Genomic DNA, 63,938 nt, shown 5'->3' with positions numbered 1-63,938 from the left:
ACCATCCGCACATTAGAACGCATGGAATGCGCATCTACATATACAGTGATGCGGATTCCATGCATTCTAATGCAAGTCGATGGCGGCGAAAAAGCAGCGTTTCCGCAAAATTAATGGACATGCTGTGGATTTTTGATCGCAGCATTTACGCTGCGGAAAAATCCGCATCATGGGCACAGCACATGCGAATTTCCATTGGGGAACATTGCTGCCCTTCTACCATGCGTTTTTAATGCGCTTCCGCAGCGTTTCCGCAGCTGCGGAAACGCATTAAAAACGCATCGTGTTCACACAGCCTTATTGTAGTCAGGGTTGCTGGGGAGGTGGGTGGATCATGCCTGTGTGTTGATAGACCTGTGATGATGTAATGGCCATGTGATCTTGGTAGGGAGATTGACGCCTCCTTCTCAACGTCATAAGGCCATGACATTGCTTCTGGAAAAAAAAACATGGCAAAATATCTCAAAAGAGGAATTGTTTGTTTATATTGGACTAACACATCTGGCAGGCTGTAAAAAACCTTATGATGTTCCTATCAGAGAATTATTTCTGGACTCACTTTCTGATCCACACTACAAAGCAACAATGTCAGTGGATAGATAGGAAATTCGGAGAAGCATTCGATTTGATGAGAAGCGAACACGTCCTGCGAAAACTGATCAATTAGCACCTATCAGTTACATATATGGAATATTTTTATCAAGAATTGTACCAAGCTCTACAATCTTAGTGCTAATGTAAGTGGATGAGCAACTTGTAGCCTACAGAGGACGTTGCAAGTTCATTCAATATATGCCTAGTAAACCAGCCAAGTATGGAATAAAAATACATGTGTGATTCTGCAAATTACTATTGGATGAATGGGCTTATCTACTCTGGCAAAGAAGTTGGCGCTCCAGTGCAGAAAGACCTAGGCTCTGACATAAAAAAATTTGCTGTACCAATTTACAATTCTGGTAGAAACATTACAATGGACAATTACTTTACTAATGTTGAACTGGGCATTTTTTTTCTTGAAAAAGATCTTACAGTTGTTGGTACTATGAAGCCAAATTGACGAGATATTCCTCCGGTGATGAAGCACATTCCACAGCGAGCACTTTATGATAGTGTCTCTGGTTTCAGCAACAAAGCAACAATGGTGTCTTACAAAGCGAAGAAGGAAAAATCCATTATATTACTCAGTACCATGCATCATGATTCCAGTATTGACAGAAAACAGAAACCAGAAATCATCCTGCACTATAATAAAACTAAAGGAGGTGTGGAGAAGATGGATGAAATGGTTGGAAAATATTAATTCAAGAGGCAAACAAAACGTTGGCCTGTAGTCATTTTTTCAAATATTCTTGATGTATCAACCTTTAATTGCTACATTATTTATACTGAAACTCATCCCGATTTCAATGCAAGGAGAAAGGACAGGAGACGCCTATTCTTGAAGGACCTTTGCCATGAACGTGTAATGCCTCGCATGATGCAGCGAAGCAACATAAAATGCTTGCCAAAGCAAACTAGAAAAGCTATGAAATAGCGTGGCGTAATCCATTTTCAGGCAATTCCAGAGCCAGGAGAAAGAAAACGAAAGCGTTGTTTTATTTGTCCAACAAACAAAGACAGGAAAACTGAGCGTTACTGTACCATTTGTGGAGAAAATGTCTGTAAAGAACATTCTTCAGAAAAGATAACGTGAAAATCGTGCGGAAGATCAATAAAATTGAAAAGGAAAAGTTGGAAAAGAAATGTACCTGCAGCTAGTTTACTTCAACATTTATATACCCTTGTTCGTGTGTTTTTGATATCTTTGTTTGAAGTTTGAAAAAAAAATCGTTTAATGATAAAAAGGATTCATCACATAGAATGCTTACATGTACTTACTTTTTTGGTGTTTTCTGCAAACAATTATAATTACAATGTTGTGCATTTTTCATATTTTACTTTGCAATTTTCAAATAAACCTGTAAAAGTTATTTAAGTTCCTCCATATGATTTACACAAGGACCTAAAAGGCCCGGGTTACATGAAAGTGTATATTTCAGACGTCACGCATTCTAGGGTTAAAGGGGCTACATTCCCTGTATGATTGTTAGAGGGGCTACGTCCCCTGTGTGAATGTTATAGGGGCTACGTCCCCTGTGTGAATGTTATAGGGGCTACGTTCCCTGTGTGACTGTTATAGGGGCTACGTCCTCTGTATGATTGTTATAGGGGCTACGTTCCCTGTGTGATTGTTATAGGGGCTACGTTCCCTGTGTGATTGTTATAGGGGCTACGTTCCCTGTGTGATTGTTATAGGGGCTACGTTCCCTGTGTGATTGTAATAGGATTGTAATAGGGGCTACGTTCCCTGTGTGATTGTTATAGGGGCTACGTTCCCTGTGTGATTGTTATAGGGGCTACGTTCCCTGTGTGACTGTTATAGGGGCTACGTCCTCTGTATGATTGTTATAGGGGCTACGTTCCCTGTGTGATTGTTATAGGGGCTACGTTCCCTGTGTGATTGTTATAGGGGCTACGTTCCCTGTGTGATTGTTATAGGGGCTACGTTCCCTGTGTGATTGTTATAGGGGCTACGTTCCCTGTGTGATTGTTATAGGGGCTACGTTCCCTGTGTGATTGTAATAGGGGCTACGTTCCCTGTGTGATTGTTATAGGGGCTACGTTCCCTGTGTGATTGTTATAGGGGCTACGTTCCCTGTGTGATTGTTATAGGGGCTACGTTCCCTGTGTGATTGTTATAGGGGCTTAGTCCCCTGTGTGATTGTTATAGGGGCTACATCCCCTGTGTGATTGTTATAGGGGCTACGTCCCCTGTGTGATTGTTATAGGGGCTACATCCCCTGTGTAATTTTTAGAGGGGCTATGTCCCCTGTATGATTTTTATGGGGGGCTACATCCCCTGTACGGTTGTTAGAGGGGCTAGCTATGTCCCCTGTACGATTGTTATAGGGGCTACGTCCTCTGTATAATAGGTATACGGGCTACATCCCCTGTATGGTTGTTAGAGGGTTACGTCCCGTTTTGTGGGGGGTTTGGACTTAAGCCCTGACGGGGCCTGAACGAAGTGTGAAAGCGCCCTTATACTGCTAAGTAAAAGGAACCCACCCTTGGCTCACAAGTGGCTCCCCATTAACCAGCATGGCCAGCCTCCCATATAGATGGGTTTCAACCTATTACTTGAGGGGAACGCGCCGAGCTGCCTGTGTCTGAGCACATAGAGCTAATTGCAATTTTAAGGGGCACCACCGAGGAGGAGGCAGGACTCTTAGGTAACAGGGATAGGACGGACCAGAATGGAGCAAGGAGGACTCCAGATGGGGAAAAAATAGATCAGCTCTTAGATATGAGCTGTCTCCTGACGTTCATATAAAATTATAGCAGACTATACTGAGCTACTCTATAGCTTTTTATTTGCGGGATACAGATATATCGACCAGATGAAGGACATTTTTTGGTCGATCACCAATAGAGCATTAAGGAAAAATGTAGCATTGAACATAAACAAATGTAATAGGCCCAGAGTAAATGACAGAAATGGCCATATGGGAGAGACTGCCCCAATTCCATTATATAATTATTACGCAGATTGGTTTGCGCCATAAAGATATAATTTTTTGTTTTTCAAATACCCTCATGGATGGTATTGTGTCTCAGGACTCTTTGGATCACTAAAATCCTGGAGCGGTTAGCCACGTTATACTCCACAATATAGAGTAGAAGACGCTGGTAGCATAGACGCCACAAGAATGAAGGCAAAACCGCTGGCGAAAGCATTTTCCTGAAGTGGATTCACCTGGAAAAGTTGGTGGCTGCATTAGCATCTAAGAGACGCCACATGCACATAGCCTTAAAAGTACACTATGAGGTTATTTATTGATCTGCGGAGGTCCGACTGCAGGGACCCACACTGATCTGCATCAGCACTTTAATCCCCATTAGAATGGCGCGGCTTTGCACATGCTAACCACAGCTTCATTCATTCTTTATGGGGCGGCCGAGCACTGTGCTCAGAGGTGGATTAAGAGTAGCAAGAGCCCCGGGCAGTTTAGAAGGCGCGGCCCCCCCCCCTCCCCACACACACACACCTACACCTGATGTATCACATGTCACATGATCCCCTGTGATAGATCATGTGATAGTTCACGTGAAATTAATTTGGCACAATATTAATTATAATCATTTTTTTTAGGCTGTGTGCCCACTATGCGTTTTTAAGCGTTTCCGCAGCGGCAATTCCGCTGCAGAAACGCTTAAAAAACGCTTGGTAGAAGGCCTGCCATGTTCCCCAATGATGATCCGCATGTGCTGTGCACATGCTGCGGAAATTTCCGATGCGGATTAGTATTGCGGAAAAATCCGCAGCACTACCAATTATTTTGCGGAAGTGCGTCGTTTTCGCCGCCATTGACTTGCATTGGAAGGCATGGAATCCGCGTCACTGCATCTGTACATGCGGATTCCATGCGTTTCAATGTACGGATGGTACCCGGGTTTGGAGAAGAGAAGACTCTCCTCCGGACCCGGGTACCATAGAACCTGTAAAAAAAGAATTAAATAAAAAATAAATATTATACTTACCTTCTGATGGCCCCCGGTGTCTTTATCCGATGCGTCCTGGCTTGCTGGCAGCTCGCGATGGTCTGAAAAGGACCTGCCGTGACGTCATTTATTCATGTGACGGGTCACGCGACCGCTGACGTCGGCAGGCCATCAGAAGGTATATTTATTTTTTACCATTCTTTTACGGTCACACTATATAAATCCATGCTGGTTGCATGGATTTATATAGTGTGACCAAGTTGTCAAGCACTTTCCAAGTGATGCTAAAATCGCTTGGAAAGCGCTTGTCAACCCTCATGCAGAAATGCATGTGAAGAACGCTTCACTTCCGCTTGTCCCTGGCAGGAAAAACGCATGTAAAATCTGCATGCGTTTTTTTCTGCCAGGGAGATGCAGAAACGCTCAAAAAAAATCCGGAGCATTTCTGCATCGTGGGCACATAGCCTCACATTAATTGTATGACTCAATATTGAGCACACGTAGCCATCTATACAGAGCGGGAGGCCGCGAGTAGCCATCTATACAGAGCGGGAGGCCGCGCGTAGCCATCTATACAGAGCGGGAGGCCGCGCGTAGCCATCTATACAGAGCGGGAGGCCGCGCGTAGCCATCTATACAGAGCGGGAGGCCGCGCGTAGCCATCTATACAGAGCGGGAGGCCGCGCGTAGCCATCTATACAGAGCGGGAGGCCGCGCGCAGCCATCTATACAGAGCGGGAGGCCGCGCGCAGCCATCTATACAGAGCGGGAGGCCGCGCGCAGCCATCTATACAGAGCGGGAGGCCGCGCGCAGCCATCTATACAGAGCGGGAGGCCGCGCGCAGCCATCTATACAGAGCGGGAGGCCGCGCGCAGCCATCTATACAGAGCGGGAGGCCGCGCGCAGCCATCTATACAGAGCGGGAGGCCGCGCGCAGCCATCTATACAGAGCGGGAGGCCGCGCGCAGCCATCTATACAGAGCGGGAGGCCGCGCGCAGCCATCTATACAGAGCGGGAGGCCGCGCGCAGCCATCTATACAGAGCGGGAGGCCGCGCGCAGCCATCTATACAGAGCGGGAGGCCGCGCGCAGCCATCTATACAGAGCGGGAGGCCGCGCGCAGCCATCTATACAGAGCGGGAGGCCGCGCGCAGCCATCTATACAGAGCGGGAGGCCGCGCGCAGCCATCTATACAGAGCGGGAGGCCGCGCGCAGCCATCTATACAGAGCTGGAGGCCGCGCGCAGCCATCTATACAGAGCTGGAGGCCGCGCGCAGCCATCTATACAGAGCTGGAGGCCGCGCGCAGCCATCTATACAGAGCTGGAGGCCGCGCGCAGCCATCTATACAGAGCTGGAGGCCGCGCGCAGCCATCTATACAGAGCTGGAGGCCGCGCGCAGCCATCTATACAGAGCTGGAGGCCGCGCGCAGCCATCTATACAGAGCTGGAGGCCGCGCGCAGCCATCTATACAGAGCTGGAGGCCGCGCGCAGCCATCTATACAGAGCTGGAGGCCGCGCGCAGCCATCTATACAGAGCTGGAGGCCGCGCGCAGCCATCTATACAGAGCTGGAGGCCGCGCGCAGCCATCTATACAGAGCTGGAGGCCGCGCGCAGCCATCTATACAGAGCTGGAGGCCGCGCGCAGCCATCTATACAGAGCTGGAGGCCGCGCGCAGCCATCTATACAGAGCGGCAGGCCGCGCGCAGCCATCTATACAGAGCGGCAGGCCGCGCGCAGCCATCTATACAGAGCGGGAGGCCGAGCGCAGCCATCTATACAGAGCTGGAGGCCGCGCGCAGCCATCTATACAGAGCTGGAGGCCGCGCGCAGCCATCTATACAGAGCGGCAGGCCGCGCGCAGCCATCTATACAGAGCGGCAGGCCGCGCGCAGCCATCTATACAGAGCGGGAGGCCGAGCGCAGCCATCTATACAGAGCTGGAGGCCGCGCGCAGCCATCTATACAGAGCTGGAGGCCGCGCGCAGCCATCTATACAGAGCGGCAGGCCGCGCGCAGCCATCTATACAGAGCGGCAGGCCGCGCGCAGCCATCTATACAGAGCGGCAGGCCGCGCGCAGCCATCTATACAGAGCGGGAGGCCGAGCGCAGCCATCTATACAGAGCGGCAGGCCGCGCGCAGCCATCTATACAGAGCGGCAGGCCGCGCGCAGCCATCTATGCAGAGCGGCAGGCCGCGCGCAGCCATCTATGCAGAGCGGGAGGCCGCGCGCAGCCATCTATGCAGAGCGGGAGGCCGCGCGCAGCCATCAATACACAGCGGGAGGCTCCACGGCGCCCCCCCCCCAGAGACAGCGGGAGGCCGCTCGCAGTCACGCACACACAAACATATATTGACATATACATACATACCCGCATAAACACATTTGAAACACAAAAATACATATAAACAGACATCACACAATGATATCTGCCTGCACACTCACACACATACTCAGACACACACACTCTCACACACACACTCACCATCCCCCGGCTCGGCTCCAGTCTTCCTGCTCCTCTCCGGTGCAGCAGCGCAGGCCGGGCGCACACTGCGTGACGCCACAGCTAGGAGACACGGCCGCGCACAGTGCCGTGTCTCCTAGCTGTGACGCGGCCGGGCAAGCACAGGGAAGTTAACAGCTGCAGTGCTGGCCCGGCAGAAGAAGAAGTAGCGGCCGTGCGCCGCTGCTGGGGGAGCGGTCCGGGGGCCCCCCCCCGCCACTGTCTGCCGGTATGTGCCGCAGCGCCGCTCATATAATGAGGGTAATCTGGCCATAGACACCCCGGAGCTCCGGGCCCCCTGGGTAGCCCGGATTGCTCTCATTATAATCCGCCTATGACTGTGCTCAGCTTCTTCTGCCAGCCCCAAAGAAAATGAATGGAGCGGCTATAAAAGTGCCCCTCTGAGTATAAAAATTCCTCTTTCTGTGAGTCAGTTCTCCTCCAATCAATAAGTTGTCATTTATTGTGTGGATAGATACCATGTTTTCCCTGGACAACCCCTTTAAGTAATCATTGTCATTTTAATAAACGTAGGCTCATCTGATGACTTACAATGTTGCATAGTATTTTCTTCCCAAAAAAACACTGTAAAATGTGGCATGAGCGATGCATGCTGGTGTTAACAGGCAACACAAAACATACCACAGATCCTAATGGGGGTTGGCGATACTACCCATTGTGCCTCAAGTCCCATATTAGTGAATTACTCTGTACACTCGTCACACTGGCCACCTTCGTTTCCTGAAGCACGGCCCCGGTCCCCGCTTTGTACTGTAAGTTTACACTGGAAGCGACGGCTCACACAATCATCCCTCTGCTGTGGCCTGGTCATCTCTCTCTCTGCCCTGGTTCTGCCCGCTCGGCTTAGCTCTCCCAGCTCTTGTCTCTCTCAGGTCTTTACTCAGATCTGGTCTCTCGGTTTCTTTACTCGGTTGTGGTCTCACGACTCCTATACTCGGATCTGGTCTCCTCGACTCATTTATTCGGGTATGGTCTCTCCACACCTTTACTCGGATCTGGCCTCTTGATTCCTTTACTCGCATCTGGTCTCTCGACTCCTTTACTCGCATCTGGTCTCTCGACTCCTTTACTTGGATCTGGTCTCTCTTAATCGCGGCTATAAGCCAGCTCGCTGTACCGCACGTTTATCCTGCTACAGGTTTGGGCACAAACTCCTCCCCTTCACTGCCCTCACTGAGCCACAGCTATCACCTGATATGATGTTTACCAAGCTAGACCTCAGGGAGGCTTATAATCTTGTTTGAATTAAGGAGGGGGACGAGTGGAAAATGGCCATCAATACCCCCGAGGGTCATTATGAATATTGTGTTATGCCCTTTGGGCTCTGTAACACTCCAGCTGTGTTTCAGGCGCTTGTGAATGACATTTTCCGTGATCTTTTGGGTATTTGTGTTATAGTTTACATTGATGATATCCTCATCTTTTCCAGAGACCTGGCTGCACATAGGGTTCATGTGCGCACCATCCTGAAAAGAGCATCATAATCTTTAAGTCAAAAAAGAAAATATGTGTATTTGAAGTGCAGGAGTTGGGGTTCCTGAAAGTTATTCTTTCCCCGCACATAGTTTCGGATGGACCTCGAGAAGATAAGGGAAGTGTTAGGGTATGTGCGCACGATCAGTATTTGCTTGCAGAAATTTCTGCAGCGTTTCTGCAAGGTTTTGCACTTCTTGGCAACAAAAACGCTGCGGAAATTTTTTGATGCGTTTTTGCCTTGTGTTTTTTCCAAAGCATTGTATAGGAAAAATGCAAGCATGGACATGCTGCTTATTTAAATGCACATGAAATCGTGTCAGAAAAATTCCTCATCATGTGCACAGATCTTCCAAATTCTCATAGAAAATGCTGGGATAAGGTTTGCAATGCATTTTTGGGGCCAAATCCGTGCGGATTTACTGCATTAAAAACGCAAAAAAACGCACCATTTGCAAATACTCTTAGAGTGGGCGCAACCTGTTAACCTCAAGGCATTGCAGCATTTTTTGGGTGTCTACTAAGAATCTCAAGATTAAGGTACCATCTCCTAAGCTCTCACCCAGGTTTATAGGACCATTTCCCATTATCAAGGTCATCTATAAGGTGGTTTTTCGGTTAGGTCTGCCTTCTATGCGGGTTTTTCACAAAAATATTGTGACATATTGTACTTTATAATAGTGGTAAAATTTATTGCGTTTATTTGTGAAAAAAAATCGGAAATTTGGCGAACATTTTGAAAATATTTATAACTTCCTAACAAAAATTTTTTCCAAAATTGTGCTGATGTAAATTAGACATGTGGGAAATGTTATTTATTAACTATTTTGTGTGACATTTTTTTGTTAGGAAGTTATAAGGGTTAAAAGTTGACCAGCGATTTCTTATTTTTCCAACAAAATTTACAAAACCATTTTTTTTTAGGGACCACATCACATTTTAAGTCACTTTGAGAGGTCTATATGATAGAAAGTACCCCAAAGTGACACCATTCTAAAAACTGCCCCCCTCAAGTTGCTCAAAACCACATTCAATAAGTTTATTAACCCTTCACTTGCTTCACAGGAATTTTTGAAATGTGGAAGAAAACAATGAACAATTACATTTTTTTTTCACAAAAATGTTACTTTTTTATTTTCGCAAGGGTAGCAGGAAAAAATGGACCCCAAACTTTGTTGTGCAATTTCTCCTGAGCACACAGATACCCCATATGTTGGGGAAAAGTGTTTGGGCGCATGGCCGGGCTCGGAAGGGAAGGAGCACCATTTGACTTTTTGAACGTAAAATTTGCTTGAATAATTAGCTGACGCAATGTTGCGTTTGGGAAGCCCATGATGTGCCTAAACAGTGGAAATCCCCTACAAGTGACCCCATTTTTGGAAACTAGACCCCTTAAGTAACTTATCTAGATGTGTGGTAAGCACTGAGAACCCCCAAGTGTTTCACAAAAGTTTATAACGTAGAGCTGTGAAAATAAAAAAAAACACTTTTTTTCCACAAAAATGATCTTTTAGCCCCAATTGTTTTATTTTCACAATGGTAACAGGAAAAATTGGACCCCAAAAGTTGTTGTGCAATTTCTCCTGAGTACGCTGATACCCCATATGTGGGGGAAAACCATTGTTTGAGCGCACGACAGGGCTCACAAAGGAAGGAGCACCGTTTGACTTTTTCAACTCAAAACTCGCTGGAATTGAGAGCGGACGCCATGTCGCGTTTGGAGAGCCGCTGATGTGCCTAAACAGTGGAAACCCCCCACAAGTGATGCCATTTTGGAAACTAGACCCCTTAAGGAATTTATCTTGTTGTGTGGTGAGCACTTTGAACCCCATATGTGGAAGAAAACTACTGTTTGGGCACATGTTAGGGCTCAGAAGGGAAAGAGTGACGTTTTGGAATGCAGACTTTGATGGAATGGTCTCGAGCGTCATATCCCGTTTGCCGAGCCCCTGATGTCCCTAAACAGTGGAAATGCCCAGCAAGTGCGCCCCTTTTGGAAACTAGACCCCCAATGAATTTATCTAGATGTGTGGTGAGCACTTTGAATCCACAGGTGCTTCACAAAAAATTATTGACATTGACTTGTGTAAATAAAAAGAATCTATTTTTTTCCATAGAAATGTTATTTTAGCCAAAAAAAACACTTTCACAAGCGTAACAGGAGAAAGTGGACCCCAAAATGTGTTCTGCAATTTCTCCTAAGCAGCAGATACCCCATATGTGGTCAAAAACTACTTTTGAGGCACCGTGCAAAGCTCAGAATGGAAGAAGCGCCATATTGGAGTTCATATTTTGCTGGGCTGGTTTGACGGTGTTATGTCACATTGGCAGAGCCCCTAAGGTTCCAGAACCGCAGAACCTCCCATAAGAGACCCTACTTTGCAAACTACACCTCTCAATGAATTCATCTAGGGGTGCAGTGTGCATGTTGATACCACATGTGCCTCACAGAATTTTACATCATTGGGCGGTGAAGAAAGAATAATTACATTTTTACCACTAAAGTTTTGTTTTAGCCCCAGATTTTACATTTTCACACTGGGAAATGGGTAAAAATGGCACCAAAATTTGTCACACAATTTTTGATAAATGTAAAAATACCCAATATGTGGCTATACCGTACTGCCTAGCCACACGCCGAGACTCAGGAGGGACAGAGCGCTATGTGCCTCCTGGAGCGCAGATTTTCCATATGCACAGCTCATACGTAATTTAGATGAAACCTCCAATAGATCCATTCACTATAATGAGGCAGCAGAGTTAGGCCTCTTTCACACTTCAGTGTGTCCGGTATGTGTGGTGACAGTTTCCAAACGTACCGAAGACACATGCACACGCAGACCCATTCAAATGAATGGGTCTGTTCACACGCCAGTGTGTTTCCACGGACCATGCATCTGTGGGCAAAACACGTTGAAATGTCCTTTTTTTTCTGCTCACACAGAGGAGCTTGGGAGAATAACTTGCTCCAGCGAATGAGCCCCGGATCTGCACTGAGCTCAGTGAGTGACAGGACATCACTCAGATGTGTTACAGCAGGGGACATCTTTGGACAAGTGAGTATAAGGATTTTTTATTTTATTCTTATTTTTACACCAGGACACAGCGGGAGCAGAATTCTACTCTCAACATTGTCCCTTGCTCGCGCTGATCGCAGAGCTGGCAGGGGACAATGATGAGGGCAGCGTTTAGCACTCGGTGCTTGGTAACCGCTAACTGTACCGCTGATTCCCAGGAGCTGGTACGTGTGCTCCTGATGCAGCATATGGTTGCCACACGTATGCCACACAGGTGCACACGGATATCTCCAGTACTGTTTTTTCCAGTACTGGAAATATCAGGAGGTGTGAAACCGGCCTTACTCTGGACTCCATCTGGCCTCTGTTTAGCGGTTTCCTTTTTATCAGAGGTTCACAAAACTGTGGCAGATGGCACACCTAATAAAAAGACGGACACTGTGGGATCACAGACAAGACGGCTTCCACGGTGCCTCCATCTGCCTCATTACAGGGAATCTTCTGCCAGGGTTTCCATCTGAATCACGTATTTCAGAGATTTACAAGGAAAAATTTATAATGCAGCTTTATTCTTCGGGTGAGTATGATTACAGCGATACCACATTTATATCGGTTTTTTATGTCTTGGCGCTTTTACACAATAAAACTATTTTATAAAAAAAAGAATTATTTTGCATCACTTTTTTCCGAGAGCTATAACTTTTTTATTTTTTGGCTGACGGAGCTGTATTGCGGCTTCTTTTTTGTGGGACAAGATGATGTTTTCAACGGTACCATGTTTATTTACATCTGTCCTTTTGATTGCGTTTTATTCCACTTTTTGTTCGGAGGTATGATGATAAAGCACCGTTTTTTGCTTCATTTTTAATTTATTTATTTCACCGTGTTCACTAAAGTGGTTAAGTAGTGGGACAGTTTTATAGGTCAGGTCGTTCCAGACACGGCGATACCAAATATGTGTACTTTTATTGTTTATTTTTTTTCTCGTAGTAATATTTATATATGGGTAATATATACCGTTGAAACCGGAAGTTTACATACACTATATAAAAAGACACATATGTATGTTTTTCTCAATATCTGACATAATCATAATAAACCTTTCCCGTTTTAGGTCAATTAGGATTACTATAATTTGTAATATTTTCCAAATGCCAGAATAACGAGAGAGAGAGAATGTTTTAAGGTATTTTTATTACTTACTGCAAAGTCAAAAGTTTACATACACTAAGATTACTATGCCTTTAAACAATTCTAGACTGCCCATATGATTATGTCATGTGTTTGGAAGCTTCTGATTCTTTTTTGGCAACATCTGAGTCAGGGCTCTTTCTCATGTCAGTATCTCCAGTACGAATGGTGACAGTTTCCACACGTAATGAATGCACATCTCTGCACATCTCAGTCTTTTTTCAAGGACTGTGTGTTCATGTGCTCCACACTGAGACAAGTCCATTTTTTTGCGGATACACGGTCCGCAAAACTTCCCACACGGATGACATCCATGTGACACCTACTGGCGCCTGGGAAACAGCGCTACAGTTAGCGCTGTTCTCAAGCGCAGGTGCTGAATGCTGCCCTCATCATGGTTCCCTGCCGGCCCTGCCATCAGCACCAGCAGGGACAATGATGAGGGTAGTGGTAGTCTTCTCCCGCAGTGTCCCCACTTGAAAAATACTAAAATAATAAAATCCATGTACTCACCTCTCCTAGGTGTCGCCCGCTGTAATCCATGCGACCACTACTGCCGAGGAGCCGGGGAGAATGAGCTGCTCCGGAGCTGCGCTCAGTGAGTGACAGGATACCGCTCTTGAGCTGCAGCTCCGGAGCGGCTCATTCTCCCCGGCTCCTTTGCAGCAGGGGACACTTAAGAGAGGTGAGTACATGGATTTTATTATTTTATTCTTATTTTTACAGGTGGGGACACTGCGGGAGAAGACAACCACTACCCTCATCATTGTCTCTGCTGGTGCTGATTGCAGCTCTGGCAGGGAACCCTGATGGGGGCAGTGTTCAGTACCCGACACTTGGGAACAGGGCTAACTGTAGCGCTGATTACCAGGCGCCATCCGTGTGATCCTGATTCGGCAGACGGTTGCCACACATGTGACACACGGGACACGGATATCTCCGGTACCGTTTTTTCCGGTACCTGAGATATGCGGACGTGTGAAACCGGCCTTAACCAGAGACACACCTGTGGATGTATTTTAATGTACACCTATACCAAGTCTAAGAACATGTGTTGTTTGAAACGCTTCTGGTAAACCGACACTGTACCCCAAGTTCCCCTTCCTTCCCTTTTCCTATGGATTGAGGACAATATGTATGTATGAATTTATAAGAAGAATCTCTTGATTTTAAAAATTGGATGAAATAAATTTCAGAATTTTATTAATTGTGATGTCTGGTTAGCTGGATCCACGTCCTTCACTTCAGATATTGAGAAAATATGTATATGTGTATTTTTATATAGTGTATGTAAACGTCTGGTTTCAACTGTGTATGTGTGTGAATATATATGTATTGTAAGGCAGCACTAGTCATCATACTGGGGGATACTCGCTGCACCGGGTCAAGTAAAGCACACATGCAATGTCTTTCCGGTTTTTCACAATGCAGCAGTTTATTATTTATCACATAGTCCAACTCAGTGGCTCGCCGGCATGTGTAGCACCCTGAGGACTCGGCTGCTACAGGGGTATTACACCTCAAGCCAGAGGTGTGGTATTCCACTCCCGGGTAAGGATGGAGTGTGGAACTGAGCTAGTAGGCTGCATGCACTACATACATCCCATTTCCGGGGGACAGATCAACGGTACTCCCACCAGTTTATGTGCAGGTACGACTGCGTCTGTCCCTGGCTGGAGTGGGAGGGGGGTGGAACATCCCAGTAGTGTAGGGGCAGATAGGGGGAGTAGTCTGGGTAAAGATAGGAGCTCATTGGGTGCTGGTCACCTGAGCTCACACATAGAGGGAGTATATAAGGTGGGCACCATCTTAGGACAGGGTCAGTCAGTCAGTCAGTCAGTCAGTCAGTCAGTCAGTGAGTCAGCAGTAACTCCAGGAGAGGAGAAGGAAGAGGGACCCAGAGGCGCAGGACGAGAGGGGACCCCAAGATCCCAGAATAAGGACAAAAGGGTGAAGGGTCGGCAAAAAGGGTACCGGATCCCAAGCTGGCGGAGGCCAAAGCAAACCTTAGCCAGGAACCGGAGGTCGTGGGCAAGATTTGCCACGACCCTCACCAAATCCACCAGAATGGCACACCGAGCATAGGGTCAGGGAAGCCAGAGAAGGTTCAACCACCAAGAGACCCGAGGGAGCCGGACATAGGTGGATCCCTGGTGAGAACGGCCAGAGAGAGAGAGAAGAAGGGAGCTCAGGACCATACTCAGGAATTGCCCGGGAGTTGACCGAGTCCCGCACCTGGTGGACGCAGCACGGCTTGGGTGGTCACTGCTGTACAGAGTGACCCGAGCAACACCAGTGAGTAAAAACCCTGAAACTGCATTTCATGCCTCTGAGTCTCCTTGCTGCACCTTCACAACCACCATCCTCCACGTCTGACCCCCTGAGGCTATACCCCTCCCGTTGGGGGTTATACTACCACAGCTGCACACACACACCACCAGCCTCAGCGGACCATCCTGCAGCGGCGGCCTTTTGACCGCAAATCAACGGGTGGCGTAGTCGACACTAAGAACATCTGCAAGGACTGCCGCACACTGAGTTTGACACCCTGGGCACGGACCGGGTCACAGCCACTCGGAGACTACAACTCCCATCTGATCCGGCTCCGGGTATCCCTAACAACATGGCCCAGGGGGTGCGTCACATGCACATATAATATCCACGAGCCTCAAGTGGCAGACAGGCCCACTTGGCTCCAGTTACAGCCTTTTAGCAAGGTAAAAGCATAAATGTCCACATTAAGCAGTGTTTTTACCTTTGCCGGGTTACAGCTGCTTCAGTCCGTTTGGTTTGCCACCACTGTGGCTTTGCGGCTTTCCAGATGGGGGTCTCTAGCCCTCGTTCCCTCAAAAGGCTACTGGAATGTTTCACACACACATCCAGCATCTGCCTTACAGGCTCTTGTCTTTCAAGCTGGCTTTTCCCTCCAAGGCCACTGGCATCTACACACAGGATCCAGCCTCGACACTTCAGGCTGCCAGACTTCACGCTAACGGTGTCCCACATGGGTACAGGCCTAATGCCCTTTCCCACACACACCCCATTCAAGACTACAAGGGTTTATATATCCTGTAGTACACACCTACAGGACCTGAGCTGATGTCACAGTCATGTGTTCAGACCTTCTGTGTGCAAAGGACCTGTGTGATGTCACAGTCATGTGACCAGTCACCTGAGGGGGAAGGTACATGGTCAGCCCAAAACACATTCTGGACCATACAGTAATGCCAAGCAAGCCGCTGCATTATATGTATATAATTTATTTATTCATTTGTTTGTTTTTTATTATTTTTTAAAACATATTTTTACAACTTTTTTTTTTACTTTTTTACTTAGTCCCACTATGGGACTTTCACTTTTTTCAGTCTGATTGCAGTTATAAGGTATAGCAGTGCAGGATTACTGCTATACCTTATGACCTCTCAGCCCTGCAGACACAAGTTAGTTTGACAAGTGAAAGAATACCTGCATCGCCTATATAGCAGAAGGAACACACAATCTGTTATTTAGACACAATTCTGCCAATATGGTTGTGGCGGCGCAATGCTTTAAAAAATGGAAAATAACATAACAATGAGTAAAAGGGAAAAGCTGCACTCACCGTACCATTAAAAAAGATAATCCTTTATTTCATATCAATGTAAAAATGATGGCATGCAGGGAGTGCAAGGAGAAGAAGGACTGACGCACTGCGCATGATCAAACTAACTTCCTGGTGACCCCGATGTCGTCACTCTATTATATAAACAGAATCTGGATGCCACCCGGGCAAGAGGGTTAATTTTAACTGTAAGTCCCCAGATTCTGTATATATAATAGAGTGGCAGACATTACATGAATCGGACAGTGACGTGTGTATGATAACCATGCGCTATGGGAGTGCAATGTGAGCTTTGTGGATTAATTATGATGACTGGATAATCATTAATACTACGACCTGGTTTTTATATATACATCCTTGCACATGCCTTTCTTACTGTTATTTTGACATACATTTGACATTGCTGTTTGTTTGTCATATCAACATCGTTGAGACTGTGACCTGGTTGATGCATATATCCTTGCACATGCTTTCTTACTTGCACTGTGACACATATTTGACAATATTTTTGTTTGTCTTATCATGTGCATCCATTATGCATGAGATCCTATATATACAGTACAAACCAAAAGTTTGGACACACCTTCTCATTTAAAGATTTTTCTGTATTTTCATGACTATGAAAATTGTACATTCACACTGAAGGCATCAAAACTATGAATTAACACATGTGGAATTATATACTTAACAAAAAAGTGTGAAACAACTGAAAATATGTCTTATATTCTAGGTTCTTCAAAGTAGCCACCTTTTGCTTTGATGGCGGCTTTGCACACTCTTGGCATTCTCTTGATGAGCTTCTAGAGGTAGTCACCGGAACAATCTTGAAGGAGTTCCCAGAGATGCTTAGCACTTGTTGGCCCTTTTGCTTTCACTCTGTGGTCCAGGTCACCCCGAACCATCTCGATTGGGTTCAGGTCTGGTGACTGTGGAGGCCAGGTCATCTGGTGTAGCACCCCATCACTCTCCTTCTTGGTCAAATAGCCTTTACACAGCCTGGAGGTGTTTGGGGTCATTGTCCTGTTGAAAAATAAATGATGGTCCAACTAAACGCAAACTGGATGGAATAGCATGCCGCTGCAAGATGCTGTGATAGCCATGCTGGTTCAATATGCCTTCAATTTTGAATAAATCCCCAACAGTGTCACCAGCAAAGCACCCCCACACCATCACACCTCCTCCATGCTTCACGGTGGTAACCAGGCATGTAGAGTCCATCCGTTCACCTTTTCTGCATCGCACAAAGAAACGGTGGTTGGATCCAAAGATCTCAAATTTGGACTCATCAGACCAAAGCACAGATTTCCACTGGTCTAATGTCCATTCCTTGTGTTCTTTAGCCCAAACAAGTCTCTTCTGCTTGTTGCCTGTCCTTAGCAGTGGTTTCCTAGCAGCTATTTTACCATGAAGGTCTGCTGCACAAAGTCTCGTCTTAACAGTTGTTGTAGAGATGTGTCTGCTGCTAGAACTCTGTGTGACAATGACCTGGTCTCTAATCTGAGCTGCTGTTAACCTGCGATTTCTGTGGCTGGTGACTCGGATAAAGTTATCCTCAGAAGCAGAGGTGACTCTTGGTCTTCCTTTCCTGGGGCGGTCCTCATGTGAGCCAGTTTCTTTGTAGCGCTTGATGGTTTTTGCAACTGCACTTAATTTCTTAAAGTAATGATTGCCACTCGTTTTTCTTTACTTAGCTGCTTTTTTCTTGCCATAATACAAATTCTACCAGTCTATTCAGTAGAACTATCAGCTATGTATCCACATGACTTCTGCACAACACAACTGATGGTCCCAACCCCATTTACAGTTATATGAAAAAGTTTGGGCACCCCTATTAATCTTAAGCTTAATGTTTTATAAAAATTGGTGTTTTTGCAACAGCTATTTCAGTTTGATATATGTAATAACTGTTGGACACAGTAATGTTTCTGCCTTGAAATGAGGTTTATTTTACTAACAGAAAATGTGCAATCTGCATTCAAACAAAATTTGACAGGTGCATAAGTATGGGCACCCTTATCATTTTCTTGTTTTAAATACTCCTACCTACTTTTTACTGACTTACTAAAGCACTTTTTTTGGTTTTGTAACCTCATTGAGCTTTGAACTTCATAGCCAGGTGTATGCAATCATGAGAAAAGCTACTTAAAGTGGCCACTTGCAAGTTGTTCTCCTGTTTGAATCTCCTCTGGAGTGGCATCATCGGCTCCTCAAAACAACTGTCAAATGATCTGAAAACAAAGATTATTCAACATAGTTGTTCAGGGGAATGATACAAAAAGCTGTCTCAGAGATTTAACCTGTCCGTTTCCACTGTGAGGAACATAGTAAGGAAATGGAAGAACACAGGGACAGTTTTTGCTAAGGCCAGAAGTGGCAGGCCAAGAAAAACATCAGAAAGGCAGAGAAGAAGAATGGTGAGATCAGTCAAGGACAATCCTCAGACCACCTCCAGAGAGCTGCAGCATCAACTTGCTGCAGATGGTGTCACTGTGCATCGGTCAACTATACAACACACTTTGCACAAGGAGAAGCTCTATGGGAGAGTGATGCAAAAGAAGCCGTTTTTGCAAGCATGCCACAAACAGAGTCGGCTGAGGTATGCAAAAGCACATTTGGAGAAGCCAATTTCTTTTTGGAAGAAGGTCCTGTGGACTGATGAAACCAAGATTGAGTTGTTTGGTCATACAAAAAGGCGTTATGCATGGTGGCAAAAAAACACAGCATTCCAAGAAAAACTCTTGCTACCCACAGTAAAATTTGGTGGAGGTTCCATCATGCTTTGGGGCTGTGTGGCCAATGCCGGCACCGGGAATCTTGTTAAAGTTGAGGGACGCATGGATTCCACTCAGTATCAGCAGATTCTTGACAATAATGTTCAAGAATCAGTGACAAAGTTGAAGTTACGCAGGGGATGGATCTTTCAGCAAGACAATGATCCAAAACACCGCTCCAAATCTACTCAGGCATTCATGCAGAGGAACAATTACAATGTTCTGGAATGGCCATCCCAGTCCCCAGACCTGAATATCATTGAACATCTGTGGGATCATTTGAAGAGGGCTGTCCATGCTCGGCGACCATCAAACTTAACTGAACTGGAATTGTTTTGTAAAGAGGAATGGTCAAAAATACCTTCATCCAGGATCCAGGAAATCATTAAAAGCTACAGGAAGCGACTAGAGGCTGTTATTTTTGCAAAAGGAGGATCTACTAAATATTAATGTCACTTTTCTGGTGAGGTGCCCATACTTATGCACCTGTCAAATTTTGTTTGAATACAGATTGCACATTTTCTGTTAGTACAATAAATCTCATTTCAAGGCAGAAACATTACTGTGTCCAACAGTTATTACATATATCAAACTGAAATAGCTGTTGCAAAAACACCAATTTTTATAAAACATTAAGCTTAAGATTAATAGGGGTGCCCAAACTTTTTCATATAACTGTATAAGGCAAGAAATCCCACTTATTAAACCTGACAGGGCACACCTGTGAAGTGAAAACCATTTCCGGTGACTACCTCTTGAAGCTCATCAAGAGAATGCCAAGAGTGTGCAAAGCAGTCATCAAGGCAAAAGGTGGCTACTTTGAAGAACCTAGAATATAAGACATATTTTCAGTTGTTTCACACTTTTTTGTTAAGTATATAATTCCACATGTGTTAATTCATAGTTTTGATGCCTTCAGTGTGAATGTACAATTTTCAAAGTCATGAAAATACAGAAAAATCATTAAATGAGAAGGTGTGTCCAAACTTTTGGTCTGTACTGTAAATAAAAAATATTATTATTATTATTATATGGAATTTTTGGAAAAATGGAACAAAATTTAGGCTTTTTAGTTCAAAGAGGTGTCTATTTTCAGGACAGGGACCCAACAATAAAGGTACACTTTAACGTAGCAGTTGGGCTCATAAACATTGGCCAATATATGTGCTAAGTACATTCCATCTACTGTAAATTTTCCTAGAGCAAAATTTTTTGCTATTCCATTTTTCCAAAAATTCCATATGTATATTATGTAGCACTTATTTTTGATGGCAGTAATGCAGTTCCAATTGTCTAAATTTACCATTCTAGCAACCTATAGTGCAGCTATATATTTTTTTTATATCAGGGAGTGGTTATCAGGGGATGATTGGGAAGTATTCATCACCCGATCATTTCCGTCAGCATCAGGCAGGTTATTTAACCCTGTTCCCAGCTCAGGTCTTTGCTGTTTATTGCAGTTCATATGAGTTGTGGAGGTGAGTGGTGCTTGCAGTATTGGTTGCTCTCTTTCAGGATTGGTGTTATGGTTCGCTTACTTTTCTCTTCGTTCTACACTCCCAGGGTTTCTCGCAAAGGTATCTACCTGTTGTGTCACCAGATGTCAGCCCCCCAACAACAGCAGGCCTAGGAAGGGCTCTGCCAAAGCCCCCCTCCTATTCACTGGGAGCTGGGTGAAGGGTTTTAGGCTTGCCTAACTGGGGCAGCTTGCGCCAAGTGCGTTTGTGGCTGTGCCATTGCTGGTTTGGTGCCAGTGTTGCTAGGTCTCTCTGCGATTGCTCATAACATAGAGCAGTTAGAATTCCCTACTGCAGAAGGTAGTAATGGCAGATACTATAATAGCATTTAAAAGGGCTAGATACTTTTCTCACAACAAATGGCATTGTGGAATATATAATGCCGTGAAAAAGTAATCATATCCTGTAAAAATGTCAACATTTTCTCACGTTACACACACAAATTTAAAAGTACACTGCTAAAAAAAATAAAGGGAACACTAAAGTACCACAAACTAGATATCACTGAATGAAATATTCTAGTTGCAAATCTTTACTCATTACATAGTGAAATGCATTGAGAACAATAAAACATAAAAATGATTTATGTAAATCAAAATAAATATCACATGGAGGTCTGAATTTGGAATGATACTCAGAATCAATGTGTAAAATCAAATTACAGGTTGATCCAACTTCAGTGGAAATGCCTCAAGATAAGGAAATGATGCTCAGTAGGGTGTGTGGCCCCCACGTGCCTGTATGACCTTCCAACGCCTGGGCATATTCCTGATGAGGCGGCGGATGTTCTCCTGAGGGATCTCCTCCCAGACCTGGATTAAAGCATCAGTCATCTCCTGGACAGTCTGTGGTGCAACTGTCTGTTGGTGGATGGAATGAGACATGATGTCTCAGATGTGCTCAATCGGATTCAGGTCTGGGGAACGGGCGGGCCAGTCCATAGCTTCAATGCCTTCATCTTGCAGGAACTGCTGACACACTCCAGCCACATGAGGTCTGGCATTGTCCTGCATTAGGAGGAACCCAGGGCCAACCGCACCAGCATATGGTCTCACAAGGGGTCTGAGAGTCTCATCCCAGTACCTAATGGCAGTCAGGATACCTCTGGCTAGAACATGGAGGGCTGTGCGGCCCTCCAAAGAAATGCCTTCCCACACTATTACTGACCCACTGCCAAACCGGTCATGCTGGAGGATGTTGCAGGCAGCAAAACATTCTACACGGCGTCTCCAGACTCTGTCACGTCTGTCACAGTGTGAACCTACTCTCATCTGTGAAGAGCACAGGGCGCCAATGTCGAATCTACCAATCTTGGTGTTCTCTGGAAAATGCCACTCACCCTGCACAGTGTTGGGCTGAAAGCACAAAATCCACTTGTGGACGTCAGGCCCTCATACCACCCTCATGGAGTCTGTTTCTGACAGTTTGAGCAGATACATAAATGTCAGTGGCCTGCTGGAGGTCATTTTGCAGGGCTCTGGCACTGCTCCTCCTATTCCTCCTAGCACAAAGGAGGATGTAGCGGTCTGGATGCTGGATTGTTGCCCTCCTACGGCCCCCTCCACGTCCCATGGTATACTGGCCTATCTAGAGCATCAGGCCATGGCCCCACTATCAGTATTTGGTCAGTATTCGGTCAGTATTTTTTCTCAGCAGTGGGAGGCAAAACCAGGCGAGGAACAATCAAAGAAAAGGTATAATAGAAACAAGTCACCAATTCTGCATTTATCACCCACTCCTGGTTTTGTCTCCCACTCCTGAGAAAAAATTGTGACTGAATACTGATCAAATACTGATAGTGGGGCCGTGGCCTTAGGGATCAAACAGTATCATGAAAACCAAGTAACTCACCAGACAAATGAAGGATATAGTTGTGGGGAAGCGTAAACCAGGGTTACATTATAAAAAAAGCTCAAGTTCTGAACATTTCACAGAGCACTGTTCAATCCATCATCCAAAAATGGAAGGACTATGGCACAACTGCAAACTTACAAAGACATGGCCGTCCACCTAAACTGACATCCTAAGCAAGGAGAGCACTAATTAGAGAAACAGCTAAGAGGTCCATGTTCACTCTAGAGGAGCCGCAGAGATCCCCAGCTCAAGTGGGAGAATCTGTCCACAGGACAACTATTAGTCATATACGCCACAAATCTTGTCTTTATGTAAATGTCAAAAAACTTAAAGCAAGCTATAAGAAGTCCCATTTGCAGTTTCCAAAACGCTATGTAGGGGACACAGCTAGTATATGGAAGAAGGTGCTCTCGTCAGATGAGACCAAAGTACAACTTTTGGGGCTAAATGTAAAACATGTGTGGCGAAAAACTAGCACTGCACATCACCCTGAAAATGCCATCACCACCATCAAACATAAAAGCAAGCGAGCATAAAAGGTCGCCAATACAAGACATTTGTGAAACCATAAAACATTTTTGTAAAAGAAAGGCAATTTGATCAAGTTATTTAGGGGAAAACGTTTTTCTATGTTTATTAGGTAGGACATTGTTTACTTTTAACACATATGACTCATTATCCCTAATTAATTTAAGCTATGTTTGGAATGGAGAGAAACAAAAGGATTGCGTTAAAAAGTTTATGTCTGACGAAATACCGACTTTTCTGAACAAAATAGCTGGATTCATGTATGAAGCATAGCTGTGAACTAACATTATATGAGTGCATGAAATAATACACAATTCCAAAAGTAAAAATTGCTTACTTTAACATATATCACTAATTTAATTAAACTATTATACTTGGAGTGGGGAGAAACAAAAGGATTGCTTTAAAAATTAAGTGCAAATTATATTACAATAAAAAATACTAACATCCATGCTAATGTGTCGATACCAGGACATTTTGTTTTATACTTGGGAAAATCACAAAAATAAATGTGTTTCACATCCTACTGTACTTGCGCTTTGTTTTTTACCGAAAACTCTGCAAAAACTGGTAGCAGCATTTTTGCTGCGTTTTTGCACTTACTGATTGCTTTCTATGGGTGAAAAAATTGCTGAAAGAATTGACATGCTGCAGATTTAAAGAATGCAGCAGTTTTCCAATTCAGAAACTTAAAAGAGTTGCTATTTATTTATCTACTGCAGGGTATTTGCTCATTTTGTTTTTATCTTAGGTTTTGTCTGTTCAGTGGCCAGTGTGAACATGCGCCTACACATTGCATCTATACCAATTAATATTCCAGTTAATCTCTGTAGGTTTTTGTTTCAGGTTTTTGCAGTCTGTGTAAATAAGGGTTTGGCCTCCCTTCTTTGAGCTGGACATTACATTTATATAGCCCCCACTGCTGAGTGTTCATTAGTCCTGGCCTCGGCCCCTCCCAGTCCTTCTTCACATTACGTCATTAGACACATGGTAAGGTTTTAATACAGTTAGGACCGTCCCGAGTAGGGTCACCTTGATGTGGTGGGATGGGCTTTATGTTTTTTTTCATCAAAATTATGTTACCTAAGTACCTTATGTTATTTTCATGCACTATTGCTATTTATTTATTAACTGCAAGGTATGTGCTCTTTTTGTTTTTATCTTTACTTTTCTAATTCAGTCAGGAGAAAAGAAACAAGCGTATGTATGAGAATTCTGAAATCTCATAGCTTTTGCTGCTACTGTAAAAAGCAGCTTTTAATTTTGCATTAAAAAATGCAGCAAAAAAATGCTACAAAACTGCAACGTGTGAACATAGCCTAAGTATAGTCTATGCCGTTCAAATTTCATATATTCCATGTTCACACATATCTTGGTGCGGACAGTGTGCTGCTGTATTTGTTTGTATATTATTCCAGTCGCAGCATCTTGTACTTGTTCACATTTGATTTATTTTGTCAGGAGGTGCCTGAAAGTTGTTTTGCTTATTTATATGTTTGTTTTTTTAAATAGAAGTACAATAATGTGTATAGTGCCAAAGGGCAAAAAAGCTTCAAACGTAACTATAAAAATTGTCAAATCAAGCTGCAAATTGTGTGAACAATAATGGCACTCGTTGAAAAAAATACATAAAATATATACAAACTGTTTAAGGGAAGCGAAATGAATCCCACGTATAACCATTCCAAATCGCGGTTAGATGAGAGAGTAAGGCTCCTTATACACAGTAGATAGCTGGCGGTCGAACAATGGTTTGGCTGATTGTTTGGACGGGAGTAACCGTCTCCAACTTATACAGGAACGCTCGCTCTGCCAAGCCCTTCTGTGTTCTCTACGAGAGAGCAGGTCCAGACTTCTCTGGAAGCAGCTTATCTTTCTGATAACTAAAGGCTCATCAATAAGACATCAGACGTGCCAGAACCTTATTTCTCCTCCTATATCACAGGCCAGGCGGCCTCTATACACATTAGACTGTTACTTGCCTATTCAGCCAACATTAGTCTGAGTATGGTGGCCTTTAGACCCTCTGCAGCAAGCATGTTCTGAGAGGCATTGTCTCTAATGAGACAATAGTTTTAACAAAGAACTTGTTCTCAGTCATTGTCCATTACCATTTTCACCATCTGAAACTAATGCTTCAAATGACTATTTAGTGTTGAGTTATATTTTTGTAGAAATAGGTCAACACCAATTGTTTGAAATATATGAACACTGTTGCATCTACTGTATACTGCTGTCAATTAACTCAATGTCTACTATGATCAAAGACAAGCAGCCATTGACCATCCCATGTAATTTCTAGAGGAAACCGAATATTACCTCTGCCTTTCCTCCTGCCGAACATTATAAAATTGGTTTTGTGTGACCACCCTTGATGATTCTCTTATGCCCCAGTTTATATGTGCGCTTGTAAATTTGAGTTGATCGTCATTATACTTATTGACCTTGTGTTTTGTTTTTTTTTCATCAGAAACTCATTCATGGATCTCTTCGGATTGCAAGTAATGTTCGATAGTCCACAAATGTTCTTTGTTCCTTATATAGTTCATATTTCATGCATGATAAGACTACATAATGTGTTCTATATTAACAGGTGCCTGGTAGCATCAGCCTCCTATGTCACAAGTTCCTCTTATCAAGATTTTGATATGAATCATATATAATAATATCAATGACCTTCGTGCTACTTTGAGAAAGTCAAGTAAAGCAATTAAGGCATTCAATTTATCTTGTTGGAACACCCTTTTTACTCTACTAGTGAACCTTTTTTGTTTGTGCCTTAGCAAATACTTATCTATCCATGGCTGGAGAATCATTAGTTGGATTGGGTTTCAGGTTGACTTATACCATATAGATAGATTTTTTTTTTTTTGTCTCAAAGTCTGTTGAATTTCTTCAGTTGTCCTCACTGAGCACCAGCCAACCTACTTACACCCTTACCACTGAAGTGCAAAACAGTTTCTAGATGGTAACCCATCTAGAAACCCATCTAGTTTCTGGATAGCCCACCACCATGGACACAATCACAACTCCTTGAATAATACAAATTCTCTAACTGATTATTTATAATCTTACCACTAATATGATAAACGGTTGAGGTTAATCTTTTACTTTGGTTAAATGTGCATTGATCAATTTTTGATGACTCATGCATAAACCTCTCACTCCCACTCAATAAAACAATTCACAACTTGCCTATGACAAAAATTTTAACAGTATCTAACTTTTTTCCATAAATCAATAGTACAAAGTTAAGGAGTTTAGTAATCTAATATATAAAGCTGAATGTGTGTGTGTATGTATGTGTGTATTTCCGGGATTGCCATCTGCACCGTTGCAGCTACAGCCACAAAATTTTGCACAGTCACACGTCTGGACCCCGAGAGCGTCATAGGCTATGTTGTGAGGCGAAATTTTAATCCCGCGCGTTCCAATTCACCAAACAATTTTGCCCCTATCTACATAATGGGGAAAAAGTGAAAGGACAAGTGTTGGAGGCAAATTGACAGCTGCCACATGTGAACAAGGGAGAATTAAAGAATGAGAGCGATGGCGCCAAAGAGTATATACCATACAGTTGCTAAGGTGGGGCCCCGACATGGGATACTCATACTCACCACACACGGGGATATGAACACACACACTAATGCGCCACACACTACAACGTGCTTGAACACATATACCACCCTCAGCACACACAAAACTCATCTCACAAAGATTTATCAGGCTGCCAATAGCAACCAATCACAGCTCAGCTTCTATTTTGCTACAGTTAATTAATCTGAGCTGTGATTGGTTAATATAGGCAACAAAGGACATTCTCAGTATAACAAAGCTTGTGTAAGGTAATAAGATGTCAGTTAGGGTGTGTTGGTGGAAAGGCTGATGTCAGTCACATTACTTCTATGTGAGAGGATATAGAAACTGCCAGTTACAGACTATTTTTACCACAATAATACCCTTCTCCTGACTGATGGCTTTCAACAATAACACATTTGCTGTGTTGTAAGCTGTTTACATACTATGGCTTTTGCAGTAAATTGCAACTAAGAAAATATCAAGGAAATTCTACTAGAACAGTTAAACTTTATATAGAATTAATCAATCACTGTAAATGATGGCAGTTGTAAATTGACTAATATTTAGGCCAGTTTCACACGTCCAGATATTTCAGTACCGGAAAGAACGGTACCGGAGATATCCGTGTCTCATGTGTCCGTATGTGTCACACGTTTGGCAACCGTGTGCCGCTCGTGTGCCACATCAGGATCACACGGAAGACGCCTGGGAATCAGAACTACAGTTAGCGCTGTTCCCAAGCGCCGGTGATGAACACTACCCTCATCATGGTTCCCTGCCGGCACTGCCATCAGCACCAGCAGGGACAATGATGAGAGTAGTAGTGTCTGCTCCCGGTGTCCCCACCAGTGAAAATAAGAATAAAACAATAAAATCCATGTGCTCACGTCTCCTAGGTGTCCCCTGCTGTAATCCATGCGAGCGCTGACAGAGGAGTATGAGCCGCTCCAGAGCTGCACTCCAGTGAGTGACAGGACACTGCTCTTGAGCTGCAGCTACGGAGCGGCTCATTCTCCCCGGCTCCTCTGCAGCAGCGGTCACATGGATTACAGTGGGGGACACCTAGGAGACGTGAGTACATGGATTTTATTATTTTATTCTTATTTTCACAGGTGGGGACACAGCGGGAGCAGACACTACTACCCTCATCATTGTCTATGCTGGTGCTGATGGCAGCGCCGGCAGTGAACCATGATGAGGGCAGTGTTCAGCACGCGGCGCTTGGGAACAGCACTACCTGTAGCGCTGATTCTCAGGCTCCGGTCCGTGTCACAATGATGACACACGGATGACATCCGTGTATGTTCAGCGTGAGGCACATTTGCGGACCGTGTATCCGCAAAAAATGGACTTGTCTCCGTGTGGAGCACAAGGACACACGGTCCGTGAAAACGCACTGAGATGTGCACAGACCCATTCATTTGAATGGGTCTTCATGTGTCAGTGTCTCCGGTACGTGTGGAAACTGTCATCACTCGTACCGGAGATACTGACGTGTGAAAGAACCCTTAACATGAGTATAAATGTGATTGGTTAATTATGAACTCTAGCACATTCTCAATTATCATAGGGTCTTCATACTTATACAACCACAATATTTTAGTTTTGTTATGTTTATTTCCCCTCTTAATATGATTTTAATTTGTTTCTCAATGGATTTATGCAGATTATGATTAACATTAAAAGGTGGAAACATTTCTGAAATGATTTTTCTTGGTATGATTTTTTTACATGCCAAAAATCTTCCATTTTAAGGGGTGTGTATATTTTTTGTATCCACTGTATAATAAGGGCCATATTTTCCTCTAGGCACTGAGGCTGCGTGCCCACTATGTGTTTTTCAAGCATTTTTGCCGCGAAATTTCCACAGCAAAAACGCTTAAAAAACGCTTGGTAATACGTGCCCCATGGTCCTCAATCATAATCCGCATGTGCTGTGCACATGCTGCGGAAATTTCCGCTGCAGATTATCATTGCGGAAAAATACGCAGCATGTCCATTAATTTTGCGGACACGCAGCGTAATCGCCGCCATTGACTTGCATTGGACCGCGTGACATCCGCATCACTGCATCTGCACATGCGGATATCACACGGTTCAATGTGCGGATGGTACCCGGGTCTGGAGAAGAGGAGACTCTCATCCAGACCTGGGTACCATAGAAAATGTAAAAAAAAGAATTTAAAATAAAAAATAAAGATTATACTTGCCTTCTGATGTCCTCCCGGTGTTTTCTCCCCTCCGTCTGGTCTGCTGTATGGGTCGCGTTGTTGTGAAGGACCTGCCATGACGTCATTGAGTCATGTGACCTGTCACATGACTCAATGACATCACCGCAGGTCCTTCACACCACCGCGAGCCGCAAAAGACACCGGACGCAGCGGAGAAAACACCGGGAGGACATCGGAAGATAAGTATAATCTTTTTTTTTAAGTTTTTACCATTCTTATTCTTTTTTTTTTTAAGTAACTTGGTCACACTACTATAAATCCATGCCGGTTGCATGGATTTATATACAGTGCTGGCCAAAAGTATTGGCACCCCTGCAATTCTGTCAGATAATACTCAGTTTCTTCCTGAAAATGATTGCAATCACAAATTCTTTGGTATTATTATCTTCATTTAATTTGTCTTCATTGAAAAAAACACAAAAAGAATTGTCCTAAAGCCAAATTGGATATAATTCCACACCAAACTTAAAAAAGGGGGTGGACAAAAGTATTGGCACCCTTTGAAAAATCATGTGATGCTTCTCTAATTCGTGTAATTAACAGCACCTGTAACTTACCTGTGGCACCTAACAGGTGTTGGCAATAACTAAATCACACTTGCAGCCAGTTAACATGGATTAAAGTTGACTCAACCTCTGTCCTGTGTCCTTGTGTGTACCACATTGAGCATGGAGAAAAGAAAGAAGACCAAAGAACTGTCTGAGGACTTGAGAAACCAAATTGTGAGGAAGCATGAGCAATCTCAAGGCTACAAGTCCATCTCCAAAGACCTGAATGTTCCTGTGTCTTCCGTGCGCAGTGTCATCAAGAAGTTTAAAGCCCATGGCACTGTGGCTAACCTCCCTAGATGTGGACGGAAAAGAAAAATTGACGAGAGATTTCAACGCAAGATTGTGCGGATGGTGGATAAAGAACCTCGACTAACATCCAAACAAGTTCAAGCTGCCCTGCAGTCCGAGGGTACAACAGTGTCCACCCGTACTATCCGTCGGCATCTGAATGAAAAGGGACTGTATGGTAGGATACCCAGGAAGACCCCACTTCTTACCCCGAGACATAAAAAAGCCAGGCTGGAGTTTGCCAAACCTTACCTGAGAAAGCCTAAAACGTTTTGGAAGAATGTTCTCTGGTCAGATGAGACAAAAGTAGAGCTTTTTGGGAAAAAGCATCAACATAGAGTGTATAAGAAAAAAAAAGAGGCATTCAAAGAAAAGAACATGGTCCCTACAGTCAAACATGGCGGAGGTTCCCTGATGTTTTGGGGTTGCTTTGCTGCCTCTGGCACTGGACTGCTTGACTGTGTGCATGGCATTATGAAGTCTGAAGACTACCAACAAATTTTGCAGCATAATGTAGGGCCCAGTGTGAGAAAGCTGGGTCTCCCTCATAGGTCATGGGTCTTCCAGCAGGACAATGACCCAAAACACACTTCCAAAAGCACTATAAAATGGTTTGAGAGAAAGCACTGGAGACTTCTAAGGTGGCCAGCAATGAGTCCAGACCTGAATCCCATAGAACACCTGTGGAGAGATCTCAAAATGGCAGTTTGGAGAAGGCACCCTTCAAATATCAGGGACCTGGAGCAGTTTGCCAAAGAAGAATGGTCTACAATTCCAGAAGAGCATTGTAAGAAACTCATTGAAGGTTACCGGAAGCGGTTGTTCGCAGTTATTTTGGCTAAAGGTTGTGCAACCAAGTATTAGGCTGAGGGTGCCAATACTTTTGTCCGGCCCTTTTTTGGAGTTTTGTGTGAAATGATCAATGATTTGATTTTTGCTTCATTCTCTTTTGTGGTTTTTCCTTGCAAGCAAATTAAATGAAGATAATAATACCAAAGAATTTGTGATTGCAATCATTTTCAGGAAGAAACTGAGTATTATCTGACAGAATTGCAGGGGTGCCAATACTTTTGGCCAGCACTGTAGTGTGAAAAAGTTGTCAAGCACTGTCAAAGTGATGCTAAAATCGCTTGGAAAAGCGCTTGATAACCCGCATGCAGAAATGCATGCAAAGACGCTTGACAAACGCTTCTACCTGGTGGGAAAAACGCATGTAAAATCCGCATGCGTTTTTCCTGCCAGGGAGAAGCGGAAAAAATATGCAGCATTTCTGCATCGTGGGCACATAGCCTGAAGGTACAAAGAATGTGTGGGACATGAGAAATGCTTTTATTCTTATCTTCCGCAGTGTCATGTGCTGCTTAACTTCTCGGCAGAAGAAGCCTCTAGATCCATGTTATCTGCCTCCCAGCCATCTCCCACAGAGAGTGCCATACCCACAATTAACCTATTCACTAAACCCATACCAGACATCGCTTTATTCACATTTCTGAAATAAACAAACTACAACACTGTATATATATATTTAAAACCAAACTCTTCACCTCCGTTACCCATAAAAACTTTGGATAACTATATATAACACTGTTTATTGAAGTTTCTCAATGACAGTAAATACTGAAAAATATCTGAAAAGCAATACATAAAGTACTAAAGAGGCAGCTATGCTAATTGCAATATATATAAAATAATAAAAAATCTATATTAAATCACATTAAAACACCATAAAAAATAATGCATATATTATAATTTTATAGGATTAAATAACTGGTGTAAATTGAAGATTTAATATGTTAATCAAAGCAGTTAAATCGAAGCTTTTTTGTACTGTGTTTGTATTGACTTGTTGAAATGACTAAAGCTGCGTTCAGACTTTGCAGCTCTGACACTTTTTTTTGCCACAATTACTGTAAAACCACAGCGCTTTTCGAAACGTGTGAACGCAGCCTAAGTTATTTGACTGAAATGTAAACATATTTTTTAAATTCATGTTGCAATTCATTAATGTAAAATATTATCTTTGTGGCCTGTTGTTTCTTAAAATTATAAAGGAAAAATAAAAATGTTCTTCTAAACCTCTTTTATTTGCACCTGATGGTCCAGAATTCCTACTAATCAGCAGTCGATTGAAAAAAGTATGACATTTATATCCAGAAATGTCTGTAATGGGCTCGCTCAAACAAGTGTATACATTGAATGAGCGCTATCCGATTTTTTTAGTACTGATGCGCGATTTTTTTCACTGACATAATCTGTCACTTGGAAGTCAGATGCCACTCACCCTTTCAAGTCTATTTGTGAGTGCAAAACATCAGACTGCACTCGGATGACATCTGAGTGCAGTTCGATTTCCGCAGACTCATAGAATGGAGAAGATGGAGAAATTTTGTTCTCCATCTTCTCACAGTGTGCTCCGATTCTCTCATCCAATAGAATCAGATCGCACTGTGCCGACACTCCGATCGAACTCTGATCAAAGTTTGGTCAAAGTATCAATTAGTATAATTGGCCCAATTATTAGATGAGAGAATCTATGCCTGACTGACCATAGCCTATCCCCGATTTTCTAGCACGAAAAGTGAAAATGCTTCATTGATGTCATATCTTCTGCATTGTTTGTCATGTCTTCTGTATTATTTATTTAATAAACTGATATTAACTTCTGACATTTTGGTAAAATATTTGGGAGCACATAACGACACAGCTATTCAATTTAGAAAATGTTAAGGCAGTTTTTCATAAAAATATTCCGAAATAATACCTTTGTGAAAGCATCATCAACTTTACATGGAGCTGTAGAGATAATATTATCACGTATTCATCTTGTGAATAAGGAACTCCTATGCCAGTGTCCTGTGTGCTTGAGTAGAATATTAACAGGGTTATTAGTTGTCATGACAAATTATTACCCTGAACATTATCTCATAGATTTTTAGTCTAAGGATGTGCATCATATAAATGGTGAGGTCACCATAAAACCACACAAAGTAGTCGTACCTTCGAGGGATTGCACTATATTGAATTCTCACGACCAACAGTGAAGGAGTAACCAAAGATGTGTTCAGGAGGCTGTGCAAAGTGCCTGGGCATTACCCTCATCCCTCTCGCTATTCTCTCTGTTTTGGCAAATATTTTGCTTTTTTTCCCAGCTGGTAAAGTTGCAGAGAACAATGATCATATCACAAAAGAAGTCTTTTACCTCGGAGGACTCTTGGGTTCTGGTGTTCTGGTGAGTGCACAAACTTAGAGAATGTAAATTCTAAAAATTTTCTGGGCCTTTGCTGTTCGTTATCATCTGTTAAATATTTCTTCTCCTGAGAATATCAGTGTGAGAATAAATAGTAATACTTATATGTAGATAGGAGAAGGACTTGGGTATTCTGGTTACAAGTAAGCTGAGCAGCAGTACTCAATGTCAAGCAGCAGCCGCAAAAGCAAATAAGATTTTAGGGTATTTAAAAAATCTCACAATCCCAACGTATTGTTTCCCCTTTATAAATCACTTGTGAGGCCACATCTGGAACATGGGATCCAGTTTTGGGCTTCACATTTTAAAAATGATTTTCAGAAGCTGGAGTCAGTTCAAAGGCGGGCAACTAGAATATTACAAAGGATGGAAGGCCTCCCATTTGATGAGAGGTTGGAAAAGTTGAGATCTCATTTATATGTATAAATACATATGTGGTCAATACAAAGGCCTGGCACATGACTTATTCCTTCCAAAGGCCATACTAAGGACCAGGGGGCACTCATTACGGATGGAAGAAATGCAATTCTGGCAGCTAAACAGGAAAGGGTTCTTTACAGTTAGAGCAGTCAGACTGTGGAATTTCCTACCACGAGAGGTAGTAATGGCAGACATCATAACAGCAAGGGCTGGATGATTTCCTTAGTACATAACATTGTGGGTTATAGATAATTTAGCGAAAAAAAATGTACAATTGGTGGAGAAAAGTTGAACTAGATGGACCTAGGTCTTTTTTGAACTTACATAACTTTGTAAGTAATAATCTAGATGGCTCATTGTACCAACTTCTCCTAAAATTAATTACTCATAATAGTTGCAATCGTTTTTAGCATTAGTAGCTCCTCCTTAAAAACCTAGACACATTTTATTAATATGGACATTGGTCAAAGTCCCCAGTGAATTCTCCAGATGGTTGGAAACTGTCCTTAAATATGTACATTTTTTAGTTATTGACATTAGTATATAATGTAGGTATTTTAAGCTTTAACCCCTTTATGCCATAGCCAATTTTTATTTTCGCACTTTCATTTCTCCCTTCCTTTTTTCCAAGAGTCGTAACTTTTTGCCATCACCATAAGAAGACTTGTAGTTTTGAATGACTCCATTCATTTTTCCATACAATGTACTGGAAAAGGGAATAAATTCCAAGTGCTGCAAAATGGTGAAAAATCACAAATTTGCCATTGTATTTTCTGTTTTTAGAGCATTCATTTTGCTGTAAACGTGACCTGAAAACATGATTCTTCTGGTCAGTATGATTACGGCGATACCAAACTTGTATATTTAAATAGTGAAGAAAAATGTCAAAACTTGTACAAAAAAATGGTTTGTGTTGCTATTTTCAGAGATCTGTGCCTTTTTCTGTTTTTCCATCGCTGAAGCTACCATATATGCAGGCTCTTTTTTTGCGTGGCAGCTTGAAATTTTTATTTGCACCATTTTAGGGTCCATACAACACTTTGACCTCATTTCATTGCCTTTTTATGGGACAGTGCGGTGACCGAAAAATGGAATTTCTTTGTTTTACGGTATTAACCACACAAGTTCAAAGATCAGACTTTTTCAACTCCGGCGATACCAAATATGCTTATTTTCATTTTTCTTCTTACTCTTAAATGAGTTAAAGGAGGGTCATTCGAATGATTATTTTAGTTTTTTTTTTTAGATTTGTAAAACCCTTTTTTTTTTTTTTCGCTTTTCATTTGAACATGCGATTGATCACTTGTTCTATGTACTATAATGCTTTTATTACAGTTTATAATGAAATTGATATAGCCTGAGCTTCATAGGAGGACCAAAGTAGCATTGATGAGGACTACGGCAACCCATCGGCAACCTGTGATCGCAATGCGTGTTCTAGGGGGTACGGGAGCCGGTGCATACTTGCATGGCAAGCATGCCATTTAAATGCCGCTGCAAGTGATTGACCGCAGCATCTAAACGGTTTAATAGCAGCCATCATAGCTATCTTTCGTTGCTGTTACAGGCAGACGACGGCTGTATGATCCCAACTCCATATAAGCAGACACTGGGGAGGATGAACTGCTTCATCTATATGCTCCAAGGGGTTAATTACATCTCACATACAAAAAAATTTTTTGTAGGTAATTGAAAGTCTGGTTTGGAGCCATCTAAATTGTACTACAATTATTCCTAAGATGGGGTCATTTTAAGCCCTTAAGGTGGCATTTCCGGTGTCAGAATATTCTTGTGTTGTCACCCACATAGCTGTGCTAGAACTTATTTTTTTTGTAAGTCGGGTATTTGTACCATTTTGGGATACATATAACTCTTACCTAACTTTAATTGTCTCTTTATAGGGAAAAAACAGCAAGTGTTTTAACATTTTAAATGTTATGGTATTGATATGCTGGACAAAATAAGTTTTACTTTATTCCGTGGATCAGTGCGATTATGGCGATGTATATGGTTTTATTCGTTTTATACAATACATACACTTTTTTTCAAGATGAATCTATTTATATTGAAAATTTTGGATTTCAGGTTTCTTTTTTTACTTTTTTCAAACACTTAAAAACTTCTTTATAACATTTATCAGTCCTCCAAGGAGACTTGAGCATGCGATCCTTTCATCACATAGGTATTAAACATGTCAGTGTCGAATCCCCTACTGTTGCCAGTGACAGGATCCAATAGGCTTTGGTAAAGGACAAATACGGATTGTTAGGCCTTTAATTGCCATACCAGCACACTGACATCCCATGATGGACCTGCAAGTGGGCTCATGGGCTGCCATAAGGAGCGCACTTTTCCTCACAAACTCTTCATGTGCCACAGTCAGTGGTATGACTGGGATCAGTGTGTGCATTGCTCGGGCTCCTGCAGTAACCGTGCAATCGCCATAATGTACATATCCGTTATGGAGCACTAATTACCATGTAGCGTTAAGGGGTTAACAATGAGGCAATTAAGCTGTGGGGTATTCAGCATCATTGAATGCGTGCTGATTTTACCAGAGTAAACAGAATTCATTATAAATTATAGTATGACCTGGACTTTTGTATATTTACCCCTTAATGCTCCATAACAGATATATTTGTCATGGAGGAAGTCTGAGCCCACTCCAGACAGGGCAGATGCTGGCTGTGTTATGTCGCCGACATCTCAGTCTAACAGCAGCAACCAGAGCCATCGCTGATCGCCTCTGTTAACCCCATAAATGTCATTGTCAATTACTGACAGCGACATTTAAGCACCATGATCCGGCCTGGGTGTTTGTTCAGGCGATCATCAGCTCTCTCACGATGCGATAGCAGGATGCCTATGGGTTGCCACAGCAGCCGGGTGGCTGACTCAAGGCCCTCGTTGCTGCCATGTTTATTCTTCTGTGAGATTCAGCCACAGGCTGAGCTGTACAGGAGACCATGATTTTTACTATATGCTGCAATACTGGAGTATATCTGTATATAGTACAAGATGTCAAATGATTCAAGTCTCCTATTGGGAATGAAAATAAAAGTGAAAAGTTTAAGAAACAAATTCCCAGTGAAAAAGAGAGAAATGTAAAAATTATATATATATATATATATATATATATATATATATATATATATATGTATATATATACAGGGTGGTCCAAAAGTAGGTGGGCAGAAAGTGTAATAAGGTTGTGAAGGGGGAGATTTATCAAACACTAAATTGCAGCCGCCTGTCTGGATCATCCTCCAATAAACCATGAATTAGACGTGGCCGATAAGCTTTCCACCCAATAGATTTCAGGATTCGCATGATAGAAGCTCGTGAAATTCCCAATTCCAAAGAGGCTCTTCTGGTGGACTTTTTTGGACTCTGAACAAATGTTTCAGCAACAAGTTGTTTATTATCTTCTGTACAGACTGTTTTGGGTCGACCAGTTTTTGGAGCATTAAGGATTGAGCCAGTGGCATTGAATTTGTCACGAATGCGGTAAATGGTTTGCCTCTTTGGGGCTTGAATACCAAATGTTTCAACCCAATTTGCTCTAACGGTTTCAGCATTTTGAGATTTCCAACACTCTGTTAAAATCCATTTTCTTTGATCTGTATTTAAATTATTTGCCATTATCTGAATTATCTGAAAAGAAAACAGATTTGGGGGAGATCTATCTGTGAAAACTAGATCTGTGAAACTGGCTCAGTTGCCCTTAGCAACCAATCAGATTCCACCTTTCATTTTCCAAAGAGTCTGTGAGGAATGAAAAGTGGAATCTGATTGGTTGCTAAGGGCAACTGAGCCAGTTTCACTTTACACCATGTTTGATAAATCTCCCCCTTCATAACCTTATTACACTTTCTGTCCACCTAGTTTTGGACAACCCTGTATATGTGTATATATAATATGTATGTATGTGTATATATATATATATATATATATATATGAACCCCAAAAAGGTATCAATGACAACACCAGCTCACCACATAAAAACAACGCCCTCATAGAACCCCATGACAGGAAAATAAAAAAAAACTTATGGGTCTCAGAAAATGGAGACTAAAACAGTAAAAAAAATATATAGTTTTGTTATTTCCATGATTGTACTGACCTGTAGAATTATGCAACCAGGTCATGTTTATTGCACAATTAAAGCCCAAAAATTAAAGTCTAAATGTCAGATATGCATTATTTTTTTCACCATTTGGCCATTTTTCAATATATTGTACAATGAGTGGTGTTTTAACTTCCACAAAAAAAATAAGCTCTGAAATGTCTATGTCAACGTAAAATAAAAGTTATGGCTTTTTGAAAAAGTGGAGGAAAAAGAGAAAATGCAAAAATGAAATTTGGCTGCATCTTTAGAGGGTTAGATGGTATGTCTACATGGAGAAAATCAATTGTGGGTTTTGTCGCAGACCCGCAGCAGAATGTAATACTGCTGGATTGTATTGCCAATTTACATTGCAAAGGCTTCACCGCACGAACAAACCCTTAAATGCCTTGTTACTATAGTAATTGGTATAGCTTAGCTCACAGAGTAGTAAACTAGTTTTTGTGCAGTGGGATTTTGAGTGGGCACATGCAGAAACAACTTTGTAACAATGGTGCGACCCGACCTAGAGCAACAGTTACAGCTCAGTGTGTGTCATGATGCAAAATACTATAACTGGACCTTACTGAACCACTGAACATAGTATATTTCCATTGACTTATTTATTACACTGAAATAACTAAACAGGGGTCTCAAATCCCCTGTACCTCCTCACCAGACATCGGCACTGAGGAGGAGTTTGAATGGAGTGATTGTAGTGTACTTTGGCTCTTTGACTCTTTTCAAAGTCTGTAAAGATTACAAAAATTTGCTGAGACACTGTTCGAGCTAAACTGAAACAATTGCAATTCATTTCTTAGACGTCATCAGCCCCAAAGACTTTGAGCCCAAATGATCGAAGCTTTTACAACAGTATTCTGCTGTAAAAAGCTTTCAAAAATCTCATACTTTTGGCTGCACTAAAATGATGCAACTTTTGGCATTCTCACACCATTTTGTCCAGCTCTGTCAAAGTGGGCAGAGCTGGAATGAGGGCATGGTGACCGCCACCCGTTAAATCCATGACAAGTGGCAGCGTTCGCTACGTCATGAATCTGGAGTCACATTTGTGACGAGGCACACATTTATAGAAAACTGTGATCCTGGAAGTTAAAAAATAGAAATCACAATATCAACAGAAGGATTTCACCCCGCTTATAGCCCTGGTACTGCAGTCCCTGGGATTGATTTATTTATTTTTTTTAACACAGCATTAGGACAAATTCTCCAAGACCGTCCTTAGTAAAGGCTGGAGTAGTTTATGAGGATGTAATACATTAGAAATCAAAGCAACAAAACGGTTTAATCTTGTAGACTGTGAGCCCTCGCGGGCAGGGTCCTCTCTCCTCCTGTACCAGTCGGTGACTTGTTTTGTTCATGATTATTCTACTTGTTTTTTATTATGTATACCCCTTTTTCACATGAAAAGCGCCATGAAATAAATGGTGCTATAATAATAAATAATAATAATAAACAGTAAAAAAAGAATAAGCCATACTTATTACATTGAAATTGTATAAAATTGAAAAATATGAGCTTGATATACTATATATTGGCAAAAAAATTATCTCGTAACGGGAAAAAATCAAGACCTCGCACAGCTAGATGAAGAAAACTTTTGGGGTTCTTAAGGGGCTACAGTTTATTTTCAGATGCATAGATTGAAAACTATATCTAAGAGATTAGATTTGGACAATATTCTAAAATTCTTTATTCTCTAAAATCACAACTAAAATTATTGCAGCTATAGGAGTAAAGCGTTTACCTGCCGTGTGATAATAATAATAATAATAGTGCTTGTACATGAATGTATCCTAAAATCAGGATTGGGGGATGTTAAAGGTGCGTCACCAATACAAAATTCGGTATAAGAATTGCTCTTTGACCAATATATGACATCTTTATGCTCAACCAGGACATATGGACAGAGATTGTCTCGGTTTGACAACCTATATAAGGCTAGATTCACACCATTTTTGCGTTACATTGTCGGCATAAAAGCAGAGAAATTTCCAAACATGCATGTTTGTGTTCCCATAGATTTTAATGGGGGAAATTGTGCATTTTGTATCTGTATATATAAGATGTAAAATGTGATTATCATATAATAGTCAGACAGGTGTGGAGACAGTATATTTACTGAATCTAAACCTCAGGACCTTCATTTAGAGACCATTTCAAGTGGTATAACATAGGATAAGCAGGCAGAAACTATTATAGTTGAAATTATGTTGCATTTATCCTTTTGATTGGTTGCTTATTCCCAAAGCAAAGTGATCACCTACCTGCAGGATTAGTGAGGGGGCGACTGCTGGAACCCCAACAGATCCTATGAGCATTGCTGTAAAGTGCCTGTCACAATAAAAAAGTGGCCGTGCATGTGCCCCTGTGACAGCCTTTTCTTCTGTTTAATGCAATTGTTTTTTTAATATATCATCAACCTTTTTTTTGTAATTTGGAAATTATTACTGAAGCATGTCAATAGCGAGGTATTCTTTTTAGGGTGTACTAAACAAATGAAAAGCTCAGCGCTCCCTAATGTCGTGGGTTTAGTTTTTTACATGAGCCACGATGCATCCCATTAACTTATAATAGTTTTAGCAGGTTTCCATTCACTTTTATTTTACAGAAGGGGGGTAGCAAGCTACACTATTCCGGCCTTTTAAAAGCAATGAAAAAAAAAATCTTTAGGTTTATTTGTGTAATATGTGAAGAAATATTATGGATAAATATCATCAGTTCACCTATGAAAATCCTCTAAACCACTTCATCTAAGATACACAGTAGGATAAAATGGACAATAATAAGGAACATGTTTTTTCTTTTTTCATTTATATAGATGATTTTTCCAGCTCTAGTGTTTCTGGGTATGAAGCAAAATGACTGCTGCGGCTGCTGTGGTAATGAAAGTTGTGGAAAGAGATTTGCCGTAAGTATCCAAATGTGTTGATTATTTTTTTTGTGAATATATTTTTTTTCGTTCCCTGATAGCCGCCATACTGGAGGCACACATATCCTTGTGAATAGCAGGGTGTGCAGCTACAACAAATGGGAATTAAAGGGTTAAATGATTAGGGACAACTTACTAATTGCAGGGGTCCATCCTAGCGATCACAAGAACTGGGCTCAGTGTCCCAAGATACTGATCAAGCAGGAGTACTGGCGCTCCATTCAAGATGAGGCTCAGCAGAGCCCTGTTCTCGGGATCACTGGTGGTTTCAATGATCCTATGGATAGGGGATCATTTTTAGTTCTTGGAATACTACTTTAATTGAAGGAGAATGTTTTTTTTATAGACTCATACTATCTTCTGGAAGACTCTACAGTTTTCTTTAAAGATGAGGGAATTCAGAAAAGATGCATCTTAATGTATACTGTACTGTGTGAATATCTTGACTTATCTAAGCCTCCAGTAGTAAAAATACAACTTTCACTAATAATAATGAGATGACTCTGTTGACTCTGACCCAATCTGCACAGGAAAGCTAAGAGTCGCCTGCAGAGTTTAGAAAACACAACTTTTTGTGAAGGAAAATGTAGCTTCATTTACCTAAGTAGTCACATAAAAAAATGAAAATAATGTCTGTAACTCCTATAGAGTTTGACTGGAGTGGTGGCACACTTGAACTCAACCGGGCAAACCAGGGGAGACAACATAGACAGCTGGGTTTGGGGGCATTAGCAATACTACCATAATAAGTGAAGAGTAGGGCGGATATATCCCACTATGACGTTGTAGCATAACCTGCCCGTAAGGCATGAATCAGGACAGGTTGCAGCTTAGGGCCTCATTCAGATGTGTTGTTTATTCACGTATGTGATAAAACCAGATGGATTTACATCAGTGTGTGGTTAGCTTATCCGTTTTGCCGCCAGCAGTTTTCTCATATAGCATCCATGTGCTGTCTGTAAGTTTCATGGACCCATAGACTTGTATTGGCGAGTTTCATAAGGAAACGACCCAACGTGGAAGAAGGTAAAAAATTCTGCCAAATGCTGATTGTAGATCTGTTACATTCCCGGCACCGATTCTCTCTCTTCACCTCATTATTTTATTTTGATACAAGACTACATAAAGTTTTGCACATGGTGGCTAGTCAGGGGCAAACATAAAATGTTAAACTGATCTAGCAAGTAATTGTTTCTTTTTGTTACAGATGTTTTCTTCAATCATTTTTGCTGCCATTGGATTTGCTGGAGCTGCGTATAATTTCATTATTTCTGCAGTTGCTATAAATAAGGGGCCAATATGTTATTTGGAAAATAATTCTTGGGACTATCCTTTCAGTGAGGGGTATGTGTCAATTATTTTATAAAAATGAATTTAAGGCTATTGTTTCATTTAGGCAGTTATGATTTTTGATTTACTAACCCACAAACGAGGAGAAAAAATGCTTTCTGAACACCTAAGCTTTTTTTCTGATTACTGTTTTTTCTGTATGTGTCTTTCTGTAAATCAGTGTGATACTTAACAAGCCAGTTTAGATACATCACGTGGCATACAGGAATAGCAATACTGTGAAACTTCAGCCAAAATTGCTAATTGTTAGGCCCTGTTCACACAAGTTTTTGAATTCACACTGTCATTTTAAATTTTATTAATCAACAGTATATGTGAAAATAAGCAACTTTGTAATATATCATGTTAGAGAAATTAGCTTTTTTTTCTCTTATTGGTTCAATCTTTTACTCTCATAATTGGTAAACTTGGTATTTAGCAAAGACAGATTTTCCTATTACTGAGATAAGAGATGACAGTTTGTGCTCATAATGTTCTATGGAAAGGGAGGAGGAGCTAGACACAGACATCCTGCTGCAAGTTCTCCTAAAATGACAGTTACAGTCTAGAACTTTATGAGCACCAACTGCCATCTCCTATCTACGTAATGTGAAAGTCCGTCATCATTGAATATAGATTTTACCCGTGAAGTGAGAATTTTGAGAATGCTGATCAGTCCTGACCGAGAAAGAAGCAGATTTCTCTGATAAAATATATTATATAATTGATTATTTTCATGTGCACTCTTGATTTATGGAATAAAAATAAAAGCAATGGTTATTCTTTAAAACATGTGGACACCTCATGGACATTTTTGTATTGTATTAGCTGTATTATAGCTGTGAATGGCATTTTGGAACTTGCTATGAATTGGAAAATATCAAAGTTGCAGAAGCCACAGGGAGCAACATTTTCAATGAAGGCAAATTACAAAAAAAGATTTTTATCTCATAATACAGCTAATGTAATATAAGGTGTGTACATCCCTTAGAATGGGAGTGGATAGAAAACAAAACAAACACAGGTATAAGGATGGGTTAACACTTCGCCATTTTTCTTTTATTAGCTGTGAAACTGGTAAATTTGCAATGAATTAGCATATTTTAACATCATGCCTCTATTTTGCTGCAGATTTGCCCTGGAAGGGATATGTTTTTGGTAAGGCATATGCATTCATAGGTTCACATTAATTTTCAGCTGCACGTCCATGACTTTGCTCGTATACCATCTGAATCCCTGAAAAACAGAACTCAGATGGTTCCCCAGAAGGAGCCATCTTACATATAATGGTGGACTTATCCTTCAGTCCAAAGCCGGGATGGGCAGCGCCTGCGCAGTGTGGTGCCTTAATCAGCGCATACCGCACTACGGCGCCATTTTATTGAAGACACTGTGTTTGTGAATTCACAGACACAGCGTGTTCAACAAAATGGTGCCGATTAGTGCGGGATGCGCATGCGTTTACTCAGGCACCATTTTATTGAAGAACTCTACTACAACATCAACAAAACAGTGCGCACGTGCTGGCCATCACCATCATCCCTATTACCGGCGCATGCGCACTGCTATGTTGACGTTGTACTACATTACTTCAATAAAATGGTGCCGGAGTCAGCACATGCGCATCTTCGACGCCATTTTGTTGAAGGCACTGTATATGCAAATTCGCAGACACAGTGTCTTCAATAAAATGGCATCGGATAACACAGAATGCACGTGCGATGACTCCGGCGCCATTATACTATACATATACTATATACAGGAGAAGATAACATACAGATATATACTATATACAGGAGGAGATAACATACAGGTATATACAGAGGGAGATAATATACAGGTATATACTATATACAGAGGGAGATAACATACAGGTATATACTATATACATGGGAGATAACATAATACAGGTATATACTATATACATGGGAGATAACATACAGGTATATACTATATACAGAGTGAGATAGCATACAGGGAAATACTATACACAAGGGGGAAATAACATACAGGCATATACTATATACAGGGGAGATAACATACAGGTATATACTATATATAGGGGAGATAACATACAGGTATATACTATATACAGGGGAGATAAGTAACATACAGGTATATACTATATACAGAGGGAGATAACATACAGGTATATACTATATACAGGGGAGATAACATACAGGTATATACTATATACAGAGGGAGATAACACACAGGCATATACTATATACAGGGGAGATAACATACAGGTATATACTATATACAGGGGAGATAACATACAGGTATATACTATATACAGGGGAGATAACAAACAGGTATATACTATATACAGGGGAGATAACATACAGGCATATACTATATACAGGGGAGATAAGTAACATACAGGTATATACTATATACAGAGGGAGATAACATACAGGTATATACTATATACAGGGGAGATAACATACAGGTATATACTATATACAGAGTGAGATAACATACAGGCATATACTATATACAGGGGAGATAACATACAGGTATATACTATATACAGGGGAGATAACATACAGGTATATACTATATACAGGGGAGATAACATACAGGTATATACTATATACAGAGGGAGATAACATACAGGCATATACTATATACAGGGGAGATAACATACAGGTATATACTATATACAGGGGAGATAACATACAGGTATATACTATATACAGGGGAGATAACATACAGGTATATACTATATACAGGGGAGATAACATACAGGTATATACTATATACAGGGGAGATAACATACAGGCATATACTATATACAGGGGAGATAACATACAGGCATATACTATATACAGGGGAGATAACATACAGGCATATACTATATACAGGGGAGATAACATACAGGTATATACTATATACAGGGGAGATAACATACAGGTATATACTATATACAGAGGGAGATAACATACAGGTATATACTATATACAGAAGTCTGCAACTTGCAGCACCATAGAACAGATGAGAGTCAGTAGGTTACCGCTCAGGTACATACAGTTACAACACAGTTTCATATACAGTCATTTTAATATAAAATTTTGTTAAAAACAATGGGATTTCTTAAATTGTTAGATTTAGATAAATTATTACTCTTTATATAAATGGTAATTACATTGATATACTGTATGTGAATGTTACATGCAATTGCTCTTTAACCCTTTACGTTCTGTAAATGTACGACGGCTCTCCATAAGAGACAGGTCCTGCTGTGGAATAGGCTTAGAAACTGCACCTGCTGCAACAGCCAGGAAGAGAGAAAACTACAATTCTGTCCATTCAGGCCTTCAGATGTCATTGGCAATGCCTTAGTATCTAATTGAATTACAATGGAGGGGTGCTCCCTCTCTCATCCCTTCGCAGGGTGCCAATGGGTTCATATGGTGGACATCGAAACTGAAATGCTGTTAGTTATTATCTAAACACTTATTGATAATAACAATTATATATATTTTATCTCTTTTTTTTTAGAAATTATTTAAAAAATCATACATTATGGGAGAACTGTAAAGTATACAAACCCGGTAAAAGTGAGGTTAACACGGAAATCATCATCACCTGGAATTTGACCCTCTTCTGCATTCTCCTATTATTGGGTCTAGCGCAAGGTGTTCTCTGTGCAATTCAAGCTATCAATGGTCTAATTGGGACAATCTGCGGGGACTGCAAATGCTGTGGATGCTGTGGAGTAAGTTGAAACCATAGAATTATTTCCATGGTTATAAAGGATATCTCTAAGCAAGAAACATAATAAGTGATTGCAATCAGTTTTTTTTTCATGGTCTAAAAATATAGCACCATGCTTTGTGTCTCCAAAACTAGTATTTCAATCAAACCATGAAAATATGAAGCTTGTTTTACCAAAGGGAAGCACACTAAGACCATGTATGATGCACAGCTGCAGCTGTCTTTCACGGTCAGTGCTGGCATCAAGTAAGGTGTTGTAGGCTACATGCCCACCATTAGCTTTTATCTGCATATTTTTGCTGCGGCAAAAATGCAGCATTTTACAGTACCAACAAAGTGGATGGGATTTATAGAAAACTCATGTCCACTGTGCTTCTTTTTCACACTACGTAAACTCACTTGCTGTGTGTTTTTACAATACAAGAAATAGGTCAGTAGGCTATGAATCAATTCAAATATTGTAAACGGCAAGGTAAGAGGTATAGATAAAATATAACCTTTACTTCATACAATTAAAAAAGCCCAAATCTCATATGCACACAACAACACAAATTAGCTTAAAGATGACCCTATTGCGATAGGGATATATTAGCCGGTACTTTCCAACCCTTCATCAATCCTATAGGTGATACATAGAGGTGCTTCTCACAAAATTATAATATCATCAAAAGGTTAATTTATTTCAGTTCTTCAATACAAACAGTGAAACTCATCTATTATATAGACGACTCATTACAAACAGAGTGATCTATTTCAAGTGTTTATTTCTGTTAATGTTGATGATTATGGCTTACAGCCAATGAAAACACAAAAGTCATGATCTCAGTAAATTAGAAAAATTAACAAAAACACCTGCAAAGGCTTCCTAAGCATTTAAAAAGGTCCCTTAGTCTGTTTCAGTCGGTTCCACAATCATGGGGAAGTCTGCTGACTTGACAGATGTCCAGAAGGCAGACATTGACACACTCCACAAGGAGGGTAAGTCACAAAAGGTCATTGCTAAAAAAGTTGGCTGTTCACAGAGTGCTGTATCCAAGCATATTAATGGAAAGTTGAGTGGAAGGAAAAAGTGTGGTAGAAAAAGGTGCACAAGCAACCGGGATAACCGTAGCCTTGAAAGGATTGTTAAGAAAAGGCCATTCAATAATTTGGGGGCGATTCACAAGGAGTGGACTGCTGCTGGAGTCATTGCTTCAAGAGCCACCACACACAGACGTATCCAGGACATGGGCTACAAGTGTCGCATTCCTTCTGTCAAGCCACTCATGACCAATAGACAACGCCAGAAGTGTCTTACCTGGGCCAAGGAGAAAAAGACCTGGACTGTTGCTCAGTGGTCCAAAGTGTTGTTTTCAGATGAAAGTAAATTTTGCATTTCATTTGGAAATCAAGGTCCCAGAGTCTGGAGGAAGAGTGGAGAGGCACATAATCCAAGCTGCTTGAGGTCTAGTGTGAAGTTTCCACAATCGGTGATGGTTTGAGGAGTCATGTCATCTGCTGGTGTAGGTCCATATTTATCAAGACCAAAGTCAGCACAGCCATCTACCAGGAAATTTTAGAGCGCTTCATGCTTCCCTCTGCCGACAAGCTTTTTGGTGATGAAAATTTCATTCTCCAGCAGGACTTGGCACCTGTCCACACTGCCAAAAGTACCAATACCTGGTTTAAAAACAACAGTATCACTGTGCTTGATTGGCCAGCAAACTCGCCTGGCCTTAACCCCATAGAGAATCTATGGGATATTGTCAAGAGGAAGATGAGAGACACCAGACCCAACAATGCAGACGAGCTGAAGGCTGCTATCAAAGCAACCTGGACTTCCATAACACCTCAGCAGTGCCACAGGCTGATCGCCTCCATGCCACGCCGCATTGATGCAGTAATTGATGCAAAAGGAGCCCGACCAAGTATTGAGTGCATTTACTGAACATACATTTAAGTAGGCCAACATTTCGGATTTTAAAATAATTTTTCAAGCTGGTGTTATATATATATATATATACTGAAATAAATTAACTTTTTGATGATATTCTAATTTTAATTTTGTGAGAAGCACCTGTATCTACAAAAGATAAGGTATGATCTCATCATGCATTCAGGTCGTGTCCTATAGAAATGAGTCCAGGTCAGATTCCTTATACTGGATAATGCACTTTCTGAATGCCGGATAGAGGAAAATAGGGGGAAAATGGCATTATTATCAAAACCCACACATTACCCCACAAGGAATGTTGTGTGAATATGAGCTTTGGGCTTTTTTAATTGTATGATGTAAAAGTTATATTTTATCTATACCTCTTACCTTGCTGTTTATAATAATGTTTTTACAATCCGCAACTTGTCAATTTCTCTTGCGGAAACGCTGATCTTTCTGTGTGGAAAATTTCCTCACAGACTTACATTCGATGCAGAAAAAGAAGGTAAAAACGCCCATTCGTTTTTAGTGCAATGTAAACGCATAAAAAATGCATGTAATCCGCACCTAAGAATGTCAATACCAAACAGTTTCAAAACCAAAGCAGCTTTATTTAAAGCATGACACACAAACAGAGAAAAAAAAAGCAGCGATAAAAACGCAGCTTTAAAAGAAACGCATTTAAAAACGCAAGTAAACTAAGGTGCAGAAATCTACAGGGTCAAAAACTAAACAAACACTGATCATGGGAATGTAACCTTAGGCTTCGGTTTATTGGCAGCTCTTTACAGATATCATTTTCACTGTCCGCATTGAGGATCACAATATAAATTCCTTATCAATATGTCTTTGGAGAATGGGAGAAAAAACACATAAACACAGGTAGAATATGCAAAATCCATGCAGATGTTGCACTGCAAAGCAACAGTGCTAACCACCAAGCCAATGTACAGAGCTCTTACATGACTTCTCCAACAGATGGTGTATTACATTGGAAGCATTGCTTATCTCTGTAATACACATGTTGCACATATCCACAACAGTTTCACTGTGCCCATGGAAAAAATATCATTCACACCAACTATGCCAAACACAAGCCACACTGGTTACCGTAAGTATAGAACATATACAGTACAGACCAAAAGTTTGGACACACCTTCTCATTTAAAGATTTTTCTGTATTTTCATGGCTATGAAAATTGTACATTCACACTGAAGGCATCAAAACTATGAACTAACACATGTGGAATTATATACTTAACAAAAAAGTGTGAAACAACTGAAAATATGTCTTATATTCTAGGTTCTTCAAAGTAGCCACCTTTTGCTTTGATGACTGCTTTGTACATTCTTGGCATTCTCTTGATGAGCTTCAAGAGGTAGTTACCGGAAATGGTTTTCACTTCACAGGTGTGCCCTGTCAGGTTTAATAAGTGGGATTTCTTGCCTTATAAATGGGGTTGGGACCAACAGTTGTGTTGTGCAGAAGTCAGGTGGATACACAGCTGATAGTCCTACTGAATAGACTGTTAGCTGCTTTTTTCTTGCCATAATACAAATTCTAAGTAAAGAAAAATGAGTGGCCATCATTACTTTAAGAAATGAAGGTCAGTCAGTGCGAAAAATTGGGAAAACTTTGAAAGTGCCCCCAAGTGCAGTTGCAAAAACCATCAAGCGCTACAAAGAAACTGGCTCACATGAGGACCAAGAGTCACCTCTGCTTCTGAGAATAAGTTTATCGGAGTCACCAGCCTCAGAAATCGCAGGTTAACAGCAGCTCAGATTAGAGACCAGGTCAATGCCACACAGAGTTCTAGCAGCAGACACATCTCTTCAACAACTGTTTAGAGGAGACGTTGTGCAGCAGGCCTTCATGGTAAAATAGCTGCTAGGAAACCACTGCTAAGGACAGGCAACAATCAGAAGAGACTTGTTTGGGCTAAAGAACACAAGGAATGGACATTAGACCAGTGGAAATCTGTGCTTTGGTCTGATGAGTCCAAATTTGAGATCTTTGGTTCCAACCACCGTGTCTTTGTGAGACGCAGAAAAGGTGAATGGATGGACTCTACATGCCTTGTTCCCACCGTGAAACATGGAGGAGGAGGTGTGATGGTGTGAGGGTGCTTTGCTTGTGACACTGTTGGGGATTTATTCAAAATTGAAGGCATACTGAACCAGCATGGCTACCACAGCATCTTGCAGCGGCATGCTATTCCATCCGGTTTGCGTTTAGTTGGACCATCATTTATTTTTCAACAGGACAATGACCCCAAACACACCTCCAGGCTGTGTAAGGGCTATTTGACCAAGAAGGAGAGTCATGGGGTGCTACGCCAGATGACCTGGCCTCCAGTCACCAGACCTGAACCCAATTGAGATGGTTTGGGGTGAGCTGGACCGCAGAGTGAAGGCAAAAGTGCCAACAAGTGCTAAGCATCTCTGGGAACTCCTTCAAGATTGTTGGAAGACCATTTCCGGTGACTACCTCTTGAAGCTCATCAAGAGAATGCCAAGAGTGTGCAAAGCAGTCATCAAAGCAAAAGGTGGCTACTTTGAAGAACCTAGAATATAAGACATATTTTCAGTTGTTTCACACTTTTTTGTTAAGTATATAATTCCACATGTGTTAATTCATAGTTTTGATGCCTTCAGTGTGAATGTACAATCTTCATAGTCATGAAAATACAGAAAAATCTTTAAATGAGAAGGTGTGTCCAAACTTTTGGTCTGTACTGTACGTCATGACCTGTTCCACCAACTCTTGTCGGCTGGCAAATCTTGAACCTTCGTTGGTTGCCTTCAATCTCTCAGCAAACGGCTTGTAGCTGAACCATTGACGGTGCATTATAAATGGTTTTGGGCTACATTTGCCCTTAAAGCTGCATATTTTATTGAGTTATATAGCACTTAAGTTTGATAAATTATCTTTTTCTGTTCTTGTTCACAGAATGATGGACCTGTTTAACGTAAAAATATTTCAGAACTCCGGAAAAAAAAATGTGACCCATCAAAAGGAAGACGAATGGAGAGTTCAGATAACTTTGACTGTACTTTCTTTTGTAAAAAAAAATTAAGTAAAATAAAAATAAAAAAAGTAAAACATTATAAAATGATTAAAGCACAAGTGTATGATCCACATCTTATATTAAAACTCAGTCATTCATAGTAAGGGATGTAACAAATTAAATTATCTTTCTCCTACAGAACTTGTATTTCAACAACCCTCAAAGTGAATGAGCAGCGGGATGATAAAAAGCTGTGAGCATTCCTCAAACAGTCACTTTTTAATGTTGTATCTGCTCTGGTTAATACATTGGGGTCCATGTAATTTGATCATTGAATGCATGTTTCTTAGGCAAAAAAAATGAGAAGTGATGCAATGGAGGTAGAGGAGGAAGTATATGGAAAGCACTAGGCGAGGATGATGATGGGACTGATGACAACGATAAGGCACTACTTGTGGGTGCACACTGATTACATGAGGTGATAACGAGGAGAGGACAGGGGACAGCTTGAGCTTTGCTCGTCTTGCTGGACAGTTTGCTTTCTCCACATGAGTAAGCATTTTGTGTGCTGACGGAGTGGCGAAGTTCGTATTCGATGCGTGCCAAGATGTACCTGCCCTATTTTCTAACAGCACAGCCTGCAAACTGCAATAGATTGGTCCTCCAGCAATGTGAAAAAGAATTCCCACACACGAGTAGTCGCACGTATGACTCGCCACCACCATGACTAGCCCTTTCAGGCACTGTAGAGCCTCAAACACCAATAGCACATGCAGCATTACCCACTCCAGAGCCGACCGTAGGAAAGGATGATTTGGCCTCAGAGGATGTTTTTGATGCACATTGCATGCGCTGTGTATCACCAGTGCCAGCACCCTCCTCCTCTGATGACCTCAAGTCCTCATCACCCGTCTCAGGTTCCCAGGTTTTGTCCAACACAGAATTATCATTATATTCACTGTCATCCATGAATTGGCTGATAGATGCTTCTGTGTGCTAATGCCCAGCTCTCCTTGCCCCCTCTACCTGATTCCCACACCAAGGTGTGCCCTAACTCAAAGCGCTACAACCACAAACAGTGTCCTCACCACCTCAGCTCTCAGAGCCTGCAACACAGATTGACAATAGAAACATATTATTTATTTCCTCCCCCACCATGACTTCTGAGAACAAAGGCTCGCTGTTCATGCCTTCCAAAAGATCAACTGCAAACATTTTTTTCTGTTGTAGTATGTTCCTTAACCGCCAAGGTAGTGTAGATTAGGGAACGTTGGGGCAGAATAGAAACAGGTGGATTGATAACATACTGGATTGGAGATTGCGCTATGTGCGAAATTAACTGCTATGGCTGTGGAGAAGGTAGGCTGAGCAGAATGCTGACCCCACCTGATGGTTCTGCTGTCAAAGGCTGCGTCATCCTGCTGTGAAAGAGGTGAGAGATGGGACATATACTCCATTATGTCCTCTTCTTCCTCCCCTTTAATCCACTTGCCAGAGGCAAAGGAGACTAAATTTGACTTACGTCACCAGCAATGCCACATTCGTCGTCCGTGCCATATTTGGGTTTAGCATTCATTTTAGACAAAAAGTATAACATTTCATTTGATTACAAATTTTGTTAACAAACGTCATCAATTTCTGGTTTAAATTTCTCCCACACAAGACAAGAAAAGCTTAACCTTAAATAAAGAGGTTGCTACATTGGTACATGCACAGAAAGTAATTTTCGGCAACAGGCAGCAGTATTATTGTGACACCTACGACCTACGGTTGTTTTTGTGACTAGTCAAACAGTTGTAGAACCTTTAAATTTTCAATCTTTTTTTTTGTTTAATTCAATCATGATGATCCCCCCTCTCCCTTCAACCAAAATGAGAAGTAATTTAATAAAAACTAAAATGCTGGGTTTGCAAAGTTGCATAATGTGAACATGTAGGTTCAAGATTGATAACGAACATAGGACAACAACAGCAGCATGGTTATAGGGTGCTGCACATAACACATCTGCATCTCTGGCTGCTATGGTCATAAAAGGGGACAAACTTACGGTGTGGCACCCATGCTCCCCTGACCTCAACCCCATTGAGAACCTCTGGAGCATCATCAAAAGGAGTGTCTATGATGGCGGGAGGCAGTTCACATCTAAGCAACAGCTCTGGGAGGGTATTCTGTCCTCATGCAAAACAATTGAAGCAGAAACCATCCAAAACCTGACAAATTCAATGGACGAGAGAGTTCAGAAGCTCCTTTCGAACAAGGGGTCCTATGTGAAAATGTAACATCACCTAGAATAAAGTTTTGAGCTGAAAACTGTTTGATTTCAGTTTGTAATAACCTGCTAATGCTTATAATTTCAAAAATGACCATTTTTTTGCTCTTTATTAAAATGAAAAGGTTGAAAACTCTGCTGTGCATAATAATTTGGAACATGCATTTTGAGTGCAGTTTGAGTTTTTTATTTTTTTTAAAATATACTGTTATCATAGGCAGTTTGTACAAAAACCTTTCAGTTGTACGCTAATAGTTATGTGACTGGAAAATTACAATGACTGCAATTCATATAGGTAATTTGGGAAAATCTGAGAAAATATTATTTGCATAATAATTTGGAACACAGTGTATTCTGTGTGCTCTGAGCTCCTATCCCTACACAGTACAGGCATAAAATGGCATTCCTTGGCCGTCCACTATATTTTATACTGTCTGTGATAGCTCCCGTGGTTGGCTGTGCTACACCATGTGATCAGATTTTTGCAGAGCATTATGGGAAAGTCCATGCTGCCGCGCCTGACGCCATTAGACTGATCAGTGAGTATTCTGTATGTGTGAATTGTCGCAGACATTATTTTTTCGCTGATCTTCACAAATTGAATTGCAGATTGTTCGAATTTGTGTAGAATCGCGGATTCCAGGAAATTCAATCCTTTGCGTATCTATCTACTCATCTCTAAATGTGACACTTCCTTATAATGACACTAATGCGGGTGGCATTGCTGTGCACATGTTTTCTCTTATGTCACTTCTTTTAACCACTCCAGGCTTCAAAAACCCTGAAACAGTTAAAAGAAGTAACAAGTTCATTCTTTGGGCGACTTCTACTGGTAAGTCACCTGGGCTCTATAGTTAAGACTATAGAGTGACAGAAAGATGCCGGCGGTGGAGCTGCCGCAAGAATGACAGCAACGACTGTTGCGTTTTGCTGAAATGGCTTTGCCTGGGATAACTTGCTGGCTGTATCCGCATCTAATTGGCATTGTGTGCACATAGCCAAAAATGTCTTAGAAGTTGGAAAAAATGACGCAGTGCTTGATGGATATACACTGCTCAAAAAAAATAAAGGGAACACTTAAACAACACAATGTAACTCCAAGTCAATAACACTTCTGTGAAATCTACCTGTCCAGTTATGAAGCAACACTGATTGTGAATCAATTTCTCCTGCTGATGTGCAAATGGAACAGACAACTGGTAGAATTGATAGGCAATTAGCAAGATACCCCCTATAAGGAGTGGTTCTGCTGGTGGTGACCACAGACCATTTCTCTGTTCTCATCCTTTTTGGCTCTTGTTTTGGTCACTTTTTCATTTTGCCATTGCTCTCACCCCTAGAGGTACAGTAGCATGAGGCAGTGTCTACAGTACAACCCACAGAAGTTGCTCAGGTAGTGCAGTTCATCCAGGATGGCACATCAGTGTGAGCTGTGGTAAGAATCATAGAATCATAGAATGGTAGAGTTGGAAGGGACCTCCTGGGTCATCTGGTCCAACCCCCTGCTCAAAGCAGGATTCACTAAATCATCTCAGACAGATGTCTGTCCAGCCTCTGTTTGAAGACGTCCATTGAAGGGGAACTCACCACCTCTCGTGGCAGCCTGTTCCACTCATTAATCACCCTAACTGTCAAAAAGTTTTTTCTAATATCTAATCTGTGTCTCCTCCCATTTAGTTTCATCCCATTGCTTCTAGTCTTTCCTTGTGCAAATGAGAATAAAGATGATCCTTCTACAATGTGACAGCCCTTGACATATTTGTAGACAGCTATTAAGTCTCCTCTCAGTCTTCTTTTTTGTAAGCTAAACATTCCCAAATCCTGCAACCGTTCCTCATAGGACATGGTTTGCAGACCAGTCACCATTCTGGTCGCTCTTCTCTGAACTTGCTCCAGTTTGTCTATGTCTTTTTTAAAATGTGGTGCCCAAAATTGTACACAGTATTCCAGATGAGGTCTGACCAAAGAGGAGTAAAGACCGATAATGAATATCACGTGATCTAGACTGTATGCTTCTGTTAATACATCCCAGAATTGTATTTGCCTTTTTTGCTGCTGCATCACACTGTTGACTCATGTTCAGTCTATGATCTATTAGTATACCTAAGTCTTTTTCACATGTACTGTTGCTTAGCTCTATTCCTCCCATTCTGTATATGTTTTTTTCATTTTTATTGCCCAGATGTAGTACTTTGCATTTTTCCCTGTTAAAAACCATTCTGTTGGTTGCTGCCCACTGCTCCAGTTTATTTAGGTCTTTTTGAATCCTCTCTCTCTCTTCTCTAGTATTAGCTATCCCTCCTAGCTTTGTGTCATCAGCAAATTTAATCAGTTTACCCTCAATTCCTTCATCTAAATCATTGATAAAGATGTTGAACAATACAGGTCCCAGGACGGAGCCCTGTGGTACCCCACTTGAGACATTCATCCAGCTGGATGTGAAGCCATTTACAACCACCCTTTGAGTCCGATCACTAAGCCAGTTATGAATCCACCTAACAGTTGCCTGGTCCATTGCATACTTGGTCATTTTTTCAATAAGGATGGTGTGAGATAAGAAGGGTAGCTGTGTCTGTCAGCGCAGAGTCCAGACCATGGAGCAGATACCAGGAGATGTGGAGGGAGCCATAGGAGGGCAACAACACAGCAACAGGACCGTTACCTCCTCCTTTGTGCAAGGAGGAACAGGAGGAGCACTGCCAGAGCCCTGCAAAATGACCTCCAGCAGGCCACAAATGTGCATGTGTCTGCACAAACGGTTAGAAACCGACTCCATGAGGGTGGTATGAGGGCCCGATGTCCACAGATGGGGGTTGTGCTCACAGCTCAACACCGTGCAGGACGCTTGGCATTTGCCACAGAACACCAGGATTGGCAAAGTCGCCACGGGCGCCCTGTGCTCTTCACAGATGAAAGCAGGTTCACACTGAGCACATGTGACAGATGTGACAGAGTCTGGAGACGCCGTGGAGAGCGATCTGCTGCCTGCAACATCATTCAGCATGACCGGTTTGGCAGTGGGTCAGTAATGGTGTGGGGTGGCATTTCTTTGGAGGGCCCTCCATGTGCTCGCCAGAGGTAGCCTGACTGCCATTAGGTACCATGATGAGATCCTTAGACTTCTTGTGAGACCATATGTTGATGCGGTTGGCCCTGGGTTCCTTATAATGCAGGACAATGCCAGACCTCATGTGGCTGGAGTGTGTCAGCAGGTCCTGCAAGATGAAGGCACTGAAGATATGGACTGGCCCGCCCATTCCCCAGACCTGAATCTGATTGAGCACATCTGGGACATCATGTCTCGCTCCATCCACCAACGTCATGTTGCACCACAGACTGTCCAGGAGTTGGCGGATGCTTTAGTCCAGGTCTGGGAGGAGATCCCACAGGAGACTATCCGCAACCTCATCAGGAGCATGTCCAGGCGTTGTAGGGAGGTCATACAGGCACGAGGAGGCCACACACAATACTGAGCCTCATTTTGACTTGTTTTAAGGACATTACATCAAAGTTGGATCAGCCTGTAGTGTGTTTTTCCACTTTAATTTTGGGGGTGACTCCAAATCCAGGCCTCCATTGGTTAATAAATTTGATTTCCATTGATGATTTTTGTGTGATTTTGTTGTCAGCACATTCAACTTTGTACAAAACAAAGTATTCAATGAGAATATTTCATTCATTCAGATCTAGGATATGTTATTTGAGTGTTCCCTTTATTTTTTTCAGCAGTGTACATATAGGCAGAAAGTACAATATTACTTTCAATGTTTCTTACGAAAACTGGTATAACTGTATTGATAAATGTACCAGAGTGTTATTTAATGTACCGTATATTCCGGCGTATAAGACGACTTTTGAAGACTGAAAAATCTTCTGTCTAGTCTGGGGTCGTCTTATACGCCGGTAATGTTTTTGAACTTTCAGAAATTGACATGAGGGGATACTCTGGGGGTGTTAATAAGCTGCCGTGGCCGTATCCCTGCCATGTGGGAGTTAATATAAGGTGGAGCGAGTTAAAATACGGCGGCGGTAGGTCCAGACAGTCACCGCTTCTGTGCTGAAACTGACACATCGCTGCGCTGTGTCTTCTCAGGCCTGGGACACAGCGCAGTGTATTCCCAGCAGCGGAGACAGACAGAATCTAGCGAACTTTTCTGACACATCGCAGTGTCTTCCCAGCTCCGGACACAGCGCAGGGCTTCTGTGCCGACAGCTTTCACTTGTCACAGAAGCGCTGCGCTGTGTCCGGAGCTGGGAAGTTCGCATCGCTTCTGTGACAAGTAGTGTTGAGCATTCCGATACTGTAATATCGGGTATCGGCCGATATTCGCGGTATCGGAATTCTGATACTTAATTCCAATACTTTTACAATATCGAATACCGGAATCGGAAGTTCCCATAATGCCTGCGCTCTGCAGTGTCTCTGAAGGATGACAAGCTGGATGGCAGAGCTCAGCTGAGATCCAGCCTGTCATCAGAATGCCATCCCAGCGTGGGAGAATTCTCCTGATTGTTTAAAAGCCGGCGGGCGGTAAAAAGCCGCCGGCTTTTAAACAATCACACAGCCCCATACTGCTTCCCCGCAGCCTCCCACCCCGATCCTCCGCTCCCCTCGCCACCTCCCATCCCGATCGTAAGTTAGGACCGGGCGGGGAGTGCAGCACAAAGGAGCGGGGAGCGAAGGACCCGGGCGGGGAAGCCGGCAGTGAAAAGACTTCACCGCCGGCTTTCCCGTTCTGTGCTGCGCTTTCCCGCAGGTTATTTCAAATGGACAGCTGAGGTATCAGGTGATGCCGATCAGCTGTTCATTTGAAGTCGCCGCGGTGCCCTCAGAGGGTTCATGTGAGTTCATGCTTGACTGCATTGCATGAACTCACATGAACTTTCCCACGGTCTCACAGGTCAGCCTCACCTCCCAGACCCGTCATGATTGGTGTGTGCGGGTGTCTGTGCGTGTGTCTGCGAGTGTGTGTGGGGTGTCTGTGCGATGTCTGCGGGTGTGTGCGGTGTCTGTGAGATGTCTGCGAGTGTGTGCGGGTGTGCGCGGTGTCTGTGCGATGTGTCTGTGCGATGTCTGCGAGTGTGTGCGTGTGTGCGCGGTGTCTGTGCGATGTCTGGGGGTGTGTGCGGTGTCTGTGCGATGTGTGCGGTGTCTGTGCGATGTCTGCGGGTGTGCGCGGTGTCTGTGCGATGTGTGCGGGTGTGTGCGGTGTCTGTGCGATGTGTGCGGGTGTGTGCGTGCAGGCAGACATAGGCCGATGTGACACTACTACTCCCATCGGCCTATGTCTGTCCCCCGTCCACTCCTGCCAGCAGGATCAGCTCGATGGGAGCAGTAGTTCCCATCAGCCTGATCCTGCTATATAAATTGCCCTACTGTGTCCCCAATAAATTTTAAATACATGTCATTGGTGGCCAGTGGTTGCCTACAATAAATTAGTTCATACATTACCTGTCCCCACCGATCGCCACCTAAAATAAAGTAAAAAATAAAAAACTACACCTATACTCACCTAGACACCTAATTCCCCGAAGCCATCGATCTCCTGTAATAAAATATAAAATAATAAACCACAACCTTATCCTTACCCCTCCGTAGTAGTCCACGAGTGTCCCACGAAGATCTCCAGTTCAGAGCAGCCACATAGAATGTGACCGCTCTGAACCGCTGCCGCCGCTAGAATGACGGGGCCGTAAAGCAGCCCCGTCATTGCATAAGCGGGTTCGCCGGAGTTCAGGCAGCGCTGCTCCGGTTAGCTGCTTTACGGCCCTGCTGTATCGTGAGAAATTCCCACGGTACAGCAGTGCCGTAAAGGAGGTCTCCGGAGCTGCGCTGACTGAATGCACTCCGGTGACCTCAGTCAGTGGCTCCCGCTGCCGGGAGCGGACGTGTTCCCGGCAGCGTGAGCTTACAGCAGCCATGCACAGCTGTCACCATCTCCAGATGTGACAGCTGTGCATGGGAGATCGGCGCAGGAACGTGGACAGGTAACTATTTTTTTTTTAGTAAACTAAGAATTAAATAAAATGGTGTGGTTTATTTCAAATAAATTATTTTTTTCTTGGTGTAGTGTGTGTTTTTTCTGTTTAACACTTTGTAGGTTAGTAATGGGGGTGTCTTATAGACGCCCATCATTACTAACCTGGGCTTCATGGCAGCTGGCGCTGACATGAACCCCAGCCCTATTACCCCCTGCCACCGCACCAGGGCAGCGTGGAAGAGCGAGGCTAAGTGCCACAATTGGCGCATCCTATGGATGCACCATTTCTGGGGCGGCTGACGGCTGGTGTTTCTAGCCTGGGAGGGGGCCAATATTCATGGCACCCTTCCTGGGCTATTAATATCAGCCCCCAGCTGTCTGCCTAGCCTTTGCTAACTATTAAAATAGGGGGGACCCCACGTCATTTTTTTGGGGGGTCCCCCATTTTAATAGCTAGTAAAGGCTAGGTATTCAGCTGGGGGCTGATATTAGTAGTCTGGGAAGCTCCGTGGGTATTACCCCCTTCCCAGGCTTCAAACATCTGCCCCAGCTGTCTGCTTAACCTCCGCTAGAGACTAAAATTAAGGGGAACCCCACGCCAATTTTTTTAAAAATAAATCCTTTATTTTAACGCTAAATGATAAGTACAGTAATCAACACTATCACTGTACTTCATATATATGTGACTGACATGTTTCTATCTATCTAATCTATGTGTGATTCTCTATTCCTTCTATTCTAAATTGTCGGGTACCGCTGCTGAATTGCCGGCCGGCTTTTTTAAAGAGACGGTGCATGAAAACACTAATATTTTTTTTTATAAATCCTTTACACTAAATGACAAGTACAGTAATCAACACTGTCACTGTACTTCATATATATGTGACTGACATGTTTCTATCTATCTAATCTATGTATGATTCTCTATTCCTTCTATTCTAAATTGTCGGGTACAGATGCTGAATTGCCGGCCGGCTTTTTTAAAGAGACGGTGCACGAAAACACTATTATATTTTTTAATAAATCCTTTACACTAAATGACAAGTACAGTAAGCAACAATGTCACTGTACTTCATATATATGTGACTGACATATTTCTATCTATCTAATCTATGTGTGAAGCTCTATTTTTTCTGTTGTAAATTGTCGGGTACCGGTGTATGCCGCTGATGAAAATGGATGATAGTAATGTTGTTGTTGTATGCCTTATGTTTATGAGTGACAGTTTTCCTGCTATATACCTGCATGTCATAAGAATTTAAATTAAAAAAGGACCATGTTAAATTCAAATCTGTTTTTTTTTAATTTTTACCAGTGTTTGGTATGCGTTGGAAAAGGGGTAGTCTTATACGGTGAATATATCCTAAACTCTATATTTTAACAGGAAAGTAGGGGGGTCGTCTTATACACCAGGTCGTCTTATACGCCGGAATATACGGTAGTTGCCCAATATACTGTGTCTTTTTTATGGTAAGTCTTTGTATTCATATATGATGAATTACAAAAGGTGAGATCTGTAAACAGAAATTTTAGGTTGGTAACGGGTATATTGACATATTGTAGTAATGTGGAGACCCAAATCTGCACCATTACTATGCTGCAAAAAAAGCCAAGTCTATTTAGATGTTGTAGGTGTCACTACTGTGCCACAATTTAAATCGCTGTTTGGGAAGCAAAAGGACCCATTTCATAATGTGACCACAACTGTTGCAAAGTCACGACTGGAACAGCATGAAACACCATTGTTTTTCTCTATGGCTTTTGCGCTGTTGTAATAGCTGCGGTTTCCATGGCATGCTGGGAGTTGTAATTTTCATAACCACTTGAGAGCCGCAGGTTGGAAAACACAGACTTCGCACAGAACTGTAAATATTTACCAACCATATAGTAGATTTTGTTCTGATAATGAACCTAACAAAAATAATAAGAGGTTGAAAATTATGGATCATGTAAACACAAACAAACAATGATATCAATCTCTTCCTCATAAGAATTGTAATACTAATTTTATACATGAATCCAACTCCAGACTTTACCGACCTCTATGTAACACTTACTAGCAATGCTATTCTATACATATATTAAAGAGTTATTCCCATATCAATAAGAAAGGTGACTACTTGCTGATCATTGGGGATTCAACCTCACCAGCAATCCAAGAACTGATCTTTGCAGTGCCCCATTGGCTGGAAAAAGTCGAGTGCTCTACAGTGGGTACGGAAAGTATTCAGACCCCTTTACATTTTTCTCTCTTTGTTTCATTGTAGCCATTTGGTAAATTCTAAAAAGTTCATTTTTTTTCTCATTAAAGTACACTCTGTAATGCAGTGGCTTGCGGCATTACGGTAATGGTCTAGGGTGTGTTTTGGCCGACCATGTACCTCCCCCAGGTGACTGGTCACATGACGGTCACATTGCACAGGTCCTGTGCACACAGTAGGTCGGATCACAAGACTATGACATCAGCACAGGTCCTGTGTGCATTGGAAGATATATAAACCCTGGTAGTCTTGAGACAGGGTGTGTAAGGCGTGAGGCCTGTTCCTGTGTGGGAGACCATTAGCCTGGAGTGGCTTAGTGAGGCCTAGAGAGGCCTGGTGAAACCTGAAAGGCAGAGGCTGGATGTTGGCTGTGTAAACATACCAGTAGCCTTGGATGGTACGAGGGCTGGAGACCCCTATCTGGGAAGCCGTAAAGCCACAGCGGTGGCCGAACAAACCTGAAGCAGCTAAAATCCGGCGAAGGTAAAAACACTGATTGATGTGGACATTTATGTTGTTGCCTAGCTGAGGGCTGTATCTGGAGCCAAGTGGACGTGTCTGTCGCTGGAGAGGCTCTTGGACATTATGTGTATGATATGTCGGTGAGCCACTGAGTTGGACTCGGTTATAGCAGTTGTGATGTATAATAAACTGCTGGAGTGTGAAAACTGGAAAAACGTGGCTGGTGTGCTTTAATTGACCCGGTGCAGCGAGTATTCCCCAGTACGATGACTAGCGCTGCCTTACATGTGGTTCCAGAATGCGGGCAATTGCAGCCCGGTGGCTATGGGCAACTGCAGCCCGGTTGCTAGGGGCAACGGCACAGGACGACGAGTGTGGATACAAGAATCTTGCTGTGACTCGGCGGGGTCACGAAGCTTAAAGCATCTGGCTGTAACTCGGCGGGGTTACGAAAATTGTCCTCGCACTCAAACCTGGTTTGCTGTAACTCGGCGGGGTTACGAAAATTGTCCTCGCACTCAAACCTGGATTGCTGTGGCTCAGCTGGGCCACAAAAATTTTTCTGGGGAAAGCGGTGAAGTGTCTAGTGTGAATAGTATACCACGATGGCTGTGAATGGAGCAGCAAAAGAAAATGAAGCTATTGAGCGATTAAAGTGCCGGTTAAAACCGCAGCAGGTATTTGAGAAACGTCTACAGGACATGGTGCAGGAATGGCAGGAGCTGTTGACACCGTATAGAATGGCGGTAGTGGACCATTCTGTGAACTCTCCGGGGGCGCCAGTATTGTCCCAGAGTGCCCGGGGAGGTGGTAAGAGATGTTGTGAACTGAGTCCTAAGACTATTGTGGATTTTTTTTGTAAAATTCCCCCTACAGGTGTGGGTGTCCAAAAGGGGGCGGAGTCTAAATAAGCGGCAGATTTTTACAAGAGCGTGGAGTATAGAAAACCAAAATTTGCCACTGGTTGTGGGTTGGTACCGCCTAAAAATGACAATTTGACCGTTGATAAAGGGGTAGCTCCAGTAGAAAGGGTTGACGTCAAAGTGGGAGGTGACCTGTTAGTCCACAATACCATGGGGAGTGACACAGACCCCGTAGCTGACGGTTACACTATGAAAGTAGAAAGAGAGGTCAGTCAGGAGGGGCTAGACGAGGGGAGAGAGTCCCCCTCTCGTCGTCGACGGCGCAAGGGCCACAAAAAGGTTGATCCTGTAGTCTTTGCTGAAAGAGAAAATAAAGAAAATGTACTACTGTGTGCCTTTGTTTCAAGTGTGGATCCTCCTTTAGAGGCAGAAGAGGAGGTGACGTTGCCAGTAGCAACCTCCGGTACAGTACTGAGACAGCAGGATCAGGATCTGACAGCCCTGAAAAAGGAGGCGGACAGTCATGACCAAGAGCTGGAGCCTATCAGGCAGCAGTGTCAGAGTGACGTCCAGCAACTATGGGAAAACCTGGAGAACGTGTCCTCATACCAGCGGAGCCTGGAGGCTGAACGGCAGAAAATATACCAGGTTGTGAGGAACTTACAGTGAGACCTAGAGCCAAGCAACGAGGAAATTAACCAATGGAAGGAAATGTTCCAGGAAATTAAGGAGGACCGCCGCAAAACCAAGGAGGAGGTTTTGCAGTTGAAGCTTGAGAAAGAGGCGCTGCAGGATGAAGTTTCTGGGCGTGAACAAAACCTAGAACGACTGCGTGAACAGTTCAACTGGGAGCTGTGTGAATCCAAGAAGAAATATGGTGAACGCAGTGGGGAACTGCAACAAATGAAGAGAGACTATGAGGATCTCCTCAGGGTTAAAGAAAAACTAGAGGATGATAAGGCGGATGCAGACCACATGCGCCAAGTGGTTGAGACCACTCTGCAGGACACCCATGATGAAAATGATGATTTCCGCAGAAAGACCCTAGGTCTGGAAGCTCAGGTGAAAGAGCTGCAGACGTTCTGTGATAATCTACAGAGGGCAGAGACGTGCCTTAAAGAAAGAATCAGCAAGATGGAAGCTGAGCGGAAAAAGATGGAGGAGTCTATCAGAGAAGCTACAGACCAGGGCCAGGAGTTGGCCACTGGAGATGGGAGGTATGAAACAAATACCTACTCGAATAATGCGAGCTCGGATGATTCAGTGGATGTAGGAGCCGAGATCAAGGAGCTCAAGGAGTCGCTACAAGCCCATTTGAAGCAAGAGAAGCTTGAAAGACTGGCTGTCGAGAGCCGAGTGGGTGCATTGGAGACAGAGAGGTCTGAGAGAACTCTACTGTTAAAGGAGCAGCTGAAGCAGGAAGAGCTCCAGAGATGGGCTGCTGAGAGGCGAGTAGCTGAGCTAGAGGAAGAAGTTTTCGAGCTCAAAGGTCACCTGGCAAAGTATCACTCAGTGAACGAAGCCTCCTTGGAGAAGGAGAAGGGCAAACAAGTTGCACTCACTCCCTTATACCATGAGAAGGTGGACCTGAGGAGAGCTAAGAGTGTGTTAACAGAAGATAAGTATGAGATGGAAGTGGTCAAGATGAAATTTCTTGAATTTGTAGCTGTGAGTCAGCTCAGGGGAAGCATACAGGGTGAAGAAGCTGAAAGTCAGTTGCCCCTGAAACCTGAGCTAG

General features: G+C 42.5%; 1 protein-coding gene across 1 annotated transcript; it reads left to right on the top strand.

Moving 5' to 3' along the window:
- The first annotated feature begins 32,608 nt into the window (after positions 1–32,608).
- On the top strand, positions 32,609–50,497 carry LOC141259121 (transmembrane 4 L6 family member 4-like). The gene is made up of 5 exons (XM_073674638.1): positions 32,609–32,899; positions 40,282–40,371; positions 41,600–41,736; positions 45,226–45,442; positions 50,307–50,497. The coding sequence occupies exons 1-5, from the start codon at positions 32,726–32,728 to the stop codon at positions 50,322–50,324; spliced, it is 636 nt and encodes a 211-aa protein (XP_073530739.1). The 5' UTR covers positions 32,609–32,725; the 3' UTR covers positions 50,325–50,497.
- Positions 50,498–63,938: the final 13,441 nt, after the last annotated feature.

This window comes from Phyllobates terribilis, unplaced genomic scaffold (assembly GCF_046119375.1).
Source record: "Phyllobates terribilis strain yellow unplaced genomic scaffold, ASM4611937v1 Scaffold_3__8_contigs__length_932513732, whole genome shotgun sequence".
NCBI lineage: Eukaryota > Metazoa > Chordata > Amphibia > Anura > Dendrobatidae > Phyllobates > Phyllobates terribilis.
The sequence above is the reverse complement of the archived record's forward strand: the minus strand, read 5'-3'. Positions and strand labels throughout refer to the sequence as shown.

Excerpts from the sequence above, each read along its gene's own strand:
- LOC141259121 (XM_073674638.1), top strand. The coding sequence starts at position 32,726 with ATGTGTTCAGGAGGCTGTGCAAAGTGCCTGGGCATTACCCTCATCCCT. Across the intron at positions 40,372-41,599 it reads GTTGTGGAAAGAGATTTGCC|ATGTTTTCTTCAATCATTTT; the intron begins GTAAGTATCCAA and ends TTTTTGTTACAG. Across the intron at positions 41,737-45,225 it reads GACTATCCTTTCAGTGAGGG|AAATTATTTAAAAAATCATA; the intron begins GTATGTGTCAAT and ends CTTTTTTTTTAG.